Below are 72,089 nucleotides of genomic sequence, written 5' to 3' on the forward strand. Positions count from 1 at the left end.
TCCTTGGGTTTATTCAGCACAATGAAGTTGTAACATAAGGATCCCTTCTTCCTGTGACAAAATTACTTTTCACAATGTAGCTTCTCAAATCAAAATTTGTTTTCAATGATTTACTGTCTGTTTAAGAGTTAAAAATATTCACGCCAAAGAGAAAATAACTGGGCAAAAATAAAATAACAATAAAACAATGTGGGTATTTATTGAATTTTATTATATGAATTCCAAAGTTATTCCAAAAAATGATTAAGCTTAATTATGTTTCCAACATTAGGCATAAACACAAGAACATTATATAATTTATTCACAATATTAGTATTACTGTGCAAATACTCAGAATATTTTAACTGTATTCCGGTGCAAAATTCTGTGGTTTTAACTTTTGCTAAAGAAACCATTCAATAGTTAGAATTGTGTGAAATGATTCATCCTTCCATTTCATTTTGGGAGACCACTAATGCTTCTTTTGGGGAGAAGGTTGTTTTATATATATTTTATCTTTGTTGTTGAAAGTATTACAGATGTCCTCCCTTTTAACCCTCACTTACCTCCTTCTCCCCGCTCCTGCCCCCTCCTGCTCCTTGGTTTTACTGTATATCCAGCCTCAGCATCATTTCTTACCTAAAAATATGGCAAGTCATTTGCCCTCATCCAGGTTCAGTCATTTCTGATTAAAGTGTATGTGGAGCCATAGCCGGGGCTCAGTGGTTAGAGCGTCGCCCTGCAGACTGAAGGGTTGTGGGTTCGATTCGAGTCAAGGGCACGTATCTTGGTTGTAGGTTCTTTCCCCACCCCAGTTGGGGCTTGTGATAGAGGTAACCAGTCTATGTGTCTCTGTCTCCCTCTCTCTCTCTCTCCCTCCCTCCCACTCTCTCCAAAAATATCAATGGAAAAAATATCCTTGGGTGAAGATTAAAAACAAAAAATAAATAAACTGTATGTTAATTTAGAAATATAACAACAGCTAGTTGCTTCCTAATATAAAATTGAGCTGTTTATGATAGACTTTGGTTTTAGTAACTAATTCTCTTTACCTCACAGCCCCTGAAAAAGACTCACCCGGCTGCTTTCACTCTTCTTGCAGCCTTTGATGATGGGCATATGGTCTCAATTGTAGGTTGGATAATGTAGAACCCATACTCTAAAGGGACTATTGAATTTTCTTATAGCGTGTGTACATATATACACCCACTTCCTGCCAAACAAGGCACAGCATCACTTACCTATTTACAGACACATTTATGCCCAAGGAAAACTTGTTCACTCATAACTGACACATGAAAATTAAAAAAACATTATTCATAGTGGCCAAAATTGGGGGCGGGGATGTCTACCAACTAATACATGTGGTGTGTCTGTATTATGAAATATTATCTGGCAGTAAAAAGGATGCATGCTGTAATATGAATGAATCTTTAAATTATTATGCTAAGTAAAAGAAGCCAATCACAAAAGGACACATATTACATTATTCTGTTTACAAGAAATCCTCTGCTTCTATAGAGACACAAACCAGATTAATGGTCAGATAAGGTTTAGGGAGGAAGACATTAGGGAGTTCCTTGTAAAGGATAAAGGTTTCACTGGGGCAGAAAATGCTCTTCATATGATCACCATGGTGGTAGCACAATTTTGTGAATACAGTATGCACTATTGAAAGGTACATTTTATTTTATTTTATTTTTTTAAATGTATTTTATTGATTTTTTACAGAGAAGAAGGGAGAGGGATAGAGAGCTAGAAACATCGATGAGAGAGAAACATCGATCAGCTGCCTCCTGCACGCCCCCCAGAGGGGATGCGCCCGAAACCAAGGCACATGTCCCTGACAGGAATCAAACCCGGGACCCTTGAGTCCGCAGGCCGAGGCTCTATCCACTGAGCCAAACCGGTTCGGCGAAATGTACATTTTAAATTAATCAATTGAATGATGGGTAAATCACATGTTCACAAAGTTTTATTTAAGAATTAAAATCTCAGAGGAGAAAGTGGCAGCCAAATAGCAGCCAAATAGGCAATGTGTCCTGCACCTTATCCCAGGCCCAGACTGGAAATACAACTATATTGGAGAACATTCACCTGGAATTACCAACTGAGGTCCAGCTAAGGAAGAGACTTACATCAAAGAAGGACAGAAAGCACCTGGAAACTGGTAGGAAGGGCCAGGTCAGGAGAGGAGCTGACCCAGCTCCCAGGGGCAGCAGGCCCAGAGAGGAGGGAGTTCTGGGCCACAGGAGGGACTGTTCCCTCTGAAGACAGAGGCCCAGAACCCAGGCTCGACACCGGAGCCGAGACCTGCAGCCCACGTAACATACATCTGTGAAAGGTGGCAGACGTACTGGCCACTGTGGAGTCTGGCAGACTGGAGCCGGTTGGAGAGAAACCCAGAGCATATGAGTTTTCATTTGCAACTACTCACCTGAGGCTTTGGTGCAGGGAGGGAGGCACAGACTGAGGTGCCTACAGAGAGGCTGGCGTGGGAAGCAGTGCAGGGAGCCACGGGATAGCAGTAGTCAGGAATCCTATATTTGGTTGTTCAGATGCATTCAAACCAAAACTGCCATTTTTCCAGAGAGGAGCTACCTGCTCCCAGCAGCCACAGGGCAACAAATGACAAGTGCTAGCGAGGATGCAGAGAAAAGTGGACCCTAGTACACCGCTGGTGGAATGTAGGCTGGTGCAGCCATTATGGAAAACAGTATGGATTTTCCTAAAAAAAATATGGAACGGCCATTTGACCCAGGATTCCATTTCGAGGAATATATCCTAAGAAACCTGAAACACCAATCATAAAGAATATATGCACCCTTATGTTCACAGCAGCACAATTTACAATACCTAAGATCTGGAAACAACCTAAGTGCACGTCAGCAGATGAGTGGATGTGATACATTTACACAATTGAATACTATGCAGCAGTAAAAAAAAAAAAAAAAGGAATCTCTTACCCTTTGAGACAGCATGGAGGGACCTGGAGAGTATCATGCAAAGTAAAATAAGTCAGTCAGAGAAAGACAAGTATCACATGATCTCACTCATACATGGAATCTAAGTAACAAAATCAACTAATCAATGCAGTGAATCCAGAGACATGGAAACATGGAACAGAGAGTGGAATCTCAGAGGGAAGGGGGGGAAGTGTAAGTGGGTGAGAGGTAATCAACCAGGGACCTTATATGTATATATGAATGGCCCATGGACCTAGACCATGGGGTGGTGAGGGCCTGGGGTGAAATTGGGGGATGGGCTAGTGGGTGTTAATGGGGGTGGGGGTGAGGGCGGAAGGGGACCTATGTAATACTTTCAACAATAACAAATTATTTAAAAATATATATATTAGCATGGTAAAAAATGGGCAAAGGACCTAAATAGACACTTCTCCAAAATGGACATAGAGAAGTTCAAGAAATATATGAAAAAATGCTCAAAGTCACTAATCATCTGAGAGATGCAAATTAAAACAACAATTAGGTATCACCTCACACCTGTCAGAATGGCTATCATCAACAAATCAACAAATGATGTGTTGGTGAGAATGTGAAGAAAAGGGAACCCTAGTACACTGATGGTGGGAATGCAGACTGGTGGGTGCAGCCACTTTTTAAAACATTATGGAGATTCCTCAAAAAATTAAAAATGGAACTCCCATTTGACCCAGTGATCCCACTTCTAGGAATACATTCTAAGAAACCAGAAACACCAATCAAAAAGGATATATATATGCACCCTGATATTCATAGCAGCACAATTTACAATAGTTAAGATTTTGAAATAGCCCAAGTGCCCATTAGCTGATGAGTGGATAACAAAAACTGTGGTATGTTTAAACAATGGAATACTACATGGCAGTAAAAATGAAGGAACTCTTTTCATTTGCAACAGTATGGATGGAGCTGGAGAGTACTATGCTAAGCAAAATAAGCCAATCAGAAGATAAGTATCACATGACCTTCTCATATGTAGAATCTAATGAACAAAATGAACTGACAAACAAAATAGATTTAGAGACAAAACCATGAACAGACTGATGAATTTCAGAGGAACGGTGGGGGTGGATAGTGCGTGTGTGTAGGGGGGAGGGGGGATAGAGGTTAATCGGGGAATTTAAATGCATATACGCAGAGCCCATGTACACAGACACTAGCGTGGTAAAGACTTGGGAGGGGCGAGTATGGGGAGGAGGTGGTCAATGGGGAAAAAATACACAAAGCGGATACCTGTAATACTTTCAGCAATAAAGATAAATTTAAAAAATAAATAAACATTAAAATAAAATCTCAGGAACTGTCATCCAGGTAATTATCTGTCAGCTGTATAATAGCTTTATCTCCCTTTCATCACAAAAAAAAATCATTACAGACCCAATTACCTCTAACTTCCTATAATTATGACATTCATCTATAATAAATTACAAATCTCAAGAAAACTGCAAAGTTGACTCAGCTGGATGACAGCACTTTTTTTAAAAATATATTTTATTGGATCAGCTCCTCATCAGCTTCTCATCAGCTCCTCATCAGCTCCTCATCAGCTCCTCATCAGATCCACATCAGATCCACATCAGATCCACATCAGATCCTCGTCAGATCCTAACCAGAACCTAGCCAGAGAACATGGCAAAAGATCCTGGACAGAACCTGGCTACAGAACTTCACTGGAGAACCTAGACAGAACATGGCAAAAGAACCTGGATAGAACCTGGCTAAAGAACCTGGCGACCGAACCTGGCTGGAGAACCTGGCTAGAGAACCATGCAACAGAACCTGACTACAGAACCTAGCGAGAGAACATGGACACAGAACTTGGCTATAGATCCTGGCTAGGCTGCTGATCAACTGAACGCTGTCTCCATGTCATTCCTTCTTCGCCGACTCCGTCCACACCTTTGGGGACCCCTGGACCCATTGGGGTTGGACCCCAACAAATGAGTGAGATCATGTGGTGTTTTTCCTTCATTGACTGGCTTGTTTCACTTGGCATGGTGCTCTCCAGTTCCATCCATGCAGTTGCAGATGGTGGGAGTTCCTTCTTTTTAACAGCAGCATGGTGTTCCATCGTGTAGATGTACCACAGTTTTCTAATCCATTCATCTGCTGATGGGCACTTGGGCTGTTTCCAGATCTTGGCTGTGGTGAGTTGTGCTGCTGTGAACATCGGGGTGCATATATCCTTTCTGATTGGTGTTTCTGGTTTCTTGCATCCCAAAGATCTTTACGTGTCACATTTTCATTCACATTCAGCTTAAGATATTTTTATTTTTATTCCTTCTTTGATACATGAGTTATTTAGTAGGGCATTATTTTCCATTTTTTAATTTCCTGGCTATCTTTTTGTTATTGATTTCTAGCTTGATTTTATTATGGCCAAGAATGTAATGGAGTGATTTCTAGTCCTTTGAAATTTGTTGAGACTTGTCATATGGTTCAGCATATGGTCAATTTTGGTAAATATTCTATATGCCCTTTAAAAATATGTGTTTTCTGCAGTTACTGGTTGCAATGTTCTAGAGACATCAATTAGACCGTGTTTGTTCATCACAATGGGTAAATATTCTATATTTCCTCTGAGGTTTTGGTTGTTCCAATTATTCTGTCAGTTATTGAGATAGGTATGAAACTCTCCAGTTATGATTGTAAATTTGCTTATTTTTCCTTTTAGTCCTATTCATTTTTTTTTTGCATATATCATAGCATAAATTTCTAGGTGCATTTAAATTTAGGATTGTTGCATCTTCTTAGTAGATTGATTTTTGTTTAACATTCTGACATGTACCCCTTATCTCTATAACGCTTTTTGCCTTAAAGTCTACTTTGTCTGATATTTAAAAAAAAATATATATATATATATATTTATATATATATATATATATTTTATTGATTTTTTTTTTTTTTTTTTTTTTTTTACAGAGAAGAAGGGAGAGGGACAGAAAGTTAGAAATATCGATGAGAGAGAAACATTGACCAGCTGCCTCCTGCACACCCCATACTGGGGATGTGCCCGCAACCAAGGTATATGCCCTTGACCGGAATCGAACCTGAGACCCTTGAGTCCGAAGGCTGACGCTCTATCCACTGAGCCAAATCGGTTAGGGCATGCATTTTTAGATATTACACAGATTTGTATTTTAAAAAAATGGCATTACCTTATCATTTTCCAACTTGCCATAAAATGCTCTGAGGGTTTATCAAATGTATTGACTTTGGGTGTAGAGTTATATCTTAACTTCCTGGTTGATTTCCCTATGCACATAAGCAGGAGCCATGGTAAAGGGATCAGCGATTTGAAAAGAAGCATGTTCCCACCAGGATGCATATGAAGTGGATTTCAGTTCTGCTGCTGCTACAGCTGAGTGGTCACTTCAGCCCTGGGACTTGTGGAAAGGTGCTGGTGTGGCCCCCAGAATACAGCCACTGGATCAACATGAAGACCATCCTGGATGCACTTGTCCAGAGAGGTCATGAAGTGACCGTTCTGACATCTTCAGCTTCAATTCTTGTTGATCCCAATAAACCATCTGCTATTCAATTTGAGGTTTTTCCTACATCTTTAACAAAAGATGATATGGTTTCTTTTTTCATGCAGTTGATCAATAAATGGACATATGATCTGCCAAAAGAAACTTTTTGGACACATTTTTCACTAATGCAAGAAATATTTTGGGAAGGTGCTGACTTTGTTGAGAAGCTCTGTAAAGATGCTGTTTTGAACAAGAAACTTTTGAGAAAACTACAGGAATCAAGGTTTGATGTCGTTCTTGCAGATCCCTCTGGACCCTGTGGTGAGCTGCTGGCTGAGCTACTTAAAATACCTTTTGTGTACAGTCTCCGCTTCTCTTTTGGCTATACAATTGAAAAGTACAGTGGAGGACTTCCATTCCCTCCATCCTACGTACCTATTGTCTTTTCAGAATTAAGTGATCACATGACATTCATGGAGAGAGTAAAAAATATGATTTACAATCTTTATTTTGATTTCTGGTTCCAAGCATTTTGTGAGAACTGGGATCAGCTTTGCAGCAAAGCACTAGGTAAGTCATGTCCTTACTTGACAGCATGAAATCCTAACTTTCCTAGTGCCCTAAAAGGTGGATTTGTATAAATATTAATTGAGACAAATTTGTCTTTTACAAGTAAAATGATAAAATAACATTGTAAAATAATCTTTCATTCTCACAAATATTATGGAAATGCTTAACTTATCAGGTCATTAAGTAATTGCTTCCTCTTGTGTAGTTTAGTTTGATTTAAAAACTGAATTATTTAGCCATATAACCTGAAGGATTCTTTCACACTAGAGTGCTCTATCCCAGACTCAGGAACCTATAATTTCAGGTTTCTAATGACTTCACATTCCTTCACTAAGCACTTACAACTCATCTGCTTAAACACTAAACTTTTGTTGATGGCTAGATATGTAAGTCAGTAAACTATATTTTGTGAAATCTCTCCCTTCATTAAAGACAAAATGAGTCAAAATTAAGAGTGAGCACATCTATTACCATACATTATTAATATATTCCCGCTGTTATTTGTAAATGTTCTAATTAACGCAGAAGTATTATTACGCTCCTAAATTGAACCACATGTAATTATAGTACTAGGAAATGAGGCATACTCTCAAAACCTCCATTTTTGGAAAATCATAGATAAAGGCAATAGCTTGCTAAATTGCAGAAAATAGACGAAATAATCTAGGGAAATGTGTTTCCATGGATATGGTATATTTAATTAATTGAGCTATTAAAATCATTGTTTACATTTGCATCTATTACTTCTGCCACTTTATAGAGTAGCAAATGCATGTTTAATTCTGTAGTAGCTTAGGTTTAACAATTTTCTATGATTGTGAATATCCTGATGTGATGTTAGAGAAGAAAAACTGTTAAATTTTATATGTATTGTTAATATATATAAACATCATAATATAAAAAATTTACATTATATAAATTCTAGAGGCCTGGTGCATGAATTTCTGCATGGGTGGAGTCCCTCAGTATGGCCAGAGATTGGGCCTGATATGGGCCGTCTGGCAGGGGGAAGGACCATGGAAGGTTGGCTGTGGGAGCAGACTGACAACCCAGCCAGCTGAGGGGATGGACCATAATAGGTTGGCTGATCATGGGAGGTTTGCTGTGGGAGTGCACTGACCACCAGGCGGCAGCTCCTGTGTTGAGCGTCTTCCCACTGGTTATCAGTGTGAATCATAGAGACCGATCAACCATTTTTTTGGTCAACCAAAAGGTCCAAATGGTCATTTAAGCTTTTATTTCGGTAGATGTTTGCACTATCAAATCACAGACACTTTAAATATCTTTGGCTACATTATTCTAAGCTTTTCTTTTTTTCTTTAAGAAAACAACATGGTATATTCACATTACAATATTCTTATTTTCTCTACTTTTTTTTTTCTTTTTCCTTTTCAGGAAGACCCACTACATTATTCGAGTTAATGAGAAAAGCAGAAATATGGTTTATTCGAACCTATTGGGATTTTGAGTTTCCTCGCCCACTCTTGCCACATTTTCAATTTGTTGGAGGCCTCCACTGCAAACCTGCTAAGCCTCTGCCTAAGGTAAAACTATTCCTGTTTGTTCTACTTTGCATTTTCAGTAGGAATGATTCTGTGTTCTTCATTCAGAAGGTCTGGTCACACTGAGAGAGATATGGGAATCTGGGTAATGTGACCTGCCAATTAGATATTCATACTATTTCAAGAATTTGAATGTCACTATCATTACAAAATAAAGAAGTATACTTCAGAGACTTTGGAAATAGGGTCAGTTAAATTAAGGCCTTCATTATTCAACATATAAAAAAAGTATCAGATATTAATTCAAAAACTAATTTTAAAGTGACTAGCACAGTACAAGGGGGGCATATACAGAGCATCAATGTAGACACAGGTTTTACTCCCCCACACCAGATATTTTACTTGGAAAGAGATCATATAAGCAAGTAATAAAAATGGTGTGAAAAGTATTATAATAAATAAAAAGCATAATGCTACAATAATGCTAGAGAACATCCCATGGGAGTGGATCATAATACCTCAGGAGTGACAATAGCAATCTGGTGTAAGTGAACATGAGATATCCCTTGTTATTTTCCTCCTTCAACAACAAAATTCGTTATCTATCCACGAACAAAAGTGCCAATGCAAACGGACCTGGAAAGAGTCTTTCCCACCTACGCATCAGGCAATAGGCAGAGAGACTCCGGTACTGGCTGTGACACCTACAGGATATTGTCTATAGTTCCAGGCACTCTTAGCTGCAGTCCAGGAGCACCTACAGCCCTGACTTGGGCAGTCACCTATGGAGTAGAGAACATTTGTGGAAGTCCAGATTTCCAAAGCAGAAGTTCCAGGACTCTGTTGGCACACAAAATAGATGAATTTGAATGCATTCGTGTGGGCGAGAGGAAAGCTTGATTTTGCCAGCATCATTCCTCTTCCAAAGGAGCTCAGTGTAAGGCTGAAAGAAGGCCCATCCATCCCTGTGATTTCTCTCACAGGGATAGAGAGCCGGTGAGTTGGTGCCGAGCTTCCTCTGGTTTGCAGGATGCTTCCGTAGAGCTCATTTCTCTCACAGCATACAGAGTGTTGTATTAGGAGCTCAGTGTCTGGTGAGAGGAAGCAGATCTGGAAATGTAAATTATTAGAGAGCATGTTAAAGAGACAGGGTTCCTTCTGACTGCATTCTGTACTCCATCGGGAAGCCTGACCACCAACCATGAAGAAAACTTTTCTTGCAGATTCCACCATACTGGCATGTGGGCAACAACAGTGACTTGCATTCCAACCCATATCTCCTCCCCTCTGTGGCCAGCTCCATGTAGAAGCTGCCAAGGGCAGCAGCAAGAGCTAGGGAGGAAGAGCAGAATACAGACAAGGGATGGTAGATAGGAGAGAACCAGAAACTTGAGCTGTAGCACCACCTTCAGGAAAAGAAAAAGGAGGTGATCAGCATCTGGCCTGTTGCTTTATATGGAGGGAGGACAAACAGGACAAACAGAATCCTCCCACAAGACGGAGCATGAAGCACAAAGCAGGCACATTCATACAAGAACTGGAAAAGCCTTATCTATAGAAGACTGAGGAAAGGTATTTCTACCCTGAGAGTAGTAAACATAAGTGGGTGACTGCTAATTCAAATGCAAAAACAGCAATGCAAAATTCCAAAGTACATGAAAAATCAAGGAAACATTAGGTCACCAAATTCTACAACAATGCTCCAGCAAACAAATACAGACATGGAGATATATGATCCACCCAATAGAAAGTCAAAATAGCTGTGTTAAGGCAACTTGCTGATCTACAAGTTAACACAGAATCTTGTGCACTGTTGGTGGGAATGTAAAACCTGTGCAACCACTAATAAAAACAGTATGGAGGTTTTAAAGAAATTAAACAGAGCTGCCATTTGATCGACAAATCCACTTCTGGGTATACTTCTAAAAGTAAAAAAAAAAGGATATCAAATATATATCCATAATCCCACATTAATTGCACCATTATTCACAAGAACCAATAAATGGAAACAATTTAAGAGATGTGAAATACACACACACACTACAATATGATTCAGCCATAAGAAAGGAGGAAATACTACCATTTGGGACAACATAGATGGACCACAAAGGTATGTTAAGTGACATAAGGCACACTAAAAAAGACAAATAATATAGGATATCACTTATATGTGGAATCTAAAAATGACAAACCCATTAGAAACAGAAGTATAATGGTGATTACCATGGACTGGTGAAAGAAAGATTAGTGGGTAAGAAGAAGTTGATCAAGGGTACAGACTTGCAACTCAATGATGATTAAGTTTGGGATCTGTAGTGATTTTAGCCAACAATACTCTTTATATACTTGAAAGTTTCTAGAAACTAGATCTTAAATGTTCTCACCACACACATAAAAAGATAATTATGTGACCTAATAGAGGTGTTCACTAATGTTAGGTAGTAATCTATATGTATAAAATCCTAATGTGCAAATAGACCTAGTGGAAGAACAACCGAACAACCAAATAACCAGTCGCTATGACGTACACTGATCACCAGGGGGCGTGCGCGGAACATGGTGGGCACTGGCTGCAGGCAGCAGAGTGCAGAACATTGCAGGCATTGGCAGTGGCGGGATGGTGGATCCGGTGAGCAGGGTGCCAGACCAAGGAGGGGTGCTGATCGCTGTCATCAGGGTGAGACTCTGGTGGTTACCGAAAATTCTGTGCTCCCGCACGCCACAGTACCACTGGGTGCTCACACCTGCTGCTGGCACAGGCCCTGCTCTCACCCACTGCCAGAGCCAGAGCCACTGCTCACACCCACTGCCAGCACCCAGTGCCGGTCCAATTGCTCAGCGCCGTTAGTAGTTGCGAGCGGTGGCTGCTGGCCCCAAACACCCCTCAGAGCTTCTCCACCTTCCCCTGCTCTTGAGGAGCGATCCAATCCAACAGCCACCTCTTGCACCTGCTGCCAACAATGGCCCTGCTCACACCTGTGGCCAGCACTGGATCTGCAGCTCACACACATCCAGAGCCAGCCCTGCTCACACCCGCAGTCGGAGCCAGAGCCACCAGTCACACACGCTTCTGGCGTCCAGCACAAGTTCCAATCGTCCCTGAGGGCTTCTCCTACTCATCCTGCTTCTGAGGGGCAATTGGGGCAGCAGCAGCCACTCAAACCCCCTGATGATGCCAGCCCCATTCGCACCCGTAGCTGGCACCATCAGCATGTGGGAGCGGTGGTAGTGGAAGCCGGGCTGCCAGCAGACAGGGGACCGGGGCCGTGGTGGGAGGGGCCAAGTGTGGATGCGGAGGATGGGCCGAGACCCGACCCTGTGCCCACTGCAACCTCACAGCCCATAGTTCCTTTCAAGGTGCATGAATTCATGCACTGGGTCCATAGTTATATATATACTAATAATAGAGGAATATACAAATTGTCTGGGATGCCGTCACAGTAAAAGTAACGACCGAACAACACGCTGTAAGGGACGACCAGGCTGGCAGGGGGGTTAGTGAGGGACAAATAAACTACTAAACAACTAAACAGCAGGCTGTGTGGTGCTACCAGGCTGGCAGGGGGAGCAGTTAGGGGCAATCAGGCAGGCAGGCAGGTGAGCAGTCCTGGATTGTGAGAGGGATGTCCGACTGCCGGTTTAGGCCAATCTCGGGCCTAAACCGGCAGTCGGACATCCCCTGAGAGGTCCCGTGCTGGAGAGGGTGCAGGTTGGGCGGAGGGCCCTCCTTTACCCCCCTGCACGAATTTCATTCACCAGGTCTCTAGTTATAATATATAAATGAATCAATATAACACACTATATGCCATAAACTTACAGAATGTTATATTTCAATTATATGTCAATTGTTTTAAACAAAAGCTTGAAGCAATTATTAGAATGAGAAATGAAATTTTTTTATGTTAGAACAGTTAGGTATTTATTTTTCAGAGAAAAAAAACCAAGTAAACAATTTAAAAGAGAAATATCAGCGGGGTGGGGGGTTGGGCAGAGGGGATAGATGAGTATGAAGTTTGGACCAGATATCCATAAAATGTTGTCTCCTTACACATTTGGGGGCAGGGAGCTAGAAAGTGCATTGAGCAATAAGGAATTTTTCTAACACTGAAAGTAATAAAATTTGAAAACTGATAAAAAATCAGTGACCACAATCAGAATAGATCTCAAACAATTCCAGGTGAACATGACTTCACCAGCAACTTTAAATACATCAAACTGTGCTACCCAAGAGGGTGACCAGATCTTTGCTGCAGAGAGCCCAGTTGTACTTCTCCCACTGTGGGGCAGGTGCTCCCTGGGAGAGTCAGCGAGGTGATGATGAGAGTCCCTCAGAGCCGGTTACACATAGCATATTCTACAAGAACATACAATATGATTTCAGAGCAAAAGGTGTCATACCCATACATGTCAGAAACATGGACTCTCAGATAAGTAACTATATAAGGATAATTCTGGTTTAAAAGTAGGAATCTTAAGGCTTTTTCCTGGATATTCTGGACAATAATACCAGACTCATGAATTACAGTAATTGTCCAGCCTGTAAGAAGTGATTTAGGGAGAGAGGTCCAAGATTTCAGCATAGGAAGACCCTGAACTGACACCTTGCCATGAACACTAAGAATATACACCTACATGAAGAGCATTTCCTCCTGAAAAACATCTGAGGGTTGACTGACCAGCATCTGCACAACAAATGAGAGAGAGACTGTGAGAGAGAGACTGCGTAGAGAAGGTTGAGAAACTGTGAGAACTCTCCAGGCTCTGTGGAAACTCTTTGTGATTGGAGGTGCCTGTGAGTGCCAATGTTACATTCTCTTTCCACTGATAGCATGGGCAAGAATTCAATTCAAGTGCTGTAGCTCACCTGCAAGACCACCATACGTGCCCTAGGCCACTCACCCCTCACCCACCCCAGGCTCAGACAGACAAACTGCCAGGGCAATGCTGCAGCCATATGCCACTGGCTGCTCCAAACCCAGCCATCCAGCCTACCAGGGTTCCACGGAGCTGAGCACACTGGGAAAATTGGTCATGTTTGCCTCAACTGTGGCTAGCCTGCATGCCAGGGAACCCCTGGTACCTCATGCAACCACTTCCATTCCAGCCAGCCTGCTGAAGCCACACAGCACACACAGACTACACAAAGATCATTCCTACACAAAGCCACTTCATCAAGTTCAGGAGAGGTGGCCATTTCATCTAATTCTTAGAAATAAACACAGAAAGTAAAATAGATGCGGGAATACAGAAGACTCAGAGTCAAAGCAAATTGATCTAATACACAGAAACAAACACAAAGAGACAGCAAATATAGGCAGACAAAGGAACGGATCCCAAATGAAAGAATAGAAGAAATCTCCAGAAAAAAAAAAAAATCTATACTAGAAACATACAACCTTCAATGAATGAACCAGGAAGAAGCATAAAAACTGAACATATCCGTTACAAGCAAGAAAATTGAAATAGTAATTTAAAAAAAAAAAACACCAAAAAACAAACTCCCAACAAACAAAAGACAAAAGTTCAGGACCAAATAATTTCACAAGTAAATTCTACTGAACATTTAATTCTACCAAACAATTAATACTTATCCTTCTCAAAATATTCCAGAGATATTGAAAAGGAAATAACACTCACAAACTCATTCTATGAAAGCAGTCAGCAGTACCCTGATAGCAAAACCAGACAAAGAAAATACAAAAAAATCACAAGCCAATATCTCTGATAAAAATAGATGTGAATATTTTCAATAAAATATTAGCAAACTGAATTCAACAATATATTAAAGGATTATACATCCTGCTCAAGTGGAATGTATTCTAGAAATGTAAGGTTGGTTCTATATCCACACACACAAAAAAAAATCAATGTGATAGACAACAACAAAACCAAGGATAAAAATCATATGATCATCTTAATAGATACAGACAAAAGTAATTGACAAATCCAACATCCATTCATGATAAAAACTCTCAACAAAGTGGGTACAGAGAGAACATACATCAACATGATAAAGACCATATATGACCAATAAAACCCACAGCTAATATCGCATTTAATGCTGAAAATGTAAAAGCTTTTCTTCTACTGTAAAAAACAACAACAACACACACAGTGATGCCCACTATTGCCACCTTAATTCAATATAGTATTGGAATTCCTAGCTACAGCAATCACAAAAGAAATAGAAATAAAGGGCATTTATATTGGACATGAAGAAGTAAAACTGTCACCATTTGCAGATGACATGATACTGTACCTAGAGGATCCTAAAGTTTCCACACAAAAACTACTAGAACTGATAAATGAATTAAGTAAAGTAGCAGGATACAAAATAAATATCCAGAAATCAGTCAACAAGTAAAAAGTGTTTTCAAGAAGGTAGAGAAAAGGGAACTCCTGTACATGGAGTGAGTTTGTAAATTGGTGGAAAACAGTATGGAGGTTCCTCAAAAAATTAAAAATAGCATACAATCCAGCAATTCCACTGCTGGGCATTTATCAGCGGTAAACAAAAACACTAATTTGAAAAGATACATACATCCCCATGTTCATAACTGCATTTACCATAATAACCAAGATATGGAAGCAACCTTGGTGTCCATCAATAGATAAATGGGTAAAATCCATGAGGTCTATGCACACCATGCAAAATTACTCACCAATATCAGAGGATTACCTCTTGCTAAATGCAACAACATGGAAGGAACCAGAGGGTATTATGTTAAGTTAAATAATTCAGGCAGAAAAAGACAAATACTACATGATTTTACTTATATGTATTACCTAAAAAACAAACAAACAAAAAAAACCAGAAATAGACGTATAGATACAAATTATATTCTAAATCAGCCATGGGCAAGCTGCAGCCCGCGGGCCGGATTCAGCCCGTTTGAAATGAATAAAACTAAAAAAAAAAAAAGACCGTACCCTTTTATGTAATGATGTTTACTTTGAATTTATATTAGTTCACACAAACACTCTATCCATGCTTTTGTTCCGGCCCTCCGGTCCAGTTTAAGAACCCATTGTGGCCTTCAAGTCAAAAAGTTTGCCCAACCCTGCTAAATAGTGGCCCAGTGCACAAATTCATGCACATTGAAAGGAAATCAATTAGGAGAAATATTTTAATATTGCTATTCGCCCTTTCTCTATATTAGAAGTGTCAACCAAATTCATAATCGACAATGACATCTGGAAACACATGTCTGTGATTGGCACTAGCATATATTGCACATGCATGAGTCAACTTAGCCTTTTATGTATATAGAATAAACTTGCTTAATTAGACCTGCTTTCTGATGTAGCTAAACTTTTTCCAGCCCAGTGAAGCACCCCAACTTCTCTTTCAGGTAATTGTCAGCAACACAGCAGTAAATATCAACATGAAGCAGATTATTATTGTAGATCACACAGGGAGAAGAAAGGGTAAAATATTTAACTGTATCAGTGTTTGACTATATTCTGTGCAGTGAGAAAACCTGAAGTCATTTCCAAGTTTCACCATTTCTTACTTCTTTTCAGTCGGGTTAACTTTCTAAGCCTTCTAAATCTCTGTTTTTTGGCTAATGAAAAGAAAATAGGATGCCACCAAGTCTCCTATCTACCTACCTACTTCACTTCTGTGAAGATCAAATGAGATTATACAAGGGTGAAATCTTTGCACCTGGCTATAAAGCAAGTCATGTTCCTCGGCAGAAGAAACTTCAAGGAGGCTAGTTGATAGGGAGAGGAAGCCGGGCATTGCTACATGACCTCATTACCCGTACAGTTGTGGACACTTAGGATATAAACTTTTATATATATAGATGATTGCCAGAGGGGAGGGGTTGGTAATGGAAAAGAGGAAGAGGAATAAGAGGTACAAACTTCTAGTTATAAAATAAATGAATCACAGGAATTTCATGTACAGCATAAGGAATATTGTCAATAACACTTAACATAACTTTGTGCAGTGAGATGGTTACTAGACTTACCACATAGTAACATATTAAATGTCAAATTACTACATTGCACACCTGACACAAATATAATATAGTTTGTCAACTATACTTCAATAAATTATTTTAATGATTTAGGTGGAAAGTTTGGGAGAATCTGACAAAAGTTAAGATGAGATATAAATTATTATAGAGATGATAAAAAAGATATAGAGTCATTCTAATCATAATGAACTTTTTCTTAGTATTCAGTCAAAGAAATAAAATACTAATGAATATACTACAATAATTCTCCAGAAAACCTGACAAGCAAAAATGCAAGTAATTTAGTAGAACTACAATAAAGAAATAAAGGTGAGTTAAGATCCTATGGTGTAGCCTCATTACAATAATATATATTAATTAATAACATTATAAATGAAGACTCTCTAAAAACATTTCCTCTTCAATATTGTGTACTGGCTCTATTTCATTTCTTCTTTACACACACACACACACACACACATTTGCACAAGAATATGCAATAAGGGAATTCAAGCTCATCAATTGTATACTCCAAAAACTGAGGAATTAGGTCTCTTCAAAACAGCCACCGATAAAAAGAGAATGGAGGTTCCTTAAAATTAAAAACAACTACCATTTGATCCAGCAATAGAACTTCTGGGTCTATTCCAAACAGTGACATTAGAATCATATTTATAACACTATTCACAAGAGTCAAAAGATAAAGTCAACCCAAGGGACATCTATATATATAAAAGTCTAATATACAAAGTGTCCCCTTGGGAGTTTGACCTGGAGTTCGATTGCTCACTATGGCATGTGCTGACCACCAGGGGACGGCACAGAATGAAGGCAGGCCCCGGCTGGCAGGCAAAAGGAATGCCCCAGCCAGCAGCTGAAAGACCTGATCAGCCCTGATCACCAGCCAGGTCTAGGGACACTACCCGTGCATGAATTTCAAGCACCAGGCCTCTAGTTGATAGATAAATCAATAAACAATCAATACACACAATGGTATGTTATGTGTTACGTGCTGTGAGTCAGCTCTGACTCCTGAGGAACTTATGAATGAGTGATGTCCACAAAATCCTAGTTTTAACAGCCCTCTCAACTCTTTTAGACTCATGCCTATGGCTTCTTTTATGGAGTCAATCCATCTCATATTTGATCATCCTCTCTCCTCCTACCTTCTATTTTTCCCAGCATTATCTTTTTCAATGAATCCAGCCTTTTCATGATGTCTCTGAAAAATGAAAGTATCAGTTTAGTGATTTTTATCTCCTGCAATATTTCAGGATTAATTTGCTCTAGGACAGGGGTGGGCAAACTTTTTGACTCGAAGGGTTCTTAAACTGGACCAGAGGGCCGGAACAAAAGCATGGATGGAGTGTTTGTGTGAACTAATATAAATTCAAAGTAAACATCATTACATAAAAGGGTATGGTCTTTTTTTTTATTTCAATGGTTTTATTCATTTCAAACATTTTAACAAGAAGAATGTAAACACTAATTATTATAATTTGAAACTTCAAAAAATGGAGGAATCATAGCACAATAACATACCTTATATTGAAGATGGCAAAGGCAAAATAAAATTGCCTAACAAAAGAAAGGTACAAAAGCCTTTCAAATTAAACTTAAATATAATAAAATAATTTAAAACTAAAACAAATAGAAAAGAAAAAAATGTGTAAACAGTAAATTAAACATTTTCTTTAGTGCAACTTCCAAATTATGCCCGGGACGTAGATGTAGATGGCAATGTAGACTGGGTTGAAAGGTTTTTGGTCTTTAAAACATCAACTTCAGTGGGAACAGTGTTGTTGGTCTCCTTTTTTAGCTAATGCATCAAAGTCTGGAGTTAGTTTTGTTGTGGCTATTCTCAGGACAGATCTGAGGTGTTCGTCAGTTAAGCTGGATCTGTGAGGGGTTTGTTGATGTTCATGACGCTAAATGTCTGCTCACAAACATAGGTTGGCCCAAACAGCACCAGTATCTTCTGTGCCATCCTCCGGATGTTTGGAAAAGTGGCTTCATTAAGTGAAGCATAAAAGTCTCTTAGTTCAAGAGAGCTGAATTTCTCCTTTAGGACAAAGTCAGACTGAAGATCGATGAGTTCCAGTTGCACCTCTTCTGGTGCTGTTTCAGGGTTTTGTGACAAAGGACAGGCCACCAGTTGAAGTGACTGGTCAATTTTTTCAACATCAGAAAACCGACAACAGAATTCTGCATGCAGATCATCCAGTGATTTGCTGTATTTCTTAACGTTTTGGATGGTCTCCTTCTGTGTGGCTAGTGTGGCAAAATGAGTGAAGACTTTGTCTGAAATTTGTCTGGAAAGAAAATCAGCTTCGATTTAAAGGCTTTCACATTAGTGTACATGTCATGTACATACTGATCTTTTCCCTGTAGCTTCACATTTAGCTCATTCAAATGTGAAAATATATCTACAGCAAATGCAAAGTCACACAGCCAATTCTTGTCACTCAGCTCAGTAAATTCGTCAGACTTCCCCTTTAATTTCAAAAATGCACCAATCTCTTCTTTGAGCTCCCACACTCGTTGGAAAACTTTGCCCAAACTTAACCAGCGGACACGAGAGTGGTAAAGTAAGTCGTGGTAATCCACATCAGTTTCCTCCAGAAACTTAATAAACTGACAGTGCTGAAGTCCCTTTGCTTGAATGAAATTAACAAGCTTTACGACTGGATTAACAACATGATTAAGTTGTAATATAGACTTGCACAATGATTCCTGGTGAATAATACAGTGAAGAAAAATAACATCTTGGTTAGGGTTCTCCTCTTTCACTTTATCCTGAATTCTTTTTAGCAGTCCAACATTTTTTCCAGTTAAATTGGAGATCCATCTGTCGTGACATTAGCAAGTTTACTCCATGGTAGCTTCATTTTCTCAATGACTGTAGACACCCGGTCATACAAGTCCTCTCCCCGTGTTTTTCCTTTCAGTGGCTCCATGGCTAAAAACTCCTCCGTAATTTCAAAATTGTCACTAATCCCTCTGATAAAAATTAAGAGCTGAGCAGAGTCCTTTACGTCATTACTTTCATCCAATGCTAGTGAATAAAACTTAAAGAACTCTGCCTTACTATTTAACTTGCTGGCTAAGTCTTCATCAATCAGTTCCACTCAACGAGTCACTGTCCTGCGCGATAAGCTGAGTTTTTCAAACTTGCCTTTGCTCTCTGGACACAAGAGACCTGCTGTCTCTATCATACATTCTTTCAAAAACTCGCCTTCAGAGAGAGGTTTGCTAGCTTTTGCTAATTTGAATGATAGCATAAAACTTGCTTTGGTAGTTGTCTCTTGAATTGCAGTTTGTCTGTGAAAGACATTTTGCTGAGCCTGTAATTTAGCCATCAACCTCTGTGCAGTAGCCTCCCGTTCTTGAGGTGACTGCTTGCTAGCATAGTTGCCATGCTTTGTGGCAAAGTGACGGCTGAGATTGTACTCTTTGAAGACTGCAAGTGTTTCCTGGCATATCAGACATACCAGCATTGATCGGACTTCGGTGAAAAAATATTTTGTTGTCCACTCCCTCTTAAACACTCGGCATTCACTGTCCACTTTCCTTTTCTTTGGTCCACTCATGTTTAATATTGGGCTAAAACCAACAGTACCGTTCTCTTATTAAATTCTTTACTAAAATAAGACAGTAAAGTATAAAAACAAGTGATTAAATTTGCTCTACTATAACATTTTTGGTCTTCTAAAAAATATATATATAACAAAATCATCTAAAAAAGTTCAGACATGGGACAGAGGCACACCCTGACCATAGAGAACAACCCCTTTCCTCCATAGGAAACCTGTGTATCTTTCACACAGGCCCTTTGTTTATGGTAACACACATAGCTGCACATTGCTGTGTCTTCCAGACACACTTGTATGGGAGGTGCTAGAGCAATGCAAAACATGGGTAACCAGTAGTTACCACTAGCACTTCCGTTACTGGCAAAAAACAGCCGCAGTGCACATAGTGTGAAAGAGCCCATTATCAATATCAGATTGCATCCACTGGACTCTATAAAAACAACCAAGTGCCACTTTTAAATGCCCATTGCAACAGTTTTTCTTATGAAAAGATGGAAATGGCAGGATATTTATATATATACCCCTACTGTGACAGCCTGGCAGAGCATTACAAAGGAGAAAACCCAGCATCTGTTGATGTCCATAAGTACAAGACTTCAGGCTGTCATTACCAGGAAAGGATTTCATCCAAGTATTAGATATGAACATTTGATTTTCAGTTTTTCATTTGTCCAGTTACTTCTGAAACCCTGAAATTAAGCGATTTTGTAATAAAATCTTTAGTTCATCACATTTCTATACAATCTTTTTGTTCAACCCACTGAATTAGGGTTTGTTCACACTAGCCGTGCTGCCGTTGCAGTGTGGTGCAGTACTGCAATGCAACGCAGATAGGGTTAATGCAGGGTACACAGGTTTCCATCATGTTTGCATTGATGCTAATGTGCAATGGTGCATGTTAACACAAATGCCCTGTAGCACGAATTTTTACAGGCGCAAGAGGGAGAAGCAAACGCAACGCAAAATGCATTTGTTCTGCCGCTAACACATGCGGTTAGTGGCCACCGTAGCGTTACTGATACCGCATCCGTATGAGCAAAAAAATGCAGCCGCAGCATGTCTAGTGTGACATGTCCTCTGTGTGTCTTTTTCCCTGCTGCACGCGTCCTCAGTGGGAAAAAAAAAAAAAAACTGCAGTGGATACAAGCCCTAAAAGCTGAAAGTCTTTGCTGTTTTATTAACAAGTCATTGTGATGTACAGAATGTGGGAACAGGAAAAAATTGTGTTTGAGTAGAGCTCTTAATCTTACCTCAGAAAGGCTCTGATACTGTGCTCTCCAGGGGCGTGTCTCCCTACATCATCACGATAACGTGTCTACGCATTCCCAGGGTGATGTCCGGAGACGCGTCCGCAGGCATTACAAGGAGCCTCTGGAAGATTGAGAGGCTGTTCCTTCTACTGAATGGGCGGATATATATCCGCCCACTCAGAAGAAGGAGCTGCTGCAGTGTTTCCCAACGTTGCCATGTTAACACTGCTGCTGGTGAAGGAGCTGAGGGGAGAGCAAGAGAACCCTCCGCTCTTTCGGCTCTGTGGGCTGGATAGAGCAGCCGAACAGGCCGGATCCGGCCCGCGGGCCATAGTTTGCCCACGGCTGCTCTAGGACCTACTTATCTTTCTGGTGGCTCAGGGTATCTGTAGATGAACATTACCAAGCCTTAAAATTGATGGAAATTCTAACACCTGCTATAACATAGATGAATCTTAAGGACATTTTGCTAAGTGAAATAGGCCACAGACAAAAAGAGAAGTACTGCATGATTCCACTTATGTATGGGATTTAGACTAGTCAGATTCATAGAAACAGAAAGAAGACTGATAGTTGTCAGGGACTGTTAAAATGGGAAGTGGAGAATTACAGTTTAAAAAATATACAGTAAAAATTTACAAGATGAAAAAGTTCTGGAGATGAATTATACAACAATAAGAATATATATATATACACCACTGCACTGTACACTTAGAAATGGATAAGATGGTAAATAGATCATGTGTATTTTTAACACAATTAAAAATAACAAGAACTACACTAATAATTCCTTATGATACTTAATTTTCTTTGTGGCCGTTTGTAGTAATCCCTTCAATAGTTTTCACTATGCTATTGTCTTTTGTAATGGAAAAAATTCTTCCTTCACAGGAAATGGAAGAGTTTGTCCAGAGCTCTGGAGAAAATGGTATTGTGGTGTTTTCCCTGGGGTCGATGGTCACTAACATGACAGAAGAAAGAGCCAATGTGATTGCATCAGCCCTTGCCCAGGTTCCTCAAAAGGTTAGATAAACTGCCTTAGAGCAGAAAACTAATGAGTGTGTTAAACTCTGTAAAAGGTCTGGTTAAAGAAATTTCTACATGAAAGGTAAACTATTAGGGTAGCTCCAATTAACTCAGATAACAATTTGAAAAACAAAATACGCATGGTAGGTGCTAAAGAAGTACAGAGGGTGTTTTTGATGGACAATAACTTTGGCATTAACATTCTGGTCACAAAGAAGTATATTTTAAAAGTGCAGTGTGAATTTTTGTTTGATAATAGTATTATAGGACAGGAACAGATATCACCAAATCCTATCCTGTCATTTGCTTCATTTCCTTGCAGGATTCCTAGAGTACTGAACACACTACCAACGTTCTCAGAATAGAGTTAAATTTTAACATTAACCAGGGAATGATAACAATCTGAAAGGCATCATACAGTTTAGACTTGCCAGGTAATCCAGGCCTCTCCTACTTTCCCTGGATTTTGGATTAGGCCTATTCAGTTGCAAGGTGATATTCAAAGTAAGGATTTCTAGGGCTCACCAAGCTGCATCCAGGAACCTAAGCCAGAAACAATGATTTAGAGAAAGAGAAAAATTGGCCTGTAAAAAGGAAAGATAACCTCCCTGATGGGCTGGGCCCTGCTAAATTCTGAAGCAAGAAGACATAAAAAAAGGGTATAGATGGGTCCAGGCCTCAAGGTGATCCTGTGTTTTATAAAATGTGGCCCCAAAACAACCCATCAGAATAAAAACGTCTGATAGTGGAGGAGGAGGAGGAGGAATATGAGGAGATAAAAGAGAGTCAACCAGAAGAAAGCCTAGCTTGGGACAGTTTCAGCTGCTCCTCCTTCTCCATAAATTATGGTAGTGAATTATTCTAATACATAAAATACACTTGAAGTTTCTGGATAATTGTGAACTACTTCCAGTTAACTAACTAATGTAGCTACCTCCTTATCACCTATGCAAATTTGCTGAGAACTTAAAGTGACTTTAACACTCACATAGCAAAAAGATGTTAACCACTTATAAACTAGAATCCAGCTTACTGGTGGACTTATAAATTGCTTGGCTATTTATAACTAACTAGTGGCTCAGTGCACGGAATTCATGCACCGGTAGGGGGTTGTCCCTCAGCCGACCTGCACTTTCCCCAATCTGGTACCACTCGGGGGATGTCCAACTGCAGGTTTAGGCCTGATACCACCTAAACCGGCAGTCAGACATCCCTCTCGCAATCCAGGACTGCTGGCTCCTAACCATTCACCTGCCTACCTGCCTGATTGCCCCTAACCACTTTGCCTGCCAGCCTACTCAACCCCAACGGCCCCCCACTGCCAACCTGATCGCTCCCAACTGTCCCCCACTGCCGGCCTGATCACCCCTAAATGCCCCACCTGTTGGTCTGATCGCACCCAACTGACCCCCCCTCCTGGCCTGATTGCCCCTAAATGCCTCTGCCTTGGCCCCGCCCCAGTGGCTTTGTCCAGAAGGTCTCTCGGAAGGTCTCCCGGTCTAATTAGCATATTACCCTTTTATCAGTATACTAGAGGCCCAGGGCACAAAAATTTGTGCACTGGCGGGGGCGGGGTGTCCCTCAGCCCCACTTCTGCACTCTCACAGTCTGGGACCCCTCGGGAGATAATGACCTGCTGGCTTAGGCCCACTCCCAGGTGGCAGAGGGCAGGCCCAATCCCTAGGTGCAGCGCCTGATTGGGCTCTGAGCAGAGCCTATTGAGGGGGGTTGGGGCGCTGCCCCCTGTAACACTCAAGGCAGGGTCGATGGGGAGGTTGCGGCACCACCCCCTATCACGCACAGAGCAGGGCCCATCAGGGGGGTGGGGAGCTCCCCCCTGTGACACTCAGGGCAGGGCCAATGGGGAGGTTATGGCTCCACCCAATCTGCAGTCCCCCCATCCACAGCCCTCCTGATCTGCAGCCCTCTGTGCAGTAACTCTGGGCTCATTGTGAATGCATCCTTATTCCAGGCCCAAGGGTGTGCTGGTGCTCCGGGGCTGGCGAGGCTGGGAGCCTGTGGCTGCTCTGGTCCCTGTTGTTTGGTCTTCCCCTTACAGCATCCAGGCTAATTCCTCTCAGAGAGAATAGCTCATTTCTCTATTATATATATAGATTAACCATATTAATCAATACTGTCAGTGAACTGTATAATGTTTTGAAATATTAACAGTAAGATGAATTAAATTTACCATCATCATCAAATTTTATCTTTTCAACAGGCAAACTATTATTTATAAAGTGTCAATGGCTTTTCTTTTCTACATTTTAAGAAAATTTTCAATCCTAGCTAGAGTGATAACACAGGATTTGGGTAAAACTTACCACTTGGAAGTGGTGATTAATAAGTAGAAAACTAAAAGAAGCTAAACATACTCATTAAGCACACATTATTTATTATTATTAATAAACATATATCAGAATGATTTAATTCTCATAAATAGCTGATTACATTGATTTTTTAAAGCAAATGATGTAAAACTCTAAGATAATTAATGTAATTAGTGAATATAAGTAAACCACTTCCCCATCATTCAAAAAGAAATAAACAGGTTAACATTAAATCTAGATGGTGAGAGTTAGAATAATAAATAATTAAAATAAATGTCTAAACCATTAATTTACTGTGTTTTGCACTACAATTATATGACTACCTAAAAACTTTTATATGCTTGAATTGGTCATTGATAATCTCATTTGTCTAAACCCAAAGTGTGAAACATCATGATTGCACTCATATCTGGCTGAATATAAAAATAAGTAACATGCAATATAAGTACCTATGCCCCTTACAGCAGTGTTTTATTGGTTCTCATTATCAACATGTCTTGTCCTCATTCCCTTACCTGTAATATTTCAGGGGTTTAACTAGATGTCTCTTAACCTATTTAGAATTCTCTGCAGTTTGACTCAAGTAATACATAACCTTCTTTACCCTAACAGATTATATGGAGATATGATGGCAAAAAACCAGATACCTTAGGGCCAAATACCCGGCTCTATAAATGGATCCCCCAGAATGACCTTCTTGGTAAGATTCTGGAAAACCCTGAAATCAGAATCAAGTCAACCAGAATGATAAGCAGTTCACTAGGATAAAAGTGCATTGAACATTTGTTACTGAAAACCTCAAAAATAAAAATGAACTTCCCAATATTTATTTCCGAGTCCTAGGGGGAAAGGATAAGCTGTAACAGTTGACATCTTATGTTACATAGTCACGTTCCTTATGGCCACAGACAAAAGATCTTTAGTTCATGTGTAATTCCTCTCAGAGAGAATAGCTCAATTGTCACTCTGCCTCCTAATTCTCTCCTTACACCAGCAGTTTAATCCACGGTAAGGGTGTACAGGTGCCCCTGAAATATATCAGCTCCTCTTTTATTACTAGTAACTCTCCATTATCCATTGGGAAAAAAAATTAATATCTCTCTGAGGTAAGAACATATTTCATTATAATGTATAGATTTTCCTTCCTCTGATTCTGGTGCCACCATCATCCCATTGTTTGCTGCCTTGACATCTACATATCACACTCTGACTTCACTATTTTATTAAGAGAATATATTTCAACATGCACCACCACTTTCTTTTTAGCATACACTTTTTAAAATCAAGAATATTCTCTTTCCATTTGTCCACTGGCAACTTGTATTCATTTCAAGACAAAAGAAACACACTAATCTTCTATGTAAGCTTTCACTGTCCCTCCAACAGACTTATGTTTCTCTTCCTATGAGTTCTGAAAAACATTTTAATACAGTCTGAAGGGTAGACCAATCTGTTACTAAATATATTGTCTCTTTCTGTGCCTTTATTGCCCAACTCTCATTTTATTTCCAAGACTTATAATTCATAATTTGCTGAAATTCACCCAATCCTAGGTCATCCAAAAACCAAAGCCTTTATAACTCATGGTGGAACCAATGGCATCTATGAGGCAATCTACCATGGGATCCCTATGGTGGGCCTTCCTATGTTTGCGGATCAACCTGATAACATTGCTCACATGAAGACAAAAGGAGCAGCTATCAGATTGGACTTCAACACTATTTCAAGTACAGATTTGCTCAATGCATTGAAGACTGTCATTAATGACCCTTTGTAAGTATCACCTATTTTTTATAGATAGTACTTATACATAGATTAGTTTGTCAATAGTGCATCTTAATTTCATCCCAATATTAAGAGACTAATTTTGACATTATTAAGATGAGTTAACCCATCCTAATCTACTTTTATTTTCGACCACACATTTACTTCAAAGTTGCGTTTTAATCTCATGTATTTAATGGGGAGCCATCTAGTGCAACAATTTTCTCCTCCAATAATATAAAGTTATGTAGGTAATTAGAAGGACACATTTTTTAAAAAATATGATAAAATACATAGTAGGGAGAGTAATCAACTAGAAGAAAAAATCATAAATCCTTTACCTAAATAAATTCATTACCTAAAATTTCTGAAGCTATAAATATCTTTACACTCAAAAACTTATTTGATTGTAGTCATTTAAACAGAGTTTATGAAATATTATTTGCATACCATAAATTCACATGTTAAAATTATATAATTCAAATATACATAGTATGTTTACAAAACTATGAAACTATCACAATATAAACTTAAGGCATTTTTGTCATCCCAAAAAGACATATCATATGTCTTAGAAGTCACTTCTCAGCTCCCTCATCCAAGTAACTATTGATCAACTTTCTGTCTCTATAGATTAGTCCTTCTGGACATTTCATAATAACAGAATCATACAATATATGATCTTTTGGAACTGGCTTCTTTAACATGGCATAATGTTTTTTTGTGTATATTGTTTAAATATATTTTTATTGATTTCAGAAAGGAAGGGAGAGGGAGAAAGAGATAGAAACATCCTATATAATAAAAGACCAAAGGGCGGAACATCTGGTCGCTATGATGTGCACTAACCACCAGGGACAGACACTCAACGCAGGAGCTGCCCCCTGGTGTTCAGTATGCTCCCCCTGTGTTCCAACCTTATGGTTGGTGAGTGCAGCGGCAGTGGTGGGAGCGTATCCCACCTCCACAGAAGCACCAAGGATGTCCGACTGCTAACTTAGGCCCGCTCCATGTGGGGAGCGGGCCTAAGCCAGCAGTCGGACATCCCCCAAGGGCTCCCAGACTGAGAGAGGGTGCAGGCCGGGTTGAGGAACCCCTGCCCAACTGAACAAATTTTGTGCACCTGGCCTCTAGTCAATAATGAGAGAGAACCATTGATCAGCAGCCTCTTGCACACCCCACACTGGGGATCGAGCCAGCAACCTGGGCAGGTGCCTTGACTCAGAATCAAATGGTGACCTCCTGGTTCATGGGTCAAGGCTCAACCACTTAGCCATTCTGACCAGTCAATAAAAATATTTTTTAATTAAAAAAATACAATTTTGAATGAGAATGATTGGCTTAAAAAAATTAACTTTCTTTCAATGTTGGTATCTTTGTGTTTCTCCTTCAGATATAAGGAGAATACTATGAAAATATCAAGAATTCATCATGACCAGCCTATGAAACCTCTAGATCGAACAGTCTTCTGGATCGAGTTTGTCATGCGCCACAAAGGAGCCAAACATCTTCGGCCAGCCGCCCTTGACCTCACCTGGTTCCAGTACCACTCTTTGGATGTGATTGGGTTCCTGCTGGCCTGTGTGGCAACTGCTACGTTTGTCATCACAAAATGTGTTCTGTTTTGTTGCCGGAAGTTTTTTAAAACAGGAAAGAAGGAAAAAAGAGAGTAGTTGTTATGGAGGCCTGACGCTGACATGCCTTGTAGATAGGACTCTTGCACTTTGTTCCACCAAGAAGTTCCAATGTAAGGGTCACTACCTCCTGTGACGACATTACTTTTCACAATTTAGCTTCTCAGATCCAAATTTGTTTTCAAGTGACTACCTGGTTAAGATATAAATATGTCATACCAAACTTAAAAACTTATAAAAAGTAAACCAAAAATACAGCCAAATGAATATATTTTTAAATTTGTTATTCTAATTGCAAAGTTATACCAAAATATTAGCTTAACTGTGTTTCAAACATTACACATGAACATAAGAACATTTTGAGGAAATTCTACACTTGTTTGTTGATTTATTGATGGTAGGCATTGTGGCAGTTATGAGATGATAGTTCATTGTCATTTTTATTTGTATTTCTCTGATGATTAATGATGCTGAGCATTTTTTCATGTATCTTGGCCATTTATGTGTCCTCTTTAGAAAAGTATCTATTCATGTCCTCTGCCCAATTTTTTAATTGGTTATTTGTCTTTTTTTTGTTGAGTTGTATGAGTACTTTAACATTTTGGAAATTAACCCCTTATCTTGTATATCACAGACAAATATGTGCTCCCATACAATGGGCTCCCTTTACTTTTTTATACTGGTTCCTCTTGCTGTGCAAAAGCTTTTAATTTGATGTAGGTTCATTTGTTTATTTTTTTTCTGTTTTTTGTGCCCTAGGAGATGTATCCGTAAACATATTGTTACGTGAGATGTCTGATATTTTGCTGCCTATGTTGTCTTCTAGGATTTTTACAGTTTCGTGAATTATATAACAATCTTGTATTCATTTTGAGTTTACTCTTGTGTATGATACAAGTTGGTGGTCTAGTTTTTACTGTTCGGCATGTACCTGTATAATTTTCTCAACACCATTTATTGAAGACACTGTCTTGACTCCACTGTATGCTCTTGCCTCCTTTGTCAAATATTCATTGAGCATAATAGCTTGGGGCGATTTCTGGGTTCTCTTTCTGTTCCATTGATCTACATGTCTGTACTTGTGCCAGAGCAAGGCTGTTTTGATTTGCTTTGTAATATAACTTGATATCTGGTATTGAGATCCCTCCAACTTTGTTCTTCTTTCTCAAGATTACTGCAGCTATTTGGCATCATTTTTTTATTTCATACAATTTTTTGGAGTATTTATTCGAGATCTGTGAAATATGTCATTGGTATATTAATAGAAATTGAATTGAATCTATAGATGGCTTTAGATAGTATGGACATTTTAATTATGTTAATTGTACCAATACATGAACATCCTATGTTCTTCCACTTGTTTATCTCTTCTTCTATCTCTTTTATCAATGTCTTATAGTTTCCTGAGTATAGGTGTTTTACCTTTTTGGTTAAGTTTATTCCTAAGTATCTGAAATTTTTTCTTGCAATGATAAATGGAATTTTTTTTTAGTTTCTCTTTCTGATAGATCATTATTGGTGTATGAAAATACCATTGAGCCTGGCCAGTGTGGCTCACTTGTTGAGCATTAACCTATAAAGCAGGACCTCACAGTTCCATACACAGTCAGAGCACAAGCCCAGGTTGCAGGCTCCATCCACAGTAAGGGGTGAGCCAGAGGCAGTAGATCAAGGATTCTCTCTCATCATTGATGTTTCTTTCTCTCTGAATCCATCTTCTTTCTTCTATGAAATCAATATATATTGAAAAAGAGTAGTTAAAGAAGACATCCCTGTCTTATACTTGTTCTTAAGGGAAATGGTTTTAGTTTTTGCCAACTGAGTATGGTGTCACCTGTACATTTGTCTTATATGGCCTTTATTATGTCAAGGTGTGATTCCTCTATTCCCACTTTGCTGGGAGTTTTTATCAAAAATGGTGTCAGATTTTCTTCAAACACTTTTCTGCATCTATTGATATAATCATGTGCTTTTTGTATTTCAGTTTGTTTATGTATTGTATCCTGTTTGTTGATTTGTGAATATTGTACAGCCTTGCATCCCTGGAATAAATCCCACTTGGTCATGGTGTATGATCTTTTTAATATGTTGCTGAGTCTTATTTGCTAATATATGTTGAGTATTTGGACAGGTTCATCATGGCTGGTCATGAAAAAGATTCCTAGGATACTTTATATTTCTTGGGGGAATGCTACACAAAAACCTAAAAAAGTAATTACTAAATCCTAAAAGACTTTGTGTCTTGAGCAGTTAAAGAGAATCACTGATTAATAGGTTGATATACACCTAATCAACCTATTTTTAATCTTTGCCTTTTCTGCTTAAAATGCTTTTATTTGCAATTTCATACACTTAGCTGAGAGCTGAATCAATCAACTCAGAATGGCTTCTACTTCAACTATCTTTGAAAAGCACAAACAAGAACAAACAAAAGATCATATCTCACACTAAATATATGATCTAATTTAATTCACTGAATATCAAATTGTTTCACAGAACTAATGTTCAAAGAAATCAACTTAAAAAAACCTTTGAGCCTGGCTAGTGTGGTCAATCTATGAACCTGGATGTCATGGTTAGATTCCGGGTCATGGCACATGCCTGGGTTGCAGGCTAGATCCCCAGTGTGGGGCATGCAGTGGGCAGCAAATCAATGATTCTCTCTTATCATTGATGTTTCTTCTCTCTTGCTCACTCTCCCTCTTTGAAATCAATGAAAATATATATTTTAAATCCTTTTATATACCCATGATTTAAACTCAAATGTAATGATTTGCTGTAATTAATTAACTCTATAATCATTATGCATGCTGGGAGCACATTACTTACTAAGCTCTATAGATATAGGAAAAAATTACAAGAATCTTGGCTCAAATCTACCCTCAGTAGCAACAGAAAACTATAATATATCTTGCCACATTTTGGCATGGTAGGATTATGAGTAAAGACCTCTGAAAAGCCTCAACTTGAGAAAAAGGACAGAAGCATTGTATAAGGAGTAGAAAAGAGGTTCTTCTATTAAACAAAAATTGTACTAATAATATTTTCACGCAAGAAGTCTTTAAAATTAAAAAACACCCCACTTAACTCACTTAAACTAACAGATTCATTTGATAATAATTTCTACTTGGTAGATAAAATTTAACCCATTAATTAACTTAACCCACATAACACACATATATTTAGAATTATCCATTTTGATTATATAATTCAATTTTATGTAAATTATATAACTAAAAGAAACTGGGTATTTGTTTATTTAATTTCAGTTTTATGTCCATAATTCCTCTTATGTAACATTTCAAATACAATTTATGAAATTATTTACAGTTTGTTTTATATTAAATTCATTTTCATTCTCTTTCCATTTATCCCTTCTATACCCATTATTATGACTCATACTTTAAATGTAGAATTTTCCTAATTGCTTTAGGTTGTCTTTCTAAAATGAGGCTCAGATCATATAAACTAAATCACTTAGGCAGAAAAAAGATTAATTTAAATAAGGTAATGACTAATAAAAATATCACCTTGGGTTTGGAATCAAGGCATGATTTGAGTCTCAAAAAAAGTACACATCCAGAGGGCAAAAACACATTAATTCAGAAGCTAAGGGATGGAGTTGTAATCTAATCTCTGGCAATTTCAAACTGAGTGTCCTCGGTCAAAATTTCATTATCAAATTATAGCCTTCGGACTAAATGACTTTACATTAAAAAGTAATGAATATAAAATGAAGCTTTCCTCCCTGGGTTTATGTCACCATCAACTTTAATTAGAATCTTAAAGTGAAAAGGATTCTCACCTGTTTTTCTCCCTTCCTCTCAGTTATAAAACATGTATTTTTTATAAACAGAAATTAAAGACTTGGTTATTTGCAATTATTTATTCTTCTGCATAAATACCTAAAATAAATACCCTAAATACCCTTCAAAACACATCAGAGAGGCAGCAATAAAGTAAGACAGCAGTAAAAAGTTGTGTGGTAACTGTAGTATGTATTTGTGAACCACACATCCCAAAAGAGGGTCATCATGAGTATGAATTATTCATGGAGTTCTTACTAATTAAATAGTGCCCCATGAATTGAAGTGATGAGATATAACACAGAAGGATGAGGTCGACTGATATTGATGGGATTCTATAACAATACTAGAGGCCCGGTGCACAAAAATTTGTGCACTCGGGGGGGAGGGGGGGTCCCCCAGCCCGGCCTGTGCCCTCTCGCAGTCTGGGACCCCTCGGGAGATAACGACCTGCTGGCTTAGGCCTGCTCCCGGGTGGCAGAGGGCAGGCCCAATTCCTAAGTGCAGCCCCTGGTCAGGCTCAGAGCAGGGCTGATTGGGGAGTTGGGGCGCCGCCCCGTCATGCACAGAGCAGGGCGGATCAGGAGGTTGCGATGCCACCCTCAGTCACGCTCAGGGTAGGGCCGATTGGGGGGTTGGGGCACCGCCCCCTGTCACACTCAAGGCAGGGTCGATGGGGAGGTTGCGGTGCCACCCCCTGTCATGCACAGAGCAGGGCCCATCAGGGAGGTTGGGGCGCTGCCCCCTGTCACGCACAGAGCAGGGCTCATCAGGGGTGTTGGGGCTCCGTACCCTGTCACGCACAGAGCAGGGCCAATCAGGGGGTTGAGGAGCTCCCCCCTGTCATGAACAGAGTAGGGCCGATAAGGGAGTTGGGGCACCACCCCCTGTCACACACAGAGCAGGGCGGATCAGGGGGTTGGGGTGCTGCACCCTGTCACACTCAGGGCAGGGCCAATGGGGAGGTCATGGCTCTACCCTGTCACACACAGAGCAAGGCCCGTGGGGGGGGAGCGGGGGTTGGGGCGCCGCACCCTGTCACACACAGAGCAGGGCCGATCAGGGGGTTGGTCCGCTGCACCCTGTCAAACACAGAGCTGTGGGGCAATCAGGGGATTGGGGAGTCCCCCCCATCAGGCACAGAGCAGGGCAGATAGGGAGGTTGTGGCCCTGCCCTCTGTCACACACAGAGGGCGATCAGGGGGTTTGGGTGCTGCCCCATGTCACCCTGATCCCGGTTCCGGGAGGCCTTGCTGCTCCTGTGCCCGGAGGCATATTACCCTTTTACTATATAGGATAGAGGCCTGGTGCACGGGTGGGGGCCAGCTGGTTTGCCCTGAAGGGTGTCCTGGATCAGGGTGGGGGTCCCCACTGGGGTGCCTGGCCAGTCTGGGTGAGAGGCTGAGGGCTGTTTTCTGGAAGCGAGTGACTGAAGCTTCCAACCGCTCCTTGTTTTCTTTTTTTTTATTTATTTATTCTGGGCCAGCTTTAGCTCTGAGGCCTCGCTGCTGAAAACATCGATACAATGTTGCTAAAGCCCGGCTGACTGAAAGCTGGTTTCTGAGGTTTTGTTTATCTTCTATGTTTGCAACATAGTTTCTTAGAGTTGTAGCTCAGAGGCGTGGAACGTTGGAGTCCTCCTTCACTGCAGCAAGCAAGCCTCATGTTCGATTCCAGCTGCTTGGCTGCCGGCCGCCATCTTGGCTGACAGTTAATTTGCATATACTCACTGATTAGCCAATGAAAAGGGTAGCGGTCGTACACTAATTACCATGTTTCTCTTTTATTAGTGTAGATGAGTAATCCTGAAATTAAAACATGCTGGAGAGGTCATGGACATATTCTTGAATAGAAGACTAGAAAACATTGTGGGGTAATTTGGTGCAAATATTGTGGAGCTAATCTATCATCTGCCATTCAATTGGAGAGAAAAAACTGGCAATAAATTAATTAGAAGTTTGGAGTTGTGTTTAAATGTTTGGTTCCTTTTATCTTGTAAAAAAAAACTTACAAATAATCTATTTTCTTTTTTTAACTTTCATTTTTATTTCTTTCATCTTTATTTATTTTTCTCTTTCTTTTTTTTTATTCCATTTGATTATATTAATGCCTCATTTCATTTGACATCTAAAAGCCATATCATTCTAGAAGACCTAAACTTAATTTTCCCTTGAGAGCTAATCATAAAGTTAGTGGTGCAATTTTCCCATTTAACTTATAGTCTATTTCCTTTTACCCAACTTTTTTTTTTTCCAGGAAGACCCACTACATTATGTGAGACTCTGGGGAAAGCTGAAATTTGGTTAATTAGAACATATTGGGATTTTGAATTTCCTCGTCCATATCTACCTAATTTTGAATTTGTTGGAGGATTGCACTGCAAACCTGCCAAACCATTACCTAAGGTAAGACTACAGCATTGATGGATTTTATGTACCTTATGATGTGATACCTGATTTCCTTTTAAAGCTTACAGTCTTGGTAACAGTAACATGATGTTGAATATCATTGGATGGCCAACTCTATTTCCATGCCAAAGGATTCTTGTGAGTTATTAATAGGTACTTTAGGTATTATATTGGGAAATCCGGCTAAAAAAACTGGCGTGATTGAAGCACATCTTAAAATATCTTTTTTTTAACAATATGGATAATTGATAGGAGCAACTGGAAACTGAAGCCATGAAAATCACTAAGGAGACTGCTGTAGTATTCTTCATAAGCATGATAAAGTTATGAAAATGGGCATATACTATGAAGGATGAGAGATAAACATGCTTTCATGAGACACTGGGATAAGTTCCACACTATTTACTGGGTGAGAGGGGAAGTAAGAGTTAAAGGAAGAAAAGGAAATAAAGATGACTCTTTGATTTTCATTTTGAATGTTTATTTGATAGTGATGGCTTCTACTGCAATAGAAAACAGAGGATAAAATTTTTTTGAGACTAATACAATGAGTCCTACATTGTGACTATTTACTTAAAGGAACAAGCGGAATTTTCAGGTAGAATTTTCTATAAGTCATTTGGGTAATATGACACAGCAACACACAGCAAAGGAAATAGGGGAGGTCACCAGCATAGAGTTCAGGAAAATGAGAGACCCAAACTTGGCTTCATTCTTTACCAACCTGATGACAGGTTTCTTTTGGAATAAAAAAGATGATTGTATACCACATTCTTAAGTCTTCAAATAAAAAAAATGTGGAGTGTCAGGGATGTTAAAAGAAAACAGTATTGAGAAACAAATGACTAATAGATAAGCGTTACATACATACTGTGTTGAACTATCAATAGTGAGTGAAGAGGAAACCCTCATTTACTTATACTGCGAGAAGATTTTAAAAATCCCTTTAGGAAGTTTTCAGGGTACATGATGTTCGTAGGAGATTCTTGATTTATTTTACAGAAGGCTCTAAGAAATTGAAGGCTCAGGCATGAATTGCTATCCAGAAACTGTGACTTGCAGTGTCTGACATGGAGCCAGAGCAAATGCTGAAAGACAGGCACCAGTTTCAGAAAATCCTCATTCTGAGTGTAGTCCCACAGAAACGTTGAGAGGATAGTAAAACTGAGAATATTAATGCAGAAAAATCATCAAAGCAGAAAGTGGACCTATAGTCTTTGCCAACTGTACCTACCTGCATCAGATTGCTGTACTTGCAAAGGAAAGACTACTAAATCATTCTGAATTTCTAGCATCATATCTATTAAAAAAACAAGTCACAGTTGGAAGATGGAAACTAACTTATTGGGAAGAAAAGAAAAATTTGGTTTCTGTGATTAAGAGGAAGCTTTAATTGTCGTAATCCCCTGCGCCCCCTTTTTGTAAGTATAAGAAACTTCAGAATAGCAACTTATTACTGGAGTTGCAGAAGAAAACATATTTCACTTATTTTTATTTAATCAAAATACTTTTTTAATGAGTGTATTATGTACATTTTTTTCTCTGAGTGTCCTTAAATTTTTCTAAATCACCTTCAAAATAAACTGTTAAAACATCAAAAAAAGCAAAAACGATGATGACAGGTCCTCCAATCAAGAAGACACACTCACACACACACACACACACACAAACACACACACACACACACACACATTTTATTCAAACTCCATGTGTTTGGGAAGGTGAATCAAAATAATAACAAAATAATTTCTGTGGTGTCAAATATGTCCTCCTAATATTAATGAAGCCGACATCATCTCTTTTCTGGTCATTTAATAGCCTTTAATTGGGGAATATGTGACTCCAGAGTTGCCACAAAAGCAGTCACAAGAAATACATGATGCATGTCTAGAGGATGTCATTCTCATAGAATATGATCTGACTGGGCCCAAACCCAGAGTTTCCCATGGCCAACTTGTACAACTCTAAATGGTGAGGCAGTTTAATTTACAGAAGTAGCTATGTATCAACTCTGTGCTAAGGCTGAAATTAAGAACATTGGAGCTAATGTTCACTGAGTTGGGAGTTTTATACATCAAAAAGACAGGCAATCACTATCTCCTAAAAGTAATTTATAACTATAGAGCTGTTTAAATATGTTATATCTCTTTTTCCAAAACATTACTATTACTATTCTAGAGGCCCAATACCCCTGGCTGTCGGCACTGGCTTCCCTTTGGCACCGGGGACCCAGGCTTGCTTCCCTCTAGCTGCCAGCAGTCACCAGGGACCCGGGCTGGCTTCCCTCCAGGAATGCGTCGGCACCCAGGACCCTGGCTGGCTTTGCTCCAGCTGCTGGCAGGCATCCGGGACCCTGGCTTCGTTACAGCCTGGGCTTTGTCTGGAAGAATGTCTGGTCTAATTAGCATATTACCCTTTTATTATTATAGACTAGTAGCCCGGTGCACAAAATTCATGCACATTAAACGGGATAAATTGCCCTAACCGGTTTGGCTCAGTGGATAGAGTATCGGCCTGTGGACTCAAGGGTCCCAAGTTCGATTACGGTCAAGGACATGTACCTTGGTTGCAGGCACATCCCCAGTGGGGAGTATGCAGGAGACAGCTGATTGATGTTTCTCTCCCATCGATGTTTCTATCTCTCTATCCCTTTTCCTTCCTCTCTGTAAAAAATCAATAAAATATATTTTTTTAAAAAGGGAATTAATTAGCGGAGATATTTTAATATTGCTATTTGCCCTTTTTCTATAATAGAAGTGTTAGAGATGAAAGGAAATTAGTAAAATGTATATGAAAATAATATGTAAATTTATTAATAAATAAACAGTAACAAAAGGATATAACAACAACAGAGGCATGTTATAAAAACAACAAAAACATGATATGAAAACAACAAAAACATGATATGAAAACAACAGTGATGCAAACAATGACTGATAAAGTGATTAAACTTATTCTAATATCTCCCTCCCTGTACGCCACATTAAGAGTGAAAACACTTTCAGAGTGCTTGACTAATATCCCTTGTGATGAAGTACTTAGAATTTTAACTGTAACATCACATGCTCTTCAAACTCGAGAGAAAGCAACATATAACTGACCATGTGCCAAAACGGGTTCAGGTAGGAACATGCCTACTCTGTCTAGAGTTTGTCCTTGTGATTTATTAATAGTCATCACAAATGCTGGCATCACGGGAAACAGTCATCGAATCAATTTAAATGGGAGGCCAGTGTCAGATGGGGAGAAATTAATTCTTGGAATCAGAACAGCCTCTCCCTCTGCAGATCCTGTTAATACTACAGCTTTGATAATGTTAGGTCATAATCTTTTGATAATAAATCTGGTACCATTACAAAGACCCCATTTACTGTTGAGATTTCTCAATAACATGGTGATTGCACCCACTTTCAATTTTAATTTATGACACGGCATTCCCGAAGGAGTAATACTATTAAGAAATTCAATGGTAAAATTTTCTTTTTCAGCATCCTCTGTGGAATCAAAGGAATCATCACTCAAATATGTGTGAAAATCTCCATGGAGTATATCCAAAATTTCTTCATTTAATTTTTGCACATGCTCATTGTTTGGACAAAGAATTGCACGTTTAGATATATGTTTAATATTATCTATAGCAGTGGTTCTCAACCTTGGCTGCACATTAGAATCACCTGGGAATCTGTTTAAAATCCTGATTCCTGGGCCTCATCCTCCGGAAATTGTTTCTTTGTTATGGGTGGGGCCACAACATTAGTAACAAAGAAACAGAATTAAAACTTTATTGTGTGGAGCCGCTACAGAGTTTTGGACAGGTTCAAGCCTTGGACTCATGAGAGGGCACAGTCATCTCATTGCCACGTGCAAGTCCTATCTTGGAGGGAAGGGCCCTTCCAGCACAATGATAGCCAACAGCTGTAGTTGTAAGCTTGAACCTATGGTCCGAACACTTGGCCCCACGTGCCTGAGTGATGTAGGCTTGATAGAGTTCAGGTGCATGTAGTTGAGTAGGATTGAAACCCAGGAGAATGTTGTAAACATCTTGGTCATGCCCTTACTTTGCCTCCTAGCATCTGCTATAAAATAAAGGCATGGCTGTGGGAGTGGTCGCTGTCTCTCAGAGAAGCAGCATCCCACCAAGACCTGGCTTTCATTCTCTTGTCTGTCTTTTCTAAACCTTTCAGCTGTCCCCACTCTGGTTCACCCCTGGCTGTGCTGGCGCATGGCACACTTTAGAAAGATCTGCCTCCACGCTCTGAGGGCGGGTTCCTGCCTCAAACCCCGCCCTTACAGGAAACAGCTCTGGGAAACAGCTTGGGGGAGGATGCAGCCTCTGACAAGAAAACCCCTGCAGGACTGACTTCCTTCCACTTGGTTGCAGCGGATCTTCTGGACGTGATGAACACCACCCATGGTTTTTATATAAGTAGATACCACAATTCTAACAAATATCTGCTTAGGCATAAAGGAAGACTTGAACGTGAAAAATTACTAATGAAGCCATAGGCAGATCAACACATTAATGATATATTAGATGTAAACTGTAACTTTATTGGGGTGACATTGGTTAATAAATTTATATAGTTTCAAGTGTACAAATCTATGATACATTATCCGTATATTGTATTATATATTTTCTCCTAAAGAGCTTAGGTGGTTAATGTTAAGCACCATTTTTCTTGAAAAGTGTCAATGATTTTTTAAAAATCTAACCAGGCCTCTGACAATTCCCTTGAATATTTATTTTAGAAATATAAGAGAACTTTATTTTATTCCCTAAGATACAGTATATCTATGATACAAAGAATTTTTCTCTACAGGAAATAGAAGAATTTGTCCAGAGCTCAGGCAATGATGGTATTGTGGTGTTTTCTCTGGGTTCAGTCATCCAAAATCTCACAGAAGAAAAGGGCAATCTTATTGCCTCAGCCCTTGCCCAGATTCCACAGAAGGTTAGTACAACCTTTAATCCTGCTGGGCTGGTGTCTTTCCCACTGAAAGTTGGATCTCATTTTACACTTAACATATCAGGTACCAGTATTTAGTAAACATTTGTAAAACATTACAATAGTGAGTGTAGGCATATTTGCACCTTGCTTGCTGAGCTTTCTGTTACAATCATTTGTTTTCAATGAAATAGAGATAAAAACATTAAGCACCATTTTTCATGAAATCTTAAGGCCTGCTCTAACAACTCCCAAATAGTTCTGAAGTGCCTTTACTCCAAGACCAGGAAAAAGGAGAAATGAAATGGCAAACATAGATATGAAAGCTGCATAAGAATATCCTCCATGTCTTTGTTTGTATTAGGACTTGATTCATCATAGTTAAGCACAGAAGTAGAAGCCTAGATTCACTTAGCATTTTAATTAACATTTTCTAGAATTAAAAGGCCATGGGAATGTTAATATAGTCTAACACTTTGCATGTCCTAATTTATAATATTCAGTTCATTTTAATGTTATCACCACCATCCTAGATTACTGCTCTTTTTATATTGCTATTTATAAAACATCCAACAGCTGTTTGTTTGTTTTTTTGTATATTTGGTTAAATTCCATAAAATTCTATAAAAATTATATATAAATGCAAATATGATAATTGAAGAAATGAAACCAAGCAATATACTTCACCAAACTTTGGAATATAAGCAAAAGCACTACCTTATTTTTACTTTAAAATAAAGAAGTTGTGGGAGAAAAAAGAAATAGAAAGAAATGGAGGATGAAATGATAACCAGTCCTCCAAAAAATAAGTAGTTAAAATCTAAAGCAATGTTTGTAAGAAACACTAATATGAAGATAAAGCTACGAGCACCAGTGATAAAAAATTAAATGGAGGTCCTGGGCCATAAAAATTTTAACTCCCACACTCTGACTCATTAGGCTATCATGGCATTATTTTCTAAGTCTTCACTTATAATCTCACTCCTGGAAGTTCTTAGTGATAATAGACAAAATGATATCTGGCAATTACCACAAACTCGTTTAAAAAGGTTGTTATAAACAGCCCCACTACTTCTTGGTGTTTATAGAGTACACTTCTATACTCCCTTCTCAACTATCACCTAAAGTAGAGTAGATGCATGGTGTATACAAACTCTACAACCTTAAAACGTCATTATCCTGTGGTATTACTTGTGAAATATATTCACTGTCTTCCACAGGTTTTATGGAGATACACAGGAAAGAAACCAGCCACATTAGGAGCCAATACTCAGCTCTATGACTGGCTACCCCAGAATGATCTTCTTGGTAAGACTAAGGAGAAGAAAGGCTATATAGTAGTTGATGGACAAGTTGATCAATTCTTTAACAGCTAATAATAACATAAAAACTAATATCAACAAACAGTTAACAATAGTAAATATTTTTCATTTTACCTCTAATTCAAAAAGATATAATTAAATATTTGACCATTAATTTTATAGATTCATACTTGCTATGAATTTAGATAAGAGTTTCAGGAACACAGAGGGAATTAATGCCTCCTTTTCCTAGGATAACAATTTTCTGTGGTAGCAGTGCCCCACAGGAAACACTGTAGAAAATAATGCCTTCTTCAATAACTTATCCCATAGATCTTCCTCTTCTGTCTCTGCTTTTCTGTTCATGCATTATAATAAAATTTTCACCCACTTCTCATCCTATCCCCACACTAGGTCATCCAAAAACCAAAGCTTTTATCACTCATGGTGGAATAAATGGGATCTATGAAGGTATCTATCATGGGATCCCTATGGTGGGAGTTCCCATGTTTGCTGATCAGCATGATAACATTGCTCACATGAAGGCCAAAGGAGCAGCTGTGGAGGTGAACATGCACACAATGACAAGTGCTGACTTGCTCAAGGCCTTGAGAACAGTCATTAATGATCCTTCGTAAGTACTACTTCTTTCTAAAGGATTACCATTGATTGTATGAAGCACCATACAAGAACATGTTAGGGATCATGCTTACCTTGCAATGGAACTTTTCCCATAATCTTGGAACATTCACAATCTTGGTCTTGGAAATCTTCTGGAAAGTACAATTCATACAATGTCACACTTCCAACTCAGAAAAATTGGGCTTCAATTAACAACTGTTTTATTCTTATTGTTTTTTTTATGCCTGCATTTAACTGCATTCAGTTAATAATATATTTATTTCACCATCTCCCTACTATGTGTGTTAAAATTCTATACAATGAGCAGTGTTCATGTAACAATTCTGTGGCCCTTAGTTTAACTTTTATAACATGTGTCATGTCACAAACAAAAAAAAAATTTCATTCATTTCTTTCTTTTTTGCCTTGTTCCTTATTTGCTTTCCAGCTATAAAGAGAATGTGATGAGATTATCAAGGATTCACCATGATCAACCTGTAAAGCCCTTGGATCGAGCGGTCTTCTGGATCGAGTATGTCATGCGCCACAAAGGAGCCAAACATCTGCGGCCAGTTGTCCACAACCTCACCTGGTTCCAGTACCACTCTTTGGATGTCATTGGGTTCCTGCTGGCCTGTGCAGCATCTGCTATATTCTTGATCACAAAATGTTGTTTATTTTCTTGCCGAAAATTTGGTAAAACTGGAAAGAGGAAAAAGAGAGAATAGATCTTTCCAACTTAGGCAAAGTTCTGAGTGGACAAACCTGTTTCTTCCTGCACATGCTTCTTGTTTTCAATTTTCAAGTTCCTCTTTTTCAGCCTAAAGAAACAGCCTAGAATTCCCCAAGATCATTCACTGGTGATCATGTCCCATTCTTCCTTTATAGGGTATGTTTACCCTCTTCCTCTTTATCCACTTTCTGGCACAGGGACATTAATAACTCTAAAAATTCTATTCATGATATCACTATTTTAATTGCATAACCTTCAGTGATATGACGATTGCTGGAGATAACAAAATATGAGCCCAATTTCATGAATGTGGGGATCTGAGAATAATACAACCAATCATATAAACAGGGAAATGTCTTCAAATGTTAGTTTGCTATGAAAATAAGATTTCTGTTTTAAATAAAAATAAGCCTCTCTACTTACCCAATGTTATTAGGATTAGGCCAAAATTGAAAATAATGATGATAAGACATCCTGCTTTGGAATGTTTACAAAGTTTCTATAAAGCTCAGCATTGGTCTGCTCAGGTGCCATAACAAAATACTGCAGACTCAGCGGCATAAGCAACAGAAATTATTTTTTCACAATTCTGGAGGCTAGATATACAAGATCAAGATGCCAGCAGGGCCTGGCTGCAGTGGCTCCATGGTTGAGCGTGGTGGACCTAGACATAAGGCATCTTTTTTGAACTAGGAGGTCACTGTTCCATTTCCGTCAGGGCACATGCCTGGGTTGCAAGCTCCATACCCGGTAAGGGGCGTGCAGGAGGCAGTCAATCAATGATTCTCTCATCATTGATGTTTCTATCTCTCTCTCCCTCTCCCTCTCTGAAATCAACAAATATGTATGTATATAAACAGAGTTGGTTTCTGGTGAGGCCTCCTTGCTGACTGTAGAGAGCAATCTTCACCCTTTGTCCTCTCATGGCCTTTCCTCTGTATGCCCCTGGTAAGAAAAAGATGCCTTATGTCTCTTCCTCTTCTTACAAAGATACAAGTCTTCTGGGATTAGAGTCCACCTTCATAAGCTAATTTGTTTGTAAATATCTTGTTAAAGGTCTTATCTCCAACTATACACACATTGGGAGTTAAGGCTTCAATATATAAATTTGAGAGGGGTACACACTTTAGTCCATAACAAACTCTACCAAAAAATTATGACTGTTTTTACTTTAATCAATAAATATTTCTGTGTGCCTTTTATGTACTAGGGAAAGTTCTGAGCATTTCTTTAGACTATAAAGATAACCAATGGAATGATTTTTTTCCCCCAACAAGTGAAAATGACAGTAATGTTTTAAAAGTAAAGAGATTATTTTCGAAGAAATAAATTAAAGAATTATAGAAGAATTGTTTTATTAATTTTAATGAGATTTTTAAAGACCAGTACAATTGATAATCTGAAAGTTAAATGTCAATTCATTATATTTAAAAATCACTGGTATTCATAATGTAAGTAATCCTATATAATAAAGGGGTAATATGCAAATTTATCCTCACGCCATCACGCCAAAACAAGATGGCTATGCCCACAATGGAGGCAGGGTTCCTGTAACACAACATGGCTGTGCCCACAGCAAAGGCGGGGTTCCCATAATGAGCCATAAGGAAAATCAGCAGGGACCTGAGACTGCATGGCACTGGGCCAGGTCGGGGGACCTGAGGATGCACCACCCAAGCGGTGGGGCTTGACAGGGAACCTCAGGCCGTGCCCTCAGCCCAGCAGGGCTTGATGGGGAATCTCAGGCCACACCCCCATCCTGCAGGACTTGAAGGGGCACCTCCGGCCATGCACCCCATCTGGCAGGGCTTGACGGGATATCTTGCACAGATTTCATGCTCCAGGCCTCTAGTTCTGTCATAAAGAAATAGGTGTTCCTCTTACTATCAAATAAAAATGATTATCAAAAATATTTTCGTATTTTTATATTAAGAAAAATCATTTGATCAATTTTCTTTCAATGAATATTATATTCTTTTAAAAGCAATCTTTATATAGAATCCAGCACTTTGAAAAGAGTGTGAAAAAATATTTTCAGAAAAGAAGATGTTATCTTCCATGCTATACTCAATTGTGGAACATTGCTCCTCACAATAAGATTTTTAAGTGTTCAGTAAAGTAACCAATAATTCTATCTTGGAAATAGGTGAAGAACAGAGCTCTTTCTATAAATTATAAAGCTAGAGACAACATTGCATGGAAGACAGAAATCTAGAAGTCCTATCTGTCTTTAACCTCTTCTCACCCTCCTGATGCAGAAGCACATAAGTAAAATATTATGTTCATAATATTATTTACTTTTCTAATCAAGTGATATGCTGATTCCTGGGGAGTGCACAAAATATGGGCTAAATTCAATGGATATAAGGAACTCAGAAGAGAAAAATTAACAACTTGCAATAGATGACAAAAATCAGGAAAATTTAGTATCCTAGGAGATTAGTTGTCAGGATAAACAATGATTTCCTCTTATCAATAAAAATGAGCCCTTCTACATGCTAATGTTACTGGGATTAAAGTATGAACTGATATAACAAGGATAGGGCCAGACTCTAGGAAAGGTTTACTATATTTTCATATTGCTCTTCTAGATAATTCTGGCCTACATGCTGCTTTAAGATGACCAATATTTTGTGTATTACCTCCACCTGTTACTGCCTTAAAAAATTAAGAAAATTAGAATTTTCCCAGATTTAAAAAAATAGTCAACAATATGTTAAAGATAAGCAGATTATTTTAGAAGTAATTATAAAAAAATATAGAAAAATTACTAATTTTGTGAAACTTGTAGTTAACAGTAACTGATTTCCTCTAGTGCCGTGGTCGGCAAACCGTGGCTTGCGAGCCACATGTGCCTCTTTGGTCGCTTGAGTGTGGCTCTTCCTAAGCCTTAGGAGTACCCTAATTAAGTTAATAACAATGTACCTACCTATATAGTTTAAGTTTTAAAAATCTGGCTCTCAAAAGAAATTTCAATTGTTGTACTGTTGATATTTGGCTCTGTTGAATAATGACTATGCCGACCACTGCTCTAGAGTAATTTTCAGTTAAAAAATTAACTTTTGGGGGGTTGGTTTTATTACTGGTTATTTTTTTGTTTTTGTTTATATTTTAAAATCTTTATTGTTGAGAGTTTTAGAGATGTCCCTTTTTTCCCCCCCATTGCCTCCTATCTGGTCTGCAAAGGTTCTGATGAGAAATAAGCCAATAGTCATATGGGCACTACCTTGTAGGTAATTATCTGCATTACTTTTGCTGCTTTTAAGATTATCTCTTTGACTTTAACTCTTGGAATTTTAGTTATGATGTGTCTTGCTATGGACCTCTTTGGTTATCTCTTATTTGGGACTTTCTGTGCTTTCTGAACTTTTAAGTCTATTTCTTTGACTAGGTAGGGGAAGTTTTCAGTCATTATTTCTTCATATAGGTTTTCAGTATCTTGCTCACTCTCTTCTCCTTCTGGCACATCCATAATGTGAATGTTGGTATTCTTGAAGTTGTCCTAGAAGTTCCTTAAACTACATTCACATTTTTGGATTCTTTTTTCTTTTTGCTCTTCTGGTTGGGTGTTTTTTCTTCCTCATATTCCAAATTGTTGATTTGATTCTCAGAATCTTCTACTCTACTGTTTAATCCCTGTAAATTATTCTCTATTTCAGTTAGTATATGCTTAATTTCTGACTGGTCCTTTTTCAAGTCCTCATAAGTCTCACTAAGTCCCTTGTATCTCATATTTAGTCCCTTGAAGCTCTCATTAATATCCTTGATCAACCTTAAAATCACTGTTTTGAACCCTGTATCCAGTAGTTAGCTTGTTTTCACTTCATATCATTTATTTTCTGGAGATTTCTTCAGTCCTTTTATTGCTGATATGTTTCTTTGTCTCCACATTTTGGCTTCTTCTCTATGTTTGTTTCTATGTATTAGGCAGAGCTTCTATGTCTCTTGGATTGGTAGAGTGGCCTTGTGTAGCAGGTGTCCTGTAGGGCCCAGTGGCTCAGACTCCCTAGTCACCTGAGATGGCCACTCTAGGTGTGCCCCTGTGTGGGTTATGTGCAAAGTCTTGTTGTAGTTGAGCCTTAATTGCTGTTGGTGTCACTGGGAGGAGCTGACCTCCAGGTTAGCTACAACTACAGTGGAAGAGCTGCTATGCAGTGGACACCACTTTGGAGCAAGACTTGCTTCACTGGGGCTTTGGTGCTCACTGAGTCTGTTCCTTGAGTGTGTTCTTTGTGGATGTGTAGAGTTTGATGTGGTCTAAAGCTGTCCTTCAGGTTCACTAGCTCTGGGACCTCCTTGAAAGTACAAAGTCAGCCACTTCCTGTGGCCACCAGGCAGGAGCTACAGGGTGATTTGTTGATGACTGCTACTTGTATTGGACTTGGAACTGCCCAGATGAAGTCAAGCTGTGAAGAAAGGCAGGATGATGCTAGTGTCAGGTCTTGGGCCTCTTATTGATAGGTATGTGGCACATTAGTGACAGTTGCTTGTTCGAGAGATTTTAGAAGAGTCTGAAGCCTGAGCCAGGACAGTCCATTCATATGGAAAAGCCACAGCAAACAGTTTGTGGGGCTGCAACTAGGATTGGGCAGGGTCTCATGAAATCAACCAGGCAGAGCAAATAATTTTAGCCATACTGATGGAAACTCAGATATGGCTGCCAGTCGGTCAACTCTGGGAAAGGAGGAAGGGGGGACTGTCCCAGCACAGGAACAATGACCCTGCCGAGCACATCCTTCTGAGAAAAAGCCACTATAAATTCTTACCCTGATGGTAGACAATCAAGTCCCTGATTCCCCAAATGCTACCATCCAGGACTGGATCTCAAAGGGAGAAAGACTACGTAAGTTCATATTCTGGCCCTTTAAGAGGAACTGCTTGGGACTGCAGCCTCTGAGTTAGTCAGCCACAGTCCTTGCTGTTTTTTACAGTCCAAAGATATGGGACTTCTCTTCACAACTCTGGAGTCCTGAGTTAGGACTGGTGTGCGGCTGGGACACCTGGCATCTCATAGGAGGCCTGCATAGTGGAGATATTCCTCCTGATTACAAAAACACCACACATGGGTATCAGAACAGCCTGTCCGTTCCTGTGCCCCTCCTACAAGTTTCAATGTACTTTCTTCTTTACTTCACTAGTTGTAGGATTTCCATTTAGCCAGATTTCAGACAGTTATAAATGATGGTTGTTCTGTATTTTAGTTGTAATTTTAATGTGGTTGTGTGAGGCAGCAAGTACTGGTGCTTATATGTGCTGCCATTTTGGTTCTCCTTTATTTTCATTTAATATATTTATAAAATCAAGTGAAGGTCAGTAATAGGAAATATAATTTTCAAATCCAATTCTAGTAAAAAAATATCTATTTTATGTATAAGAAACTATTATGTTTTGTGAAATCTTTTTGTTTACTTGCCTTTAAAACTAAACAATTCTATGAGATTACAGCTAAGGTTTCATTTGACTTTCCGAATCAAAGTCTCTGATCTCTCTCTTCTAGTTTCAAATATTCTACTATTCTAATATTTCTATTATGTAATATCTCTGTTAAGAAGGACAAATGTTTATCTGTGAATGAGTTTTCTCTGGGAATTATTACCCTTCCTTCTAAATGGATTAAAAATAATTCATTAAGCAGATCTAAAATTTTGGGAGTTAACATTAGAATTATCAATGTCTGTTTTCTGAAACATGAAGCAAAATGTGAAAGTCTCCTATGCTTTTCCTATCTGAATGATTTCTGATATTGATTTTATAACAACCTCCTTTTTGCAGGAGGCAACAGGAAATTAGTGAACACTTAGTAAAAATTTACTCTGTTTTAGAAAAGTTCTAAGTCCTTTATATGTATTAACTCACAGAAGACACACAGAAATCCTTTTTTTAGGCATTATTATTCTTTCTTTTTTAGGACTATGTAAACTGAAGTACAGGAAGTTCAGGTCCTCTACCCAAGTTTTCATGGGGAGGAAGTAACGAAGGTGGGACTAAAACAGAGTAGTCTGGCACCTGGACCTAACTACTTTGCATATTGCATTAATTAAAAAAGAAGAGAAAGACACTGACTCCAAAACTCCACATATTACTTGAAGAGACACTGTGCTAAGTACCAAGTGTACAACAATATAGAAGACCAAGAAAGTTTTTCTTGATCTGAGTGGTCTTTTCAACTGACAATTTCCATAGTCAGAGTATATTGCTCAACTAGCCAAACTTATTTTAGCCAAGAAAGATGCTTCCTTATCACAATCTCTCATGTATAAGACATTTTTGTTATGTCACTATTGTAAAAAAATTTTAAAACCTAAGAAAAACATCCCTTTCAAATGGAACCTAGTCATCTCTAGTAGAAATGTCATAATTACTTTTATTAACTAATAGGGCTTATAAGTTTAAGATTATACGGGAGGAGAGAAAAATAGCGGCTGAATAGGCAGCAGTGTCATGCACCACCTGCTAGGGCCAGGCCAGAAAAGCAAATAAATCAGAGAACATCCTCCCTTAATTAACAAATTAGATACAGCTGAGGAGACAATTTTCAATAAGGAAGGTAAGAGGACACCTAGAGAACGCCACTTGCCAGCCTTTATTCGCATGGAACCACCACCATGCCCTGGCAGTGAATGGTGCAGTACCTCCCAGCAGGCTCCCAGACATCTGCAGGGACCATGCACACCGCCTGAGTGAGCATCCACAACAGACCTCCTCACCAGCCCACTGGGACCCAGTATTCTAGGATCTGGCTCCAAGACCCTGCAGTGAGTGCAAGCCAGAGGGAACCCTGTACCCCACCTCCACCTTGGAACCCAGAACCATGCTGCTAGCCTGAATCGAAGCCTCCCAGCATGCACTCCAGCCTCAGCAATGGAACCTGCTGCCAGGGAAACCCGGAGAAACACAGAGGATGCCACTGGGCAGCTATGACAGTGCGACAGCAACCCCACCGGCTCCACCCCGGCTACCAGGACAGTCCTGCTGGGGCCATCCAGAGCAACCCAACACACACCTCACTCCAGGAAAGGGGAGAGTGCAGACTGAGCAGCCCAGGGCAACATGCCCCCACTCCACACTAAGGAGGGGTCAATTGGAGTAACACAGAAAGCATCGCACTCTGGGCTACAAGAAATGAGGGACTGTGTGACTCAGAGCAACCTGCACCTGCTTCTCCCCCAGCCCTGGGACAGTCCTACAAGGGCTACCTGGAGCAATCCAATACACCCCTCACTCTGCGCCATATGAAAGCACTGCTAAGGTGACCCTGAGCAAGCCGATATTCCCAGGCAGGGGCCACAGGACCGCTATGCAAATGCCCTGCCAGAGGGACCTACGGTACCACCCTGCCACAGGTGCTGGGCTGCACAGTGAACTACATGCCAGAGGGCTCTGGATCCTCACAGGGAGTTGCACATCAGAGGAATTGTGCATGTGCACCCACCACCCTGAAGTAGACAATTGATAGACCAGGTCTGTGGGAGAAGGGGATACAACTCAGAGCAGAGACAATAAAGGCATGAAACTCAAGACATTCTCAGCCTCTGAGCTAAAAATTTCCAGACCATTGTCCTGATAGGGTCTTCAACCTCTGAAATCCAAAGCAGTGTGCCCAGGGCCAGAAAGAGATAGCAAAAATGAGGAGACAAAGAAATAATCCCCCAAGGAAAGAAAAGGGGGAATAGCCAGAAAAGGAGCTAAATGAAACTGAGGCATGTTGTCAGAAAAGCAATTGAGAGTAAGGATCTTACAGTTCATAAACTGGATGGATGAGAAAATCAACAACTTATGTAAGAATCAAGAGGAAATAAAAAATTTTATAGCTACAATAAATAACATGATGGAAGGTTTCAACAATACCCTAGAACTGTGGTCAGCAAACTGTGTCTCACGAGCCACATGAGGCTCTTTGGCCCCTTGAGTGTGGCTCTTCCACAAAATACCACGTGCGGGCACACACATACAGTGCAATTAAAACATCGTGGACCGTGCGTAGAAGTCGGTATTTTGTGGAAAAGCCACACTCAAGGGGCCGAAGAGCTGCATGTGGCTCACGAGCCGCAGTTTGCCGACCACTGGCCTAGAAGAAGCAGAGGACCAAATTAGTGAGTTAGAAGATAAGGCACAAAAACACACACGACCTGAACAGTTATTGGAGAAAAAAATAAGAAAGAAGAAGGAGAGCCTAAGGGAGCTTTGGGACAACATGAAATGAAGTAAAATATGTATAACAGGGGTGTCAGAAGGACAAGAGGAGGAGCCAGGATTAGAAAACCTATTTGAAGAAATAGTGGCAGAAAACTTCCCTAATTTGGGGAAGAAAAAACTCACACAAGCACAGAGAGTCCCAAGCAAGATGAACCCAAAAAGGCCCACACCAAGACACGTGGTAATTACAATGGCAATATTATGTACAAAGAGAAAATCTTAAAGGCTTAAGAGAGAGACAGATAGTTACCTACAAAGGAGCTCCCATTAGATTATTAAATGATTTCTCAACAAACCACATCAGTACAGAAGGGAATGGAATGAAGTATACAAAGTGATGCAAAGCAAGGGACTGAATGCAAGAACACTCTCTTCAGCAAGACCATCATAAAAAATTAAAGGGGAAATCAGGAGCTTCATAGGGAAAAAAAGGCTAAGGGAGTTTATGACTACCAAGCCAGCAATGCAAGAAATGCTAAAGGGACTATTGTAAAAAGAAGAAATAAAAAGGAAAGAAGGAACATGGGCATAAAGAATAGAAATGGCTACAAACAAGTACCAATCAACTATAAGCTTAAACGTAAATGGACTGAATACTCCAATAAAAAGATATCAAGAGGATTGATGAACCTATATCCAGACATACTAAGAAGCAGAGAGAGAGAACTCAAATAAACAAAATCAGAAACGAAAGAGGTGAAATAACATACCTCACAGAAATACAAAAAATTGTAAAAAGATACTAGGAACAACTCAATTCCAACAAAGTGGTCAACCTAGAAGAAATGGACACATTCCTAGAAAAATACCACCTTCTAAAACTCAATCAAGAAGAATGAAAAATTCTAAATAGGCTGAAAACTATGGAGGAAATTGAAACAGTGATCAAAAATCTTTCAGCAAACAAAAGCCCTGGCTTCACAGGGGAGTTTTAATAAACATTCAAAAAAGAAATAAAACCTATCCTCCTCAGACTATTCCACATAATTCAAGAGGAAGGAACACTTCCAAACTCCTTCTATGAAGGCAGCTTTACCCTAATCCCAAAACCAGATAAAGACACTATAAAGAAAGAGAATTACAGGCCAATATATCTGATGAACCAAGATGCTAAAATCCTCAACAAAATCCTAGCAAATCAGATCCAGCATTACATTAGAAAATCATACACCATGACCAAGTGGGATTTATTCCAGGGATGCAAGGATGGTACAATATCTGCAAATCAATAAACATGATATATCACATAAACAAATTGAGAGACAAAAATCACATAATCATATCAATACATGGAAAAAAATCATTTGACAAAATCCAACACCCTTTCTTGATAAAATCTCTCAGCAAAGTGGGAAAAGCCTTATATGAAATACCTACAGCCAACATCATACTCAATGGGCAAAAAATAAAACCATTTCCCCTAAGGACAGGAACAAGACAGGGATGCCCACTCTCACCACTTCTGTTCGACATTTACTGGAAGTGCTAGCCATGGTGATCAAACAAGATGAAGAAATAAAAGGCATCCAAATTGGAAAACAAAACATAAAACTGTCATTATTTGTGACAACATGATATTGTACATAGAAAACCCTAAAGACTCCATAAAAGAAGTACTAGATTTAATAAATGAATTCAGCAATGTAGCAGGATACAACATTAACACCCAGAATTCTATGGCTTTTTTATACACCAATAATGAACTCACAGAAAGAGAAACAAAAACAAAACAATCCCATTTACCATTGCAACAAAAAACATTAAATTACCTAGGAATAAACTTAACTAAGGAGGTAAAACACCTTTACTCAGAACACTACAGCACATTGACAACAGAGAGAGGAAGACATAAACAAATGGAAGAATATGCCGTGTTCATGGATTGGTAGAATAACAGCATTAAAATGTCCATACTACCCAAAGCACTCTATTGATTTAATGCAATCCCTATTAAAATACCAAGTTTTTTTCACAGACCTAAAAAAAAAACTCCCCAAAAATTCATATGGAACATAAATAAATAAATAAATAAATAAGAATACCCGGAATAGCCACAGCAATCCTGAGAAAGAAGAACAAAGTTGGAGGGATCACAATACCAGACATCAAGCTATATTGCCAAGCCACTGTTCTCAAAACTACCTGGTCCTGACACAAAAACAGACCTATAGACCAATGGAACAAAACAGAGAACCCAGAAATTGACCAAGGTCATTATGCTCAATTAGTGTTTGACAAAGGAAGCAGAGTATACAATACACGGTGTTAGGAAAACTGGACAGATACATGCAAAAAAAAATGAAACTAGGCCACCAACTTACACCATACACAAAAATAAACTCAAAATGCATTAAGGACTTAAACATAAGATGGGAAACCATAAAAATCTTAGAAGCATCCATAGGCAGCAAAATAGCAGAATTTTGTCCTAGCAATATCTTTACCAATACAGCTCCTAGGGCAATTGAAACTAAGGAGAAAATAAACAAAGGGGACTACATCAAAATAAAAGGCTTCTTCACAGCAAAAGAAACCATCAACAAAACAACAAGAAAGCTCACTGCATGAGAGATCATATTTGCCAATGTTATATCCTACCAGGGCCTAATCTCCAAAATTTATGGGAAACTCATACATCTTAACAAAAGGAAGATAAACAAAAAAAAATGGGCAAAGGACTTACTACTAAATAGACACCTTTTGAAAGCGGACATACAGAAGACCAAGAAACATTTGAAAACATACTCAAAGTCACTAATCATTTAAGAGATGCAAATCAAAACGACAATGAGATACCATCTCACACATGTCAGAAGGCCTATCATCAACAAATGGACAAACAACAAATGCTGGTGAGGATGTGGAGAAAAAGGAACCCTTGTGCAGCCACTGTGAAGAACAGTATGGAGTTTCCTCAAAAAATTAAAAATGGAACTCCCATTTGGCCCAGTGATCCCACTTCTAGGAATATATCCCAAGAACTCAGAAACACCAATCAGAAAGGACATATGTACCCTTATGTTCACAGCAGCACAATTTGTAATAGCTAAGATTTGGAAACAACCTAAGTGCTCATCAGCAGATGAGTAGATTGAAAATCTGTTGTACATTTATATAATGGAATACTACACTGCTGTAAAAAAGAAAGAACTCTTACCATTTGCAACATCATGGATGGAACTGGAGAGCATAATGCTAAGCAAAATAAGCCAGTCAGAGAAAAATAAATATCACATGATCTCACTCATTTGTGGAATATAATAAAAAGCATAAACTGATTAACAAAAATAGATCCAGAGTAAGGGAAGCACCAAACAGGCCATCCAACTTCAAAGGGAAGGCAATGAGGAGGGGTGTAAGAGATCAACCAAAGGACTTGTATGTATGCATATGAGCACAACCAATGGACACAGACACTATGAGGTTGAAGGCTTGTGAGGTGGGGGGTGGGGGGGGGGGGGTGACCGGGGAGAGGCCAATGGGGGAAAAAGGAGATATATGTAATACTTTAAATAATAAAGAATTAAAAAAAGAAGATTAAAGGGGAAATAAATATTGGAGTTATAAAAGCATTAATCTTTATAAATATCTACACTAATAAAAGAGAAAGATGGTAATTAGCGTACGACCGCTACCCTTTTCATTGGCTAATCAGTGAGTATATGCAAATTAACTGTCAGCCAAGATGGCGCCGGCAGCCAGGCAGCTGGAAGCGAACATGCTGCTGACTCCAACGTTCCCCACCTCACTTGCCGGCCTCTGAGCTACAACTCTAAGCAACTATGTACTATGTTGCAAATAAGATAAACAAAACTCCAGAAACCAGCTGGACTGAAAGCCAGGTGGACCGAAACTTTGTATCGATGTTTTCAGCAGCGAGGCCTCAGAGCTAAAGCTGGCCCAGAATTAAAAAAAAAAAAAAGAAGAAAACAAGGAGCGGTTGGAAGCTTCAGTCACTCGCTTCAGGAAAACAGCCCTCAGCCCCTCACCCAGACTGGCCAGGCACTCCAGTGGGGACCCCCACCCTGATCCAGGACACCCTTCAGGGCAAACCAGCCAGCCCCCCACCCGTGCACAAGGACTCTATTTTATATAGTAAAAGGGTAATATGCCTCCCAGCACCGGGATCAGTGGAGCAGTGAGGCCTCCTGGCACCGGGATCAGCGTGACAGGGGGCAGCGACCAAACCCCCTGATCACCCTGCGGCTCTGTGTGTGACAGGGGGCGGGGCCACAACCTCCCTATCCGCCCTGCTCTGTTCGTGACAGGGGAAGGCACCCCAACGCCCTGATCAGCCCTGCTCTGTGCCTGATAGGGGGGAGCTCCCCAATCCCGTGATTGCCCTGGGGCTCTGTGTTTGACAGGGTGTGGGCCCCAACCCCCCTCCACGGGCCTTGCTCTGTGTGTGACAGGGTAGAGCCATAACCTCCCCATTAGTCCTGCCCTGAGTGTGACAGGGTGCAGTGCCCCAACCCCCTTATCCGCCCTGCTCTGTGTGTGACAGGGGGCGGTGCCCCAACTCCCCTATCAGCCCTACTCTGTGCGTGACAGGGGGCAGCGCCCCAACCCCCTGATCGGCCCTGCTCTGTGCGTGACGGGGTGGCGCCACAACCTCCCCATAGACCCTGCCTTGAGTGTGACAGGGGGCGGTGCCCCAACCCCCAATCGGCCCTACCCTGAGCTTGACTGAGGGTGGCATCACAACCTCCCGATCCGCCCTGCTCAGTGCATGACGGGGCGGCGCCCCAACTCCCCCATCGGCCCTGCTCTGAGCCGACCAGGAGCTGCACCTAGGGATTGGGCCTGCCCTCTGCCACCCGGAAGCAGGCCTAAGCCAGCAGGTCGTTATCTCCCAAGGGGTCCCAGACTGCGAGAGGGCACAGGCCGGGCTGCCCCCCTCCCGCCCCCCCCCCCCCCCCCAGTGCACAAATTTATTTACACCAGGCCTCTAGTATATATATATAGAGTCTGGGACCCCTCGGGAGATAACGACCTGCTGGCTTAGGCCTGCTTCCAGGTGGCAGAGGGCAGGTCCAATCCCTAGGTGCAGCCCCTGGTGGGCTCAGAGCAGGGCCGATTGGGGAGTTGGGGCGCCACCCTGTCATGCACAGAGCAGGGCGGATCGGGAGGTTGCAATGCCACCCTCAGTCATGCTCAGGGTAGGGCCGATTGGGGGGTTGGGGCACCACCCCCTGTCACACTCAAGGCAGGGTCGATGGGGAGGTTACGGCGCCACCCCCTGTGATGCACAAAGCAGGGCCGATCAGGGGGTTGGGGCGCTGCCCCCTGCACAGAGCAGGGCCCATCAGGGGGGTTTGGGCGCTGCCCCCCTGTCACGCACAGAGCAGGGCCCATCAGGGGGGTTGGGGCTCCGTACCCTGTCACGCACTAGCAGGGCCAATCAGGGGGTTGGGGAGCTCCCCCCTGTCATGCACAGAGCAGGGCCCATCAGGGGGTTGAGGAGCTCCTCCCGTCACTCACAGAGTAGGGCCAAAAGGGGGAATTAGGGCACTGTCCCCTGTCACACACACAGCAGGGCGGATCAGGGGGTTGGGGCGCCGCCACTGTCACACTCAGGGCAGGGCCGATGGGGAGGTTATGGCTCTACCCCGTCACACACAAAGCAGGGCCTGTGGGGTTGGGGGAGGGTTGGGGCGCCGCACCCTGTCACACAAAGAGCCACAGGGCAATCAGGGGGTTTGGGCGCTGCCCCCTGTCACGCTGATCCGGTGCCAGGAGGCCTCGCTACTCCACTGATCCCGGTGCTGGGAGGCATATTACCCTTTTACTATATAGGATAGAGGCCTAGGAGCTGGCTGGTTTGCCCTGAAGGGTGTTCTGGATCAGGGTGGGGGTCCCCACTGGGGTGCCTGGCCAGTCTGGGTGAGGAGCTGAGGGCTGCTTTCAGGCTGGCAATTGACTGAAGCTCCCAACCACTCCTTTTTTTCTTTTTCTTTCTTTTTTTTTTATTCTGGGCCAGCTTTAGCTCTGGCTCTAGCTCTGAGGCTTCCGCTGCTATAATCGAAACAATGTATATTTGCAACATAGTTTCTTAGAGTTGTAGCTCAGAGGATGGCAAGTCAGGTGGGGAACGTTGCAGTCTGCAGTTCCTGGAGCAAGCAAGCCTCATGCTCGCTTCCAGCTGCCTGGCTGCCAGCCGCCATCTTGGCTGACAGTTAATTTGCATAAGGATATGCTTATTAGCCAATGGGAAGGGTAGCGGTCGTATGCTAATTACCATGTTTCTCTTTTATTAGGGTATATATATATATATATATATATATATATATATATACATACATACACACACTAGTGGCCCGGTGCACAAAATTCGTGCATGGGAGGAGGGTGTCCCTCAGCCCAGCCTGCACCCTCTCCAATCTCGGACCCTTTGGGGGATGTTGACTGCTGGTTTAGGCCTGATCCCAGGATGTCTGACAGGCCTGATACCAGGATGTCCCTGGATGTCCGGCAGGCCTCATCCCAGGATGTCCGACTGCTGGGATCGGGCCTAAACCGGCAGTTGGACATCCCTCTCACAATCCTGGACTGCTGTCTCCTAACCGCTCGCCTGCATGCCTGCCTGATTGCCCCTAACTGCTTCAGCGTGCCAGCCTGATCACCCCCTAACAGCTCCCCTGAGGCCTGATTGATGCCTAACTACTCCCCTGCCAGCCTGATCATCTCCAACTGCCCTCCCCTGCTGGTCAGATCACCCTGAAGGCTTTTATTAGTATAGATATGACCCTTCACAGAAAATTTCATAAGCCTGCTTTACAATAAGGGCTTGATGATTGAATCATTGGGCCAGGCAGAAACATTTCCTTTCTTTGAATAGTGGAGGGAATAATGATCTTGTCTTTAAGTTGCCCTGAACATCAAATGAGATAATGACTTAGAAAAGCATAAAAGCACCATATAAAGACAACTGTCTTTTTCATGTACTGAAAAGACAATAAAGTGGTAAAATGAAAAACACTATTTTTATTCTTCCCCTTCCTTCCTTTACAGCCTTTTTTAAACTTTGAAATTTAGAAAAATTTCACTTCTATTTTCATTTATTTACATTCAATATTATTTTGTATTAGTTTCAGGTTTATTAGTTACAGAATAGTGGTTAGGCAATCATATACTTTACAAAGTGTTCCCTGATATTTCCAGTACCCACCTGGCTTCATATCGCCATTACAACACTATTAACTCTATTCCATATTTATGTGACAATAGGTTTACAGGTTCCTTCCAATCTTTATTTTGTGTTGCCTGCCCTTTCTTTTCTTTCTCATGTCTTCCCTCATTTTCTTTATATAGTATCTCAATTGGCCCTCAAAGCTCAGTGAAGGCACAGGAGTCCCAGCTGTTGTTGGGGCTTAGGCGGCATGTTCACTCCACCAAACCCCCACCCCCCAGGGTCCCATACAGGGGTCCCAGCTGGCATTGGGCCTCAGGGGGCAATCGGGGCTAGATGGCAGCTCACGCTGGCCCTCCCTGCCTGCAGTATGCAAATTAGCTGCCATTTTGTTGGCGGTTAATTTGCATATCGCTCTGACTATCCAAGGGGAGGCGTAGCAAAGTTATGGTCAATTTCAATCTTTATCTATTATTAGATAAGATATATTATATAAAGATTGTTATGTAGAGATTATATAGAAATAGATGATAGATAGATAGATAGATAGATAGATAGATAGATAGATAGAATACAGATACAGGAGAAGTGGCTTGAATCAAGACCAAAGTCAAAAAATAAATTTGCTAAAAATTAACCAGGAATTACAGGTCAGAGAAAATAAGCTCTTAATTGAGGCATTCAAAGCAATGAGGAGGAAAAACCAGGCATCAAATGGCAAACAGTCAAAGTTGAAAGCTGGTTGGTGAGTGAAGTGAGAGGGTGACTAGGTCTGTCCAGAATAAGATTAAACAAATGACCCAAAGACCAAAGTTTCTAAGATAATAATCTAATAATTAAAGAGAAGTGATAGCCCTAGCTGCTTTGGCTCAATGGATAGAGCGTCAGCTTGTGGAATTAAGGGTCCCAGGTTTGATTCCAGTCAAGGGCATGTACCTTAGTTGCAGGCACATTCCCAGTAGGAGGTGTGCAGGAGGCGGCTGATCAATGTTTCTCTCTCATCGATGTTTCTGACTCTCTATCCCTCTCTCTTCCTCTCTGTAAAAAATCAATAAAATATGTTTAAAAAAGAAGTGATAGCTCATAGAGAATAAGCTCTTAGAAGAGATGCCATAGCAAAGGGCATGCAAGGTAACATGAAGAAAACTAGGCATCAACTGCCAAACAATCAAAGTAGAAAGCTGCAGAGCAAGAGTTGGAGGGTGGGTAGCTATGTGGCAAATGAACGTCTAAGCAAATAATCCAAGAACAAAGTTATTAGTGGATCTGCTAAAATTAGTCAGTAATCATAGGTCATAGAAAACAAGGTCTTAGATGAGATATCATAGTAAGCACATGCACTGTAATGTGGGGAAAAGGGGGCATCAAATGGCAAAGGAGTAGGTGGCTGAGCTAGCAGGTCTGTGGAAATAAAAAACTAAACAAATAATCCAAAGTAACAAAGAAGCTTAGAAAACATTTTAGGTAAATAATGCTACAAATAGACTCTTTGAACAGTCAGTTTTCCATCTGACTTTCTACAAGTTACCCATCACAGAATAGCTCATTTATTCTAAGGACAAACTGACAAAGAAGATCTCTTGATCTAGTTACATTTAGGAGACAATTTTCAGCTTTTTGCTGGTAAGCCTCCCTTACCCCCCCCCCCCCCCCCACCTTTCCCACATGTTTGGCAATATTTATGTTTAGTTTTTCAAATATTGATAATTTTTTTGGAGACCAGATACACAAATTTAGGTATGGATAAACACTTAATGGACTGAATCATGAGATAGTTCCTCGGGCTCCCATTCTTTCCAGGAAGCTATCACGCTGCCTCCTGTCCTTTTCTCTATGTCTAAAAATCAATAAAAACATAGTTAAAAAATAAAAATTAAATAAATAGATAAATAAATAAATATTGCCCCAGTGACCTAGGATTCTTTGGGATTTTATCCATTCAGAAGTGAAAATTTCACCCTGGCCAATTTAGCTCATTGTTTGGAGTGTCAACCTGTGACCTGAAAGGTCACGGGTTTGATTCCCAGTACAGGGCACATACCTCAGTTGCAGGTTCAATCTTGGCCTGGTCGGGGCACATATGGGAGGCAACTAGTTGATGTGTCTCTATCACCTCAATGTTTCTCTCTTTTTTCTAAGATGATATGGAAAAATACCACTCCTTTGCTTTGAACTTTCAGTGACTCACATTGCCAAAAAATAAATACATGCAATCCTATATAATAAAAGGCTAATATGCAAATTGACCAAATGGAGGAACGACCGGTCGCTATGACGTGCACTGCCCACCTGGTGGCAGATGCTAAACGCAGAAGCTGCCCCGTGATGGTCAGTGTGCTCCCACAGGGGTGGCGGTGCTCAGCCAGAAGCCGGGCTCACAGCAGGCGAGCACAGTGATGGGAACCTCTCCCATCTCCACAGAAGTACTAAGGATGTCTGACTGCCGGTTTGGGCCCACTTCCCACACAGGGAGGGGCCTAAACCGGCAGTCGGGCATCCCCCAAGGGTTTCTGGACTGCAAGAGGGTGCAGGCTGGGCTGAGGACACCCCCATACATACACACACACACACACACACACACACACACACACGACTGTATGAATTTTGTGCACATGGCCTCTAGTAGACTATAAAACACTTTGTGCTCAACACATCTGTCATTTGTCCTTTATTTCCAAAACCCCATGAGATACTGCATTTATTACCAGAGTGAATCATTCTCTATACTATTAAGAGAGAATGTTTTTTTATCTCCATGATTTTGAACACGGTGTTGTTACAATCTTGATTCACTCCCACTCTTGTTTACTGGACAAAACAACTCTACCCTAATCTCACCTCTTATGTAATTCTTCCTCTCATTTCCTCAAACAGACTTCCTTTTAAAAGTCATAAACACTCATATGATCCCGTGAGCACAGTAATCCTATGTAGAAAATATTCCCTTCTTTATTGGCTTATTCTGTCTATTTCTAACTATGAACTCAGGATTCATTGTTTTCATTAATCTCCTTTTTAGATCACACCCATACCAAACCTTTTATCACTTATGGTGGTGTCATTGTACACATGGAGGCCAAAGGACCAGGAGTTGGATTGGGCTTGAACACAATGTCAAGTACAGATTTGCTGAATGCATTGAAGACTGTCATTAATGACCCTTCACGACTATAAAATTTTTTTTACTAGGTAGTAATCCTATATAATAAAAGTCTAATGTGCAAATTGTCCCCTTGACTGGGAGTTCAACTGGGAGTGCGACCAGGAAACAGGGCCAGCGGCAGCAGAGGCAAGTGGCTGGTGGAAGGGAGCCCCCCTCCCAGCCAGTGGCAGCAGTGGAAAGGAGGTGCCCCAGCCGGCAGTCAGCAGCTGCTAGGAACCCTACCTGTGCACAAATTTCATGCACTTTGCCTCTAGTTATACATAGTTGCTCTTTTCAACAGTGATTATGACTTTTGTCCTATTATAAAGAAGCTAAAGTTGAAATAATAAAAATGATATTCAATTTGAAATTTACTTTAACATTCAACCAGACAGTTATTTCAAATTTGCATTTTAAACCTATAGATTTAATGGGTAACAAATTAGTACAACAATTTTCTATTGAAAAAAATTTGAAGGTTACAAACAGCTTTTAGTAAGAAGCACAAACTTTTTGAAGTGTGATTAAATCCACAGAAACACTGATAAACATGAAAACAATACCAGAAAATATTTCAATTCAATACTTGAAATTTTTGAAATTATAAAAATATTTTTGTTAAAAAATTATTTTTGATGAATGTCATTATTTTAATAGAGTATATAGTGGAACATGATCTACTTAACATAAAATTCATCTCTGGCATATTTTCTCAATCCATTCAGATTTTGCACAACTAACAACACATACTCAAAAGTGAAATTTTAAAAATCTTTCCTCTTATCAGGAACAAGACAGAATGCCCACTTATCCCATTTCCTTTTTTTAATTATTCATTTATGTTACCATATAATTGGTTTATTATTATTATTTTAAAAGATGAAATATAGAAAATAGTTATCCATGGTTCCATCACTCATAAATAACTAATGCTTACATTTTAATGTATTCTTTCTTATGTCATTTCTTTCTTTCTTGGGTATGTAATTTTCTCTCCCCCTACTTATAAAATAATATTCTATAAACTCTTCTTAAACATAGCATTTAAATGGCTGTGTAATACAGCATCATATAGATACGATACTTTATAATTAATTTAACCAATCTCTACTCTTATAATACTGTGATGATCATTTTTGACATAAATCTGTGAGTACCACATATTTTCTTGATTTTACTTCTTAAACAGAATCATTAACTCAAATGACATAAACATAATTAAGTTTTATAATACAAGGTGGGCAAAAGTAGGTTTACAGTTGTATGCAAAAGAGCTCATTCATGTATTATTATTAATTATTGTATTATTTTCCATATAAACAACAGTACACCTACTTTTGCCCTACCCTGTATATACCACATATTTCCCACAAAAATATAATGAAAATGAGCAAGATTAATGAAAATCAAAGAAATACAAATAATGAGATAACATTTAAACCCGTAATATTGGCAAAGACTTAAAAGACTGACAATGCCCAAAGTGAATGAAGATGAGGGGATATGTGCTCTTTCATAGATATGTTAATAAGTGAGCAAATTGGCTACTTTTTCTTCATTTTATTCTCATGCCCCAACTTCCACTTTAGAAACCATCAGCTGCTTCTCTATATCTAAGGATCTGTTTCTGTTTTGTCTGTTCATTTGTTTTGTTTTTTTCGATTGTACATAGAAGTGAAATCATACAAAATTTATCTTTTCTACCTGATTATTTCACTCAGCAATGACACCCTCTAGTTCCACTCATTTTGTCACAAATAACAATCTTTCATTGTTTTGTTAGCAATATATTTTTAATTTGTCTTTATTGTTGAGAACATTACAGATGTCCTCCTTTTCTCCCCATTGGCCCCCTCCACTCTGCATCTCCCCCCTCCCCAGGCCTGACTGCACTACTGTCTGGCCATGGGGTATGAATATCCTATATAATAAAAGTCCAGCAAACAAAATGGCTGAACGACCAGAGATCAGAATGACCACAGCCACTCACCCCAGCTGGCCTCACTCCCCAGCAGTTATTCCCAACCTGATCGGGGCAGGAGTCAGCCTGCAAACCACCTGAGGTCCCTCGCTCCAGCCGGCCATGCCCCCCAGCAGGCAGCCCCACCCCAATTGGGGGCATGTCTGGCCTTCAAAGTGCCTACGGCCCCTCGCCACAGCTAGCACCACCCCCTAGCGGAGATCCCTACCCCAATCAGGGGAGTGGCCAGCATGCAAACTGCCCACAGCCCTTTACCCAAGCTGGCCCTACCCCCCAGCAAGGCCCCCAGCAGGGCCCCCAGCAGGGCAGGCTTGCCAGCCCCCACCCATGCACCGGACCTCTATCCTCTATAATAAAAGGGTAATATGGAAATTGACATTGGCAGTGTGAGGCAGTAGAGCATGAAACATGGCAGGCATCAGCTGCAGCTGGATGGTGAAATAGGTGAGCAGAAGCACCAGACCAAGGCGTGGCACTGGTCACTGTCATCAGCGAAAGTCTCTGGTGGTTCCTGAAATTTCCTTGCTCCTGCACACCATGGTCCTGCCCTGTGTTTGCACTTGCTTCTGGTGCTGGCCCTGCTTGCACCCGCAGCCAGCACCAGAGCTGCCGTTCGCACCCGCTGCTGGCACCCGGCACCAATCCAGATCGCTCAGCGCCATCAGCAGGTGCGAGTGGCAGCTGCTGGTTCCAATTCCCCCTGAGGGCTTCTCCACCTCTCCCTGCTCCTGAGGGGCGATCAGAGCAGCAGCTGCCACCCACACCAGCTGCTGGCACCAGCTCCAATCACTCTACATCATCAGCACCATCAATGCTTGGGAACGGCGGCAGCGGGAGCGGGGCTTCCAGCAGAGAGGGGACCAGGGCACAGAGTGGGGAGTGCTAGGCAGAGGCGCAGAGGATGGGCCAAGACCCACCCCTGTGCCCACTGCAGCATCGTGGCCCACAGTTTCTTTCAAGGTGCACGAATTCATGCACTGGGCTAGTATGCATTTAAGTTCCTTTAAGGGGCGCTCCGCCATATTGTCCGCTGAAGCCACAGCCACTGCCACCACCAAGTAGGAGTGAGTGGAGCTGCAATGGAGTTTCTGATGAGAAATCAGGTGTCAGTGCCTGCCCCAGTTCAAGGAGTAGCAGCTGCGAGAGTAGCCCACCCCCATCCAAGGAACAGCAGCCTCGAGATCAGCACACCCTCTGTCTGAGGAACAGCAGCTCCATGAGAAGCCTTCCCCCACCAGCCAGAGGAGCCACCATGGCTGTGAATAGCACCCACCAGAGGAGCTGCTGCCAACTGAGGAGCAACTGCTACCACAACCACCAGAGGAGCAACCGCAGCCCGAAGAGCCACAGCCACCCAAGGAGGAGCCCCTGAATGACTCAACATCTAGATCTGTCAGTGAGATCAAACATGGGTAGACAAAGAAACCCCCAAAGGAACGAAGAAGAGGACTTGCCAGAAAAGCAGCTAAGTGAAACAGAGGCATGCAACATGTCAGAAAAAGAATTCAGATTAAGGGTCATAGAGTGCATAAACCGGATGGAGGAAAAAATCAACAACTTATGCAAGAAGCAAGAAGAAACAGATGAAAAAAATCAACAACTTATGTAAGAATAAAAAAGAAATGGATGAAAAAATCAATAACTTATGAAAGAACCAAGAAGAAATGAAGAGTGATATAGCTGCAATAAAAAATACCATTGAAAGTTTCAACAGTAGACTAGGAGAAGCGGAGGACTGAATTAACGAATTAGAAGACAGGGAAACAAAACACACCCAAACTGAACCACAATTGGAGAAAAAACTTAAAAGACAGGAGGAGAGCCTAAGAGAGCTATGGGACAACATGAAATGAAACAACATATGAATAAAAGGGGTGCCAGGACATCAGAAAGAGGAACAAGGGTTAGGAAACCTATTCGAAGAAATAATATCAGAAAACTTCCCTGAGGTGGGGAAGAAAAAAGTCACACAAGCACAGAGTCCCAATCAAGATGAATCTGAAAAGACCCCTGCCAAGAGACATCATAATTACCATGGCAAATGTTCAGGACAAAGAGAGAATCTTAAAGGCTGCAAGAGAGAGACGGAAAGTTACATACAAGGGATCTCCCATTAGATTATCAAATAATTTCTCAACAGAAACACATCAGGCCAGAAAAGAATGGATGGAAATTTACAAAGTGATGCAAAGCAAAAGACTGAATCCAAGAATACTCTATCCAGCCAGGCTATCATTCAAAATTGAAGGGGAAATAAGAAGCTTCACAGACAAAAAAAGGTTAAGGGAGTTTATCACCACCAAGCCAGCAATGCAAGAAATGCTAAAGAGACTGTTGTAAAAAGAAGAAATAAAAAGCTCAGAAAGAAAGCAGCCACAAAAAATAGAAATGGCTACAAACAAGTACCTTTCAATAATAACTTTAAATGTAAATGGACTAAATGCTCCAATCAAAAGACATCGAGTTAGCTGAATGGATAAAACAGCATGACCCATATATTTGCTATCTATAAGAGACCCACCTCAGAATAAGGGACTCACACAGACTGAAAGTGAAGGGATGGAAAAATATCTTTCAGGCAAATGGAAATGAAAAAAAGCTGGGGTAGCAATACTTATATTGGACAAAATAAACATCAAAGTGAAGGCCATAACAAGAGATAAGGAAGGCCACTTCATAATACTAAAGGGATCGATACAACAAGAAGATATAACCCTGATAAACATATATGCACCCAAAGCAGGAGCACCCAAATACATAAAAAAAACTCCTAGAAGATATCAAGGGAGAGATCGATAACAATACAATCATAGTAGGCGACTTTAATACACCACTGACATCACTGGATAAATCCTCTAGACAAAAAATCAGCAAAGAAATAGCAATCCTAAATGACTCACTAGATCAGATGGACTTAATTGACATCTTCAGAACATTTCACCCCAAAGCCAGGGAATATATGTTTTTCTCAAGTGCAGGTGGGACATTTTCAAAAATAGACCACATATTGGGTCACAAGCAAAGTCTCCCCAAATTCAAGAAGATTGAAATCATACCAAGCATCTTCTCAGATCACAATGGCATAATATTGGAAATAAACTACAATAAAAACAACCCAGAACACAGAGCGGGGTAATGATTAAGGAACCAGCTCAGGGCAGTGGACTTCCCTAAACCAGTTTTAAGTGCAATAGAGAAAATAAACCTTAACTACTGGACAGAGAGGCCGTATAGCCTCAGAGGCCAATCCAGAAACACTGCCACCCAGAGTCAGAGCCACAAACTGACCCTTAGGTAAAGACAAATTAAGGCAGTCTGGGACAGAAATAGGGCCTGCTTTAAAATCAGGACTGTGGTTTACAACACGAAGGAACAGTGTATCGCAGGGGAATTCAACACTCTCCTGAATACCTGGCAGGACTAAGGCGTGCCAGACTGAAGAGTAGAAGAACTGAAGGACCTTCACTACTGCAAATTTTTATCTATTTTTTTATTCTTTTTTCACCTTTTAACAAAGAAACCAATTTTTTTTCTTTTTCCATCACCTGATTTTACCCTTTTAATTACTACATTTTTATTTTTAACCAGTATTATTACTGCTACAATTTTACCATTTTTTTTAAAGTGCCATTATATTTTCTCTTTATTTTATTTTGGGATTAGTGTTCTCCATTCTATTTTCATCATTCCTTTAGCATCATTTTTCTCTACCTCAATTTTACCTCTATGCTAGAACCCTCTTCCTCACTTTCCCCCTTTTGTTGTCCTGTTTCTCTTACCCTATTTCTGCTTTAGATTATCTCTATTCCTTCTTTTTACCCCCTGTAAAAATTTTACCCTACTTATATATCCTATTCCAATCCACTGCTCTAAATCTTTATACACCTCTCCCTTATCTTTCTTCACTATCCAAATTTTTTTTCTTTTATCTTTCTATTGTTTTGTTGCTGTTTGCTTGATTGTTGAGTATATTTGTGTGTGTGTGTGTGTGTGTGTGTGTGTGTGTGTGTGTGTGTTGTTTTTTTTAGGATTGGTTGTGAGGTTGTTTTTCTTTTTCTTTTTCTTTTTCTGCTGGTTTTCCCCCCACACCCTGGTTATTTTTGTGCTTCTGTTTTCCCTTGCCTCACTTGATATTATAGGTTGTTTGTAGTTTGCATTCATCTCCAGAGATCTGTTGCTGGAATTTGTTGGGATTAGTGGCGGTTCTATCGGGGTTTTCTCTTCATAGAAATAGTCTCTTCCCCTCTTCTACTACATTCTCTCTTTTCGCTCTTTTTTTTCTTTATTTTCCCTCCTTTTTCCCTAATTTCATTTTTGCACTCCTTTTATTTCTTATTTTTTTCTTTTCTTTTTTCTCTTTTATCTTTTTCTCTTCTTTCTTCCTTATCCCCTAACTCTCTTAACTCAGGTGGTCACCTTTATTTGGGGTTATTAATATCATGAATACATTTGTGTTCAGTGCCTGGTACGTTGTGCATTGTTGTGTTGTATTTTGTGCCTTTAAATCAACACAGCAGATCCAAGCAACAGCAGCCTCCTGATCATACCCTCTGTCTGAGGAACAGCAGCTATACGTGAAGCCTCCCCCCACCAGCCAGAAGAGCCACCACAGCTGTGAAAAGCACCCACCAGAGGAGCTGCTGCCAACTGAAGAGCAGCTGCTACAGCAACCACAGCCCGAGGAGCCACTGCAACGCAGGGAGCAGCCACTGAAAGACTCAACATCTAGATATGTTGGTGAGATCAAACATGAGTAGACAAAAAAACCCCAAAGGAAAGAAAAGGAGGGCTCACCAGAAAAGCAGCTAAGCGATACAGAGGCATGAAACATGACAGAAAAAGAATTCAGAATAAGGGTCCTAGAGTGCATAAACCGGATGGAGGAAAAAATCAACAACTTATGCAAGAAGCAAGAAGAAAAAGATGAAAAATGAATAACTTATATAAGATCCAAGAAGAAATGAAGAGTGATATAGCTGCAATAAAAAACACCATTGAAAGCATCAACAGTAGACTAGGAAAAGCAGAGGACCGAATTAGTGAATTAGAAGACAAGGAAGCAAAACACACCCAAACTGAACTGCAATTGGAGAAAAGAATTAAAAGACAGGAGAAGAGTCTAAGGGAGCTTTGGGACAACATACGAATAAAAGGGGTGCCAGAACAACAGAAAGAGGAACAAGGATTCGAAAACCTATTCGAAGAAATAATATCAGAAAACTTCCCTGAGGTGGGGAAGAAAAAAGTCACACAAGCCCAGAGAGTCCCAAACAAGGTGAACCCGAAAAGACCCACACCAAGACACATCATAATTACCATGGCAAATGTTCAGGACAAAGAGAGAATCTTAAAGGCTGCAAGAGAGAGACGGAAAGTTACATACAAGGGATCTCCCATTAGATTATCAAATGATTTCTCAACAGAAACACATCAGGCCAGAAAAGAATGGACGGAAATTTACAAAGTGATGCAAAGCAAAGGACTGAACCCAAGAATACTCTATCCAGCCAGGCTATCATTCAAAATTGAAGGGGAAATAAGAAGCTTCACAGACAAAAAAAGGTTAAGGGAGTTTATCACCACCAAGCCAGCAATGCAAGAAATGCTAAAGAGACTGGTGTAAAAAGAAGAAATAAAACGCTCAGAAAGAAAGCAGCCACACACACAAAAAAAAAAATGGCTACAAACAAGTACCTTTCAATAATAACTTTAAATGTAAATGGACTAAATGCTCCAACCAAAAGACATCGAGTGGCTGAACGGATAAAAAATCCTGACCCATACATTTGCTGTCTACAAGAGACCCACCTCATTAGAAGGGACTCACACAGACTAAAAGTGAAAGGATGGAAAAATATCTGTCAGGCAAATAGAAATGAAAAGAAAGATGGGGTAGCAATACTTATATCGGACAAAATAGACCTCAAAGTGAAGGCCATAACAAGAGATAAGGAAGACCACTTCATAATACTAAAGGGATCAATACAACAAGAAGATATAATCCTGGTAAACATATATGCACCCAATGCAGGAGCACCCAAATACGTAAAAAATACTCCTGGAAGATATCGAAGGAGAGATCGACAACAATACAATCATAGTAGGGGACTTTAATACACCACTGACATCACTGGATAAATCCTCTAGACAAAAAATCAGCAAAGAAACAGCAATCCTAAATGACTCACTAGATCAGATGGACTTAATTGACATCTTCAGAACACTTCACCCCAAAACCACAGAATATACATTCTACTCAAGTGCTCATAGGACACATTCAAAAATAGACCACATATTATGTCACAAACAAAGTTTCCCCAAATTCAAGAAGATTGAAATCATACCAAGCATTTTCTCAGACCACGATGGCATAATATTAGAAATAAACTTCAATAAAAACAACCCAGAATACTCAAACACTTGGAAGCTGAATAGCATATTATTAAATATTGATTGGGTTACCAATGAGATCAAAGAAGAAATTAAAAACTTCCTGGAAACTAATGACAATGGAAACACAACAATCCAAAACCTATGGGACACAATGAAAGCAGTCCTGAGAGGGAAGTTTATAGCTCTACAGGCCTATCTCAAAAAACAAGAAAAAATGGTAGTTAATCATCTAACTCTACAACTCAAAGAATTAGAAAGAGAGCAACAAGAAAACCCCAGAGTGAGCAGAAGAAAGGAGATAATAAAAATCAGAGCAGAAATAAATGACATAGAGACCAAAAAAACAATACATAAAATCAATGAAACAAAGAGCTTGTTCTTTGAAAGGATAAACAAGATTGATGGACCTCTAGCCAGGCTCACCAAGAAGCAAAGAGAGAGGACCCAAATAAACAAAATCAGAAATGATAAAGGCGAAATAACAACAGGCCCCACAGAAATACAAGTGATTGTTAAAAAATACTATGAAAAACTCTACTTGTTGAGGGATGTTTAATGAACCGTAGACGTAGATGTAAGATGAGCACACAGGCAATTGATGCCAGGTAGAGGGCTACAGCTCGCTCAGGCATGTGGCAAACTCTGTACCCTCAACCATTGCTTTTATTGGGGTTTCGCATGAGGTTAGTGCGTCAGCAGTTAATCAACAAAATCTTGTTTTGTTCTATATTATTACAATAGCACATTGAAGACAACTTGCAGCTGTGCACTTCCTTTTCTGCTCTACCCACAACTTTTTAATCTTATCCTTTCTTAGGGAGGTAAATGTTCTGGGAAATCAAGATTGTGTGCAATCTTGACCCAGCGTGACTTGCTTGCAAGTCACGTGGTTGTTCCTGATAGAACATTCACCTCCTCTTGGCAGGACTTCAGATCCTTGTTTACAAATGTCCAGCTACACTACTCCAACAAACTAGACAACCTGAAGGAAATGGACATATTCCTAGAAAAATACAACATTCCAAAACTCAATCAGGAAGAATCTAAAAATCTCAATAGGCCAATAAATATGGAAGAAATTGAAGCAGTCATCAAAAAGCTTCCAGCAAACAAAAGCCCAGGGCCAGACGGCTTCACAGGGGAGTTTTACCAAACATTCTAGGAAGAACTAAAACCTATCCTCCTCAGACTACTACAAAAAATTCAAGAGGAATGAACACTTCCAAGCTCATTCTATAAAGCCAGCATCACCCTAATACCAAAACCAGGGAAAGACAACACAATGAAAGAAAATTACAGGCCAATATCCTTCATGAACATAGATGCCAAAATCCTCAACAAAATATTAGCAAATCAGATCCAGCAGTACATCAGAAAGATCATACACCATGACCAAGTAGGATTTATCCCAGGGATGCAAGGATGGTACAATATCCGCAAATCAATAAACATGATACATCACATAAACAAATTGAAAGAAAAAACCCACATGGTCATATCAATTGATGCAGAAAAAGCATTTGATAAAATCCAACACCCATTTCTGATAAAAACTCTTAGCAAGGTGGGAAAGAAGGATCATACCTCAACATAATAAAAGCCATATATGACAAACCCACAGCCAACATCATACTCAATGGACAAAAACTAAAACCATTTCCTCTAAGAACAGGAACAAGACAGGGATGCCAACTCTCACCACTCCTGTTTGACATAGTACTGGAAGTATTAGCCATTGCAATTAGACAAGAAGAAGAAATAAAGGGCATCCAAATTGGAAAAGAAGAAGTAAAACTGTCCTTATTCGCAGATGACATGATATTATACATAGAAAACCCTAAAGACTCCATCAAAAAACTTTTAGACTTAATAAATGAATTCGGCAATGTAGCAGGATACAAAATTAATGCCAAGAAATCTATGGCATTTCTATACACCAATAGTGAACTTGCAGAAAGAGAGATTATAAAAACAATCCCATTTACCATTGCACCAAAAAAACTAAGATACCTAGGAATAAACTTAACTAAAGAGGTAAAAGACCTCTACTCAGAAAACAACAGGACGTTGAAAAAAGAGATAGAGGAAGACATAAACAGATGGGAGAACATACCATGTTCTTGGATAGGTAGAATTAACATCATTAAAATGTCCATACTACCCAAAGCAATCTATAAATTTAACGCACTTTCCATTAAAATACCAATGCCATATTTCACAGACCTAGAACGAACTCTCCAAAAATTCATCTGGAATAAAAAAAGACCCCGAATAGCTGCAGCAATCCTGAGAATGAAGAACAAAGTAGGTGGGATCTCAATACCAGATATCAAGCTGTATTACAAAGCCACTGTTCTCAAAACTGCCTGGTACTGGTATAAGATCTATATGTCTATAGATCATATAGATCAATGGAATAGAATAGAGAGCCCAGAAATTGACCCGAACCAATATGCTCAATTAATATTTGACAAAGGAGGCAAGGACATACAATGGAGTCAAGACAGTCTCTTCAATAAATGGTGTTGGGAAAATTGGACAGATACATGCAAAAAAATGAAACTAGACCACCAACTTACACCATACACAAAAATAAACTCAAAATGGATAAAGGACTTACATGTAAGACGGGAAACCATAAGAATACTAGAGGAATCCAAAGGCAACAAAATCTCAGACATATGCCGAAGCAATTTCTTCACTGATACAGCTCCTAGGGCATTGAAAACTAAAGAGAAAATAAACAAATGGGACTACATCAAAATAAAAAGTTTCTGCACAGCAAAAGAAACCATCAAGAAAACAACAAGAAAGCCCACTGCATGGGAGAACATATTTGCCAATGTCATCACCTATAAGGGTTTAATCTCCAACATTTATAGGGAACTCATACAACTTAACAAAAGGAAGATAAACAATCCAATCAAAAAATGGGCAAAGGACCTAAATAGATACTTTTCAAAAGAGGACATTCAGAAAGCCAAGAGACATATGAAAACATGCTCAAAGTCACTAATCATCCGAGAAATGCAAATCAAAACAACAATGAGGTACCATCTCACACCTGTCAGAATGGCTATCATCAAAACATCAACAAACGACAAGTGCTGGAGAGGATGTGGAGAAAAAGGAACACTCGTGCACTGCTGGTGGGAATGCAGACTGGTGCAGCCACTATGGAAGATGGTATGGAGTTTCCTCAAAAAGTTAAAAATGGAACTCCCATTTGACCCAGTGATTCCACTTCTAGGAATATATCCCAAGAAATCAGAAACCAATCAGAAAGGATATATGCACCCCTATGTTCATAGCAGCACAATTCACCATAGCTAAGATCTGGAATCAG

General features: G+C 40.1%; 2 protein-coding genes across 4 annotated transcripts; both read left to right on the top strand.

Annotated features, from left to right (window-relative positions):
- Positions 1-6,303: 6,303 nt before the first annotated feature.
- Positions 6,304-28,126, top strand: LOC138995160 (UDP-glucuronosyltransferase 2B31-like). 3 transcript variants are annotated; one of them, XM_070395594.1, is made up of 6 exons: positions 6,304-7,024; positions 8,420-8,568; positions 22,225-22,356; positions 25,302-25,389; positions 26,243-26,462; positions 27,847-28,126. In XM_070395594.1, exons 1-6 carry the CDS (start codon positions 6,304-6,306, stop codon positions 28,124-28,126), a joined length of 1,590 nt encoding a protein of 529 aa, XP_070251695.1. The 3 variants fall into 3 exon arrangements, with proteins under 3 accessions (XP_070251695.1, XP_070251704.1, XP_070251712.1); XM_070395603.1 differs by having other exon boundaries at positions 6,304-6,775; XM_070395611.1 differs by lacking the exon at positions 26,243-26,462 and having other exon boundaries at positions 27,847-27,866.
- Positions 28,127-32,121: 3,995 nt separating this feature from the next.
- On the top strand, positions 32,122-42,438 carry LOC138994364 (UDP-glucuronosyltransferase 2A2-like). The gene is made up of 6 exons (XM_070394274.1): positions 32,122-32,125; positions 34,150-34,298; positions 39,122-39,253; positions 40,468-40,555; positions 40,963-41,182; positions 41,618-42,438. The coding sequence occupies exons 1-6, from the start codon at positions 32,122-32,124 to the stop codon at positions 41,895-41,897; spliced, it is 873 nt and encodes a 290-aa protein (XP_070250375.1). The 3' UTR covers positions 41,898-42,438.
- Positions 42,439-72,089: the final 29,651 nt, after the last annotated feature.

The sequence above is a fragment of the Myotis yumanensis genome, unplaced genomic scaffold, assembly GCF_028538775.1.
Source record: "Myotis yumanensis isolate MYYU_CA2020_CCGP unplaced genomic scaffold, mMyoYum1.0.hap1 SCAF_1, whole genome shotgun sequence".
Lineage (NCBI taxonomy): Eukaryota > Metazoa > Chordata > Mammalia > Chiroptera > Vespertilionidae > Myotis > Myotis yumanensis.

What these genes read in the sequence shown, in the direction of transcription:
- LOC138995160 (XM_070395594.1), top strand. Translation starts at nt 6,304, where the DNA reads ATGCATATGAAGTGGATTTCAGTTCTGCTGCTGCTACAGCTGAGTGGT. An exon ending in GCTTTGCAGCAAAGCACTAG is followed by an intron (nt 7,025 to 8,419) that starts GTAAGTCATGTC and finishes TTTCCTTTTCAG; the next exon opens with GAAGACCCACTACATTATTC. An exon ending in CCCCCAGAATGACCTTCTTG is followed by an intron (nt 25,390 to 26,242) that starts GTAAGATTCTGG and finishes ACCCAATCCTAG; the next exon opens with GTCATCCAAAAACCAAAGCC.
- LOC138994364 (XM_070394274.1), top strand. An exon ending in TTGCCCAGATTCCACAGAAG is followed by an intron (nt 39,254 to 40,467) that starts GTTAGTACAACC and finishes TGTCTTCCACAG; the next exon opens with GTTTTATGGAGATACACAGG. An exon ending in ACAGTCATTAATGATCCTTC is followed by an intron (nt 41,183 to 41,617) that starts GTAAGTACTACT and finishes TTTGCTTTCCAG; the next exon opens with CTATAAAGAGAATGTGATGA.